The following is a 72,089-nucleotide window of genomic DNA, read 5'->3' as shown; positions in this document are numbered from 1 at the left end:
ATACTGGTAATCAGCATGCTCACAGAATTTGTTGAATATGGCCACAAATTAGAGGGAAAAATGAAGGCTATGAAAAGTGAAATAAAGGAAAATGTACAGGTAACCAACAGTATTGGGAAGGAAACCAGGACTCAAATCAATGGTCTGGAGCAGAAGGAAGAAAGACATTCGACCACAGCAGAATGAAGAAACAAGAATTCAGATAAATGAGGAGAGGCTTAGGAATCTCCAGGACATCTTTAAATGTTCCAACATCTAAATCATAGAGGTGCCAGAAGGAGAAGAGGAAGAGCAAGAAATTGAAAACTTTTTTGAAAACATAATGAAGGAGAACTTCCCCAATCTGGCAAAGGAAATAGACTTCCAGGAAGTCCAGGAAGGTCAGAGAGTCCCAAAGACGTTGGACCCAAGGAGGAACACACCAAGGCACACAATAATTTCATTAGCCAACATTGAAGATAAGGAAAGAATCTTAAAAGCAGCAAGAGAAAAGAAGACAGTTACCTACAAAGGAGTTCCTATAAAACTGTCAGCTGATTTGTCAAAAGAGATCTTGCAGGCAAGAAGGGGCTGGAAAGAAGTATTCAAAGTCATGAAAGGCAACAACTTACATCCAAGATTGCTCTATCCAGCAAAGCTATCACTTAGAATGAATAAAGTGCTTCTCAGATAAGGTCAAGTTAAAGAAGTTCATCATCATCAATCCCTTATTATATGAAATGTTAAAGGAACTTATCTAAGAAAAAGAAGATAAACATATGAACAGTACAATGACAACAAACTCACAGTATTTATAGGGAATTGATCTGCCTGGCAATGGCAAATGTAGCTCAACCCTATTAGCAAGCTCATAGGCATGTGTTGTTATGTAGTATGCCAAACCCAGGGATCAGCTTTCCTGTGGGAAACCCAGCCTGTATTATACATAGGCTGCTTTAAGGCTTGCTCTTGCTAAAACTCCCTCACCCTGAGTTGAAGCAGAAATGCTTACCTCATAGCTTTAAAGTATCTTCCTGAAGTCTGTGCTAATTCTCCCAAGGACTAAATAGTAACCGGACCAATTACTCTCATCATTCCCTTAAATTTGGAACATTTTTCCTTGTTAACTTGTAGGAAGTAATCAGTAACATCCTTTCCTTTTTTATCTGTAAGAGTAATCACCTAAAGCAAACCTGAGTATAATGAATGAGAACCTTCTTTGATGTGTACTGTTAGAAGGCCAATAGAATTCTATCAAGGCAAGGGTTGAGGCACTCTCCCTTTGAGAGGGTAGCCATGCCACCCCTTTTTCTCCACAGGACTTTGGTAGTTCATGTGAATTTGTTTGGTCTCATCCACAGCACCATGGACATTCCTGGCCACAGTCTGCATTAGTTGTTAATAACCAAACCTAAAACAGAAACAAAAACAAAAACAAACTAAGCAAACAATAGAACAGGAACAGAATCACAAAAATGGAGATCATATGGAGGGTTATCAGCAGATAGTGAGAGGGGGAGAGAGAGAGAAAAGATACAGAAAATAAGTAGCATAGATTGTAGATAGAAAATAGATGGGGGGTTTAAGAATAATATAGGATATGTAGAAGCCAAAAAACTTGTATGTATGACTCTTGGACGTGAACTAAAGGGGAGGGATGTGGGTGGGAGGAGGTGTGCAGGATAGAGGGGAATAAAGGGGGAAAAGTGGGACAACTGTAATAATATAATCAATAAAATACATATGATAGAAAATAAAGCAGAAAAATCGAGAAAAAGAACAAAATAAGTGCAAAGTGGACAGAAGGAAACAATAAAGATTATAGTACAGAGAAGTTATCTAGAAAGTATAAAAACAATAGAGAAGATCAAAGAAACCAAAAGTTGGTGTTTCAACAGATCAATAAAATTGTGAAAACTTTAGCAAGATTGTCTAAGCAAAAGGAGGCAAGACTTCCAATTACCAAATCAGAAATGAAGGTGGGCATTACTACCTATTCTACAAAAATAACGAGAATTTTAAGAGATTAGTATGAAAAACTGCACGACAGATTAGATAAACTACATAAAATGGAGTAATTGCTATAATCACAAATTCCATTCCTCAGAACTATAGAAATGATAACATAGTTCTAACATAAGGTGTAAATCAGTACAATCATTATATAAAATGTTATTATGTAATATAATATAACTATGCTATGATGAAACAATTCCAATTCTGGGTACTTATTTTTGAGACTCATTACTTATTTGGATTAATCATAGTCTCTATATGGTACTTTTCATCCTATTTTTATTTTGGTGAAAATGTAGTCTTTATTTCTCTCTTAAATTCCCAGTTAACCCTTATTCTTTGGGAGAAAGTGCTTCCTCATCTCAAAAGTATGGTGAGGAAAATTGGAAATGGTAAGAATGATGCAGAAAGGCCAAGCATAGAAGTGCTTTTTAATTCTAGTATGATATCATTAATAGCACTGGTCTTATATGATAACATGCTCTGTCAGCAGAAAACTGATTTCTTGTTAGGTCAGAAATACATGACTAAGTGAAATATTCTACAAAGATAGAACATTTTATTATGCAGGGGCCAGTGGAAGCCTCTGACAGCCAGAGTCACATTGTTCTCTAAGGCTCAATCAATGTAGACAGGTGGGAAAAAAAGAGGAAAAGCACCAGAGAGAATGATTTATGATAAAATATTTGAAAAAATGATACATGGATGCTTTGGTCAAATTCAAAGTAGTGTGGCAAGTGAGTAGAAATGGATTTTGTATTTTCTTCCACTGAGTGCCAGCTCAAATGTTCATCATAACATTGTTCAGGGAAGAAAAGATTATGGGCTCCAAGGCTGCAGTAGGGATGATCACAGTACTGCCGTATTTGAAAATTCGATTGACATTCTACCATTGATTTTAGGTGTACTTTTTCTCCTTTGCTAGGTTGTGAACTGTGAACTGTGAGCTGTTTTGTCTTACACAGACTTGTTTACAGGAGATGTACAACTTCCCTTGTCTTTGACATATTCCCTTTGTTAATCTATATTATTTATCATTACATTCTTGTATACCTTGTTTCACAAATATTAAAATTCTCATTTCAATTCCAGCTGTCATTCTAACCTTTTAGAGATCATTGTTGAAAGTTATTTTTCTAATTACCTAGTGTTCATTAGGATGAAAAACTAAAAAACAAAAGTGTGTAAAACAACATATTGAGAGTTTTCTTCTAAAGACTGTTTCATTTTATGTCCCCATTTAAACAAAATGGTAACACATTCTATGTTAATTTTTATAGCTGAGACTTCTTTTGGTTCACATGTTTTATAGATCAGATATGTTTTATGTTGGCCTGTACAGTTTGGCCAGATAAAAGGTTTGGCATAGTTTAGCATTTAAGAGATAAAACTCTATGGTAAGGATGCCTGGGTTTCAAATTCTAGCCACAACTTTGCCTAGCTCTGTGATTTGAGGCAAGTTAACCTCTCACAGCCTTTGTTTCTTCATATGTAATGTAGAGATAATTCTACCCACAAACTATTATGCACATATAAGAATATCTAGCATGTAGAAACAGTCAATAAAAGTTTAGCTATTATGAGTTTCTGAAAATCAAAGAAATTGAAATAATAATAGGTCCTCAATTTTCCAACTTTATCTTAAAAAGAAATAAGTCAATGGGAAATACTCAAGTCTAACAGAGACTGAAGGTAGGATTAACTAAAGAACATTTGTGTCTCATCCAAGGTTTGGAAATACTGCACTGTTTATTCTGTTGACACAAATGATAATTTGATCCCAAACTTAACATTACTAGCTTTCCTTCATGAGCACAAGCTAAACACTTGAATATCGTGTCATTACAGAAGCCAAGTTCTGGTCCAGGTATAATTATTTATATCATCTCTGTCATCAGTTACATTCACATGGAGGGAGAAAATCCAGTGAAAATATTCTACCTTAGGACCAGAAGTAGAGGACTAGGTACAGATGTCATTGACACCATTACTATTCTATGTTATTTTTATTATTATTGATCATGCAGTAAAATAAATATGTTATTTTTTTGTTTTTGATACTTTTAATTGAGTATCGCATATGCTTTTATTTTTTTGTATGAATGAGGTAGGTGAGATTGAAATAAACCTTCTAAATATTCCCCCAAGTCATCTATAAACCATTCTTGAACATACCTCATGCCTGGTTTGTTATAACATCATCATAATTGATATCCTGTACTTTCTAAATTTTCCCACAGGTCTCTTGCTTCGTCTCCATTAATCTCGAGGCCAGACATTACAAGCAAGTTATCAGCTTATCATCTTCACCTTTTCTTTGATGAATGTTCCCATATCTTTTTTCATCCTCACTATTGCAACAGACAGCTAACAATTTTCTTACTGGCAGTTTTGTATTCTTTCATTCTGTTCACTGAATTCTTGTCTTACTGTTTTTTTACATGCCTTCCTAGTAAGTTACTCTCACAGTTGAAATATTTAACATTTTTAAAAGTTATACAATAAGGCACAAACTTCTTAGTATAGCGTACTAAATGATAATTGATTAGTCTCTGTGTATTGCCTTATTCCCAAATGTGTTCTTCTGGAGTTACAGTTTACTCAGTAAGGGTCTGTGCATGTGTGTGTGTATTTGTTTGTGTGTGTGTGTAATAACTCTGGCTTTGGCCATTCTTCTCTCTGTGCTTGGAATGATGACAGGGATGAGTCTGGTGGGTCATTTGCCTTTCTGCCTTGAGGTTAATGAATTCCTGCAGGTTGAGGCACTATGGTACAGCGATGTCATTGAGACCAGTGTAGTGAACCAGGCATAAGTACGGTCCAGACTGGTTTGTAGGCTAATCCAAGGAACAAATAATTACTTTTGGAGGCTTCCTTACACCCATTCTTGGCATCTTTCATCTCTAACCTGCTGTTCCTAACCAAAGGCTTGATCACTACAGTCTTTGAGCCTCAGTCATACTTTGTACAGATGTCTCTCAAAGCACTTTTTGTGCTTTTTTTACTCTTTTGATTCCTGTAATGATTATTTTTTATGTAAACTTGACTAGAACACAGAACCCAACCCAGATATTTGTTCAGATGTTATTGTAGATATTTTTGTGAAAGTATTTTATTTTTCAGATAAGATAAAATCTTAAACTTGTTGGGTCTGAGTAAAGCAGATTACTCTTCATAATGTGGATTAGGCAGGTCTCACCCAATCAATTGTGGACCTGAATAGAAAAAGACTGATCTCCCTGGAAGAAGAAGAAATTTTTCTAGCAGACCACCTTGGAACTTACATTGCATTTCTTCCCTGGGTCTCCTGGGTCTCCAGCCTGGTAGTCTGTGCTGCAGATTTTGGACTTGTCAAGCCTCCACAATTATTTGAACTAATTTCTTAAATTCTGACTATCTCTCTCTCTCTCTCTCTATCTATCTATCTATCTATCTATCTATCTATCTGTCATCTATCATCATCTATCTGCCTATCCATCATCACATATATATTTGGTTCTGTTTTTTTCTAAATCTTGACTAATATATTACCTAAATGCATCTTAAGGTCAAGGCTATTTCCTTTCATTTTTTAACCACCTAACATTTTTCCCTAATATTCAGATTGATGAATAATGAATCTATTCAATGTATAAAGTATCATTCATATTAATGTCACATTAATATTACTGACCTTTTATTTCTATCAAATATATGTGATATTCATTTATCTGCTAAAATAACTGCCAACATATTTTCAATAGCATCTTAGTACCTCAGGATTAGATGACAAGTCCTCTGTCTTGTATTTTGTGCCTTAACACTAACATCTGAGCCACTGTATGGAGCACCTTTTACCCATATTGTAAACACTGAACTCCGAGGGGCTGTTTTTTTCCGGTACACTAGAACACTTTGTATATCCTCCTCTGCCTTTCCTGAGACTGTCCTCCCTGCAGGAATATCCTCCACAACATTCACCTGTAAAATCCTGCCTCCATCAATTCCCACCTTCTCTGAGATACCTTCTCTTTCAATTCAATTCTAAAGCTCTGTCTTCTCACTTTAATAGCCTTCTAAAGTCATAAATTTAACATATTGTGTAGTGCCTGGCATTTCTGATTCCTCTTTTTCTCTCTATTCCTTACGTTAGTGTCAATTTGTTAATTTAGGACAAGTGTTTAATGTTAATAATGTACAGATATGAAAAAGGTGAACAAAAGTATCTTTTCAAAGTATTTAGAAAGGTCAAAATTTTGGCTTTGTATTTTGACTTTATTGTCAGTATGCCTTTAGTTATTAATAGATGCCTATATGAGCTTAAATTATTATAATTTATTTTTGAAATCTTCCTTATTGAAATTGTATTTTCTTATAAAGTTCCTGCATTTTTAACTATTAACTTGAGGGAACCACATTATTTTTCTTTTGGAACTTAGTCAACAAAACAAACAGGCAAATAAAATATAACCAGAGACATTGAAGTAAGGGACAAACTGATAGTAACCAGAGGGGAGTGGGAAGGGAATAACGGAGGAGGGGAAGGAGAGTGTTATCAAAGACACGTAAAAGGCATGTAGACAAAGCCAAAGGGGGGTAAAATTGAAGGTGGGAGGAAGGGATGGGTGGTGTGCTGGGGAGTGGTAGTGGGGGGGGAATGGAGACAATTGTACTTGAAAAATGATAAAAATTAAATAAAAAATGGAAAGTAAAGATTGACAGAAATGAGAAATAGATAAAAATAGTCTTGATTTTAAAGAAACGACAAGCTGAAGAGAGAGAAAAGGAGGTCTATTTGTCTGTCTACTATCTCTACATCATCTATCTATCTGGACAGAGACGTGGAAAGAGGGAAACAGAGAGTTTTGGCTTTTCAGTATGTGTGCACATGTGTATGTGTGTGCATGACTTAAGAGTTTATTATTTTGCTGAAGATATTTCAAAAGTTATTTTTAAAAAGAGGAATAAATCTCAAACTCAAAGGCAGTATAACAAAAGAAATATCTAAACATACCCACAACATATTACATTGTAATGTCATTTTAAAAGTCGAATAAAATAAAGAAAAAGGGGACATTGATTATAAACCTTTCTATAACAGCAGATTTTGGTTCACAGCAAAATAGAGGGAGAGTACTAAGATTTTCCACAGAACCTTTATCTCCACATGTGTGTAACCTTCCCCATCCTCAACATCCCCCATCGGTGTGGTACAACTGTTACTCTGATGAACATTGACATATAATCATCAGCCAGAGTTCATGGTTTATGTTATGGTTCATTCTTGGTGGTATACATTCTATGAGTTTGGACAAACCTTTGTTAATAAGTATCCACTATTAGAGTATCATAAAAATAGTTTTACTGCATTATGAATTCTTTGTGTTCCTCCTACTCACCCCTCCCTCCAACAGACTAAATCCCTGGCCAATGCCAATATTTTTACTGTCTCTATAGTGTAGCCTTTTCTAGAAGCTTAATAGTAGATTCTTATACTATGTAGCCTTTTCAGATTGGCTTTTTTAACTTATTAATATGTGTTTAAGTTTCCTACATGTCTTTTCCTACCTGGATAACCCAAGGTGTTTTTTTTTTTTTATCACTCAATAATATTCTGTTGTCTTGATGTACCTACTGCCGTTTATTCATCCATTAACCTACTAAAGAACATCTCATAGTTGTTTTAATTTGCATTTCCCTGATGATAAATTATGTAAAGTATCTTTTCATCTGCTTACTTGTCATCTGTATATCTTCTTTAGTAAAATGACTGTTTTTTTAATATATTTTATTGATTATACCATTACAGTTGTTCTATTCCCTCCCTTCAATCCCTTCCACCCGCACCCTCCCTCCCCCACCATTCTCCTCCCCTTAGTTTATAACCACGTGTCTCAAGTTCTTGGGATTCTATATTTCCCCCACTATTCTCACCCTCCCCCCTATCTATTTTCTACCTACCATCTATGCTATTTTCTGTGCCTTCTCCCCCCTTCTCCCCCTCCCACCCCCCTGTTTCTAACCCTCCATGTGTTCTTCATTTCTATGGTTCCACTCCTGATCTAGCTGTCCTCTTGGCTTGCTTTTGTTTTAGGTGTGGTTGTTAATAACTGTGTGTTTGCTGTCCTTTCACTGTTCATATTTTTCATCTTCTTTTTCTTATATAAGTCCCTTTAGCATTTCATATAATAAGGGCTTGGTGATGATGAACTCCTTGAACTTGACCTTATCTGAGAAGCACTTTATCTGTCCTTCCATTCTAAATGAAAGTTTTGCTGGATAAAGCAATCTTGGCTGTAGGTCTTTGGATTTCATGACTTGGAATACTTCTTTCCAGCCCCTTCTTGCCTGTAAGGTCTCTTTTGAGAAATCCGCTGACAGTCTGATGGGTACTCCTTTGTAGGTGACTGTCCCCTTATCCCTTGATGCTTCTAGGATTCTCTCCTTCATTTTGGTCTTGGCTAATGTAATTATGATGTGCCTTGGTGTGTTCCTTCTTGGGTCCAACTTCTTTGGCACTCTCTGAGCTTCCTGGATTTCCTGGAAGTCTATTTCCTTTGCCAGACTGGGGAAGTTCTCCTTTATTATTTGTTCAAATATGTTTTCCACTCGTGGCTGTTTCTTTCCCCCTTCTGGTACCCCTATAATTCGGATGTTGGAACGTTTAAAGATGTCCTGGAGGTTCCTAAGCCTCTCCTCATTTTTTTGAATTCTCATTTCTTCATTCCTTTCTGGTGGGATGTTTTGTTCTTCCTTCTGGTCCATTCCATTGATTTGAGTCCCCGTTTCCTTTCCATCACTATTGGTTTCCTGTGCATCTCCCTTCTTTTCATTTAGTTTAGCCATATATTCCACTAATTTGTGACTTTGTTCCTCTAATTTGTGACTATAATCTACCAGTTCTGCGAGCATCCTGATAAATAGTGTCCTGAATTGTGCTTCTGAGAGGCTGGCAATTTCTTGGTTGCTGAGAGTTATTGGCTCTTGGACTTTGAGTTCTTCTTGTGCCATCTTTCGGGTTGTTCTTGCCTGTTCCATAGCAGGATCAGAGCCCTAAAATGTTCACTAGAACAGGGCAACTAAGTCGCTGGGTTGTGACGTTGTATGTGGGGGCGGAGTCAAAGAGCGACAATGGATCTCACCGGTATTGCAGGGCAACTAAGTCACTGGGTTGTGACGCTGTATGTGGGGGCGGGGCCAAAGAGGGACTCTGGAGTCCCGTCTGCCGCCTGCCGCCCCGGCCCTCACTGGTGCTGAAGGGCAACTAAGTTGCTGGGTTGTGTCGTTGTCTGTGGGGGAGGGGTCAAAGAGCGACAATGGCTCTCACCGGTATTGCAGGGCAACTTAGTCGCTGGGTTGTGACGCTGTATGTGGGGGCGGGGTCAAAGAGGGACTATGGCGTCCTGTCCGCCGCCTGCCACCAGGGCCCTCACTGGTGCTGCAGTTGCTGCCGTCACCTGGCCCACGCGTTTCGTCCCACTGCTCGCGAGTGTGCCACCGCCGTCAGCCCTCGCCCCCTGGGGCCTGCGTGGTCTGTCTCACTGTGCGCAAATATGCGCCCGCGGTCTGCCCCGCACCCCAGCTGGTTCTCGTATGCCTGCGCGCCTGGGTCGNTGCCGCCACGGCCCCCACCGGTGCTGCAGTTGCTGCCGTCACCTGGCCCACGCGTTTCGTCCCACTGCTCTCGAGTGTGCCACCGCCGTCAGCCCTCGCCCCCTGGGGCCTGCGTGGTTTGTCTCACTGTGCGCGAATATGCACCCGCGGGCTGTGCCGCACCCCAGCTGGTTCTCGTATGCCTGCGCGCCTGGGTCGGGGGCCCTGTCCTGCCCAACCCTGCTCGCTGCCGGCTCCGCCCCTCTTACCGTCCCGTTGAACGGTTAGATGTAGTCGGACTTCCGTATAATTCAATTTTCTGTCCTTTGGTTGTGTCTTTGTTTCTCCAAACCTTTGTTGTATTCAAACTTGGTTGTGGGAGAAGGCACAGTGTTTCCACCTATGCCTCCATCTTGGCGGAAGTCCAGTAAAATGACTGTTAAGGTCTTTGACCCACTTTTTAATTAGGTAGTTTGTTTTCTTGTTTTTGAGTTTTAAATGTTCTATTTGTACAACAGTCCCGTATGAGACGTGTCTTTTGCAAATATTCTCACCCATGATGTGGCTTGTCTTCTCACTCTCATGATACTGTCACAAAACAAAAGTTGACAGTTTTAGTTAAGTCCAGTTTATTAATTATTTTTTGTGATTTATGGTGTTGTATCTAAAACTTCATTGTCATAACCAAGATCATATAGATTTTTCCTTTTTTTCCTATTTATCTTCTAGTAGTTTTATAATTTTTCATTTTATATTTAGGTTTTTGATACATTTTGAGTTAATTTTTTGAGAAGAGTCTAAGGTTGATATCTAAAAATTTTATATGGATGTTCTCTTAATTCAGCCCCATTTATTTAAAAGACTATCTTTTCCCCATTAAATTGCCTTTAGTCCTTTGTCTAGGATCAGTTGCCTATATTTATGTGGGTGTATTTGACTTGTGGTCTATTTTTGTGTCAACACCACACTGTGTTGAATACCATAGTATTGTAGTAAGTCTTGAAATTGGGTAGTGTCAGCCTTCCAACTTTGATATTCTTCTAAATTATGTTGAATATTTTGGACATTTTCCCCTTTGTATAAACTTTTGAATTAGTTTGTCAGTATGCACAAATAACTTGCTGAGATTTTGAGTTAGATTTCATTGAAACTATTAGTGAAGTTGGGATAAATTGACATTTTGACAATATTGAGACTTTTACCCATGAACATTTATTTAGTTTATTTATTTATTAATTTATTTTGTTCATTCTAATTCCAAAATACAGATGGTACAATAAAGAAAACTATAGGCCAGTATGACTGATGAACGTAGATGCTAAAATCCTCAATAAAATATTAGCAAACCAAATACAACAATGCATGAAAATGATCATACACCATTATCAAGTGAGATTTATTCCAGTAACACAAGGATGGTGAAACATTTGCAAATCAATAGATGTGATTCACCACTCACAGAATAACTTACTGAAGTGACTGAAGTCACCACCTTGAATACCATCTTCAACTAAAGTTAAAAGATGTTTAGGCAGTGGGGGAGTCAGTTTTTGTTGGTGCTTCAAGAAAAGCACAGTGAAAACAGTGAGGTTGTTAGGCAGATTTAAATTGTTGTCTTCTGCATAAGATAAGCATTTCTATAGAGAAGGTCTCCCCTTTTCCCTGCTACAAAGAGGGGGACACCTGTGCAACTATAAATGTCATTTACAAAGGGTAACTTCTCAGTTTTCAGAGCATCCCTCATGTCTGCTGTTTTTAAAAATTATTTAGCCTAAAATAATCCTTATGCCAAATAGACATACTTTTGGGGTGATAAATTCTGTTCTTCTACTGCTTGTAGTCTACAAACCTGTACAGCTGGTTATGTACTGAATATTCCAGGCAATTGTAACACTATGGTAAGTACTTGTGTAATGTATTGCATTATGAGGTTAAGATGACTATGATGTCACCAGGTGATAGGAATTTTTCCCCATTAAAATCTTATGAGACCATAATTACGTATGCACTTGGTTATTGACCAAAATGCGGTTATGCAGTATATGAAAATATTTGCATATTATACAGTTTGTTCTGGCATTCTTAATTTTTGTTGGAGATGGGTATCATTACATCAGCTTTGCCATTTTGATTGAAATGAAACAATCCATTGATTTATTTATTCTTTTAGCAAGAATCTGACAAGATGATAGATTTGCTTATAATTGAACTGGAAATAGGTCTCTCCTCTCCCAAGGTTAAATGTAGAGCATATTATTACAACAAACCTGACATTTTATTTTATTTTTTTAAATCTGACATTTTAGAAGTTTTCTGATATCTAATATTTTATCTTGTGTTCTGTCTGAATGCCCAGATCCATATTTGCTTTAGGAGAAATGGTGATCTAACCTTATAGTAACTATTCAGAAAAATTTCACCTAAGGAACATTTGATTGCTTCACTCCTCATTTCTTACCACTGCTTTTAGAGCCTATAGTAACATTACTTATGTAAACAAACATTTATTGAAAAGTATTTTATCTTCAATGCTAGACTCTTCAGATGCAAAACAGAAAGGAATAGAGATTTTTTTATTCAAGGTAAATTAATATTTAGAGCAGTAGTTAGGGAATAAGACATAAGTATTTACAAAGTGCTGTGAAAACACAGAAGAGGAATTCCATAGCTGCCACTGCAGAGATGACAATATCCCCACAGAGATGTTTCAGCTGGGTCTTGAACAAGTCACCATGATACCTTCTTGATGTTGTAAGCAGTGAAAGGGGATGTGAGGTTATAAAAGGAGATGTTAGGTAAGGGAGAAATTTCAAAGGCACTGTGTTCAAGTCTAAGATGCTGAACTGTGTATTCCTCATAGGCAATTATGAGCAATTATTTTGACTCAAGCAGGATATTTACATTTCAAAAGTGTATAAAGATGGTTTGAACAATGATGAATTGGTGTCAAATACAACTTATAGTAATCCCTGTTATTTAAAGAGGTCTGAAATTATCAAAACTTTGAAAATATTTGTTTGGTGAAGTTCTTGAACCTAGGACAAGAGACACATAGAGATATTGTCCTACACTTTTAGTTTTCTAATTATTGTCATTATCTTTAGCATTTCTAAAAATACTAAATACAACCAATTTTTGGCAGGGCCATTTTTCCATAAAAGGAGGCCTTCACACTATAAGGAAAGTATTATCTCAATATTAGATAGTATATCTCTGATAAGTCTATGTAAATCTGTCAATATTTGGGGAACTTTACTTTTCTGTCTGATATTCTACAATGAACTCTCAAAATAGATATTTCTTCATTGAGTCAAGATATTGTATTCCTAAGGGTGCTTTCACTACAGCTCATTCTCCTTAAAAAGCTGCATTTATATTTGAAAAATTTCAAGCGTGGATCTAATATCATTTTTCATAAATTATTTACTTCTTTGTATATATCTAAAGGCAGGAATCAGTCGTGTCTATGAAAATAAAGACTGTTATAGTAAAGAAAAGCTTTGGGTAAAGTGTTAATGTTGCAGAGATGAGATCTATGTAAATACTGGCTGCTTAAAAGCCCTAAGTACAAGAAAATGAAAGTGGAGGGGGAAGTAGCATTATCAGATCCAGAAGAGAAATGCCCCTGCCCTAGGTACTTGCATTAAAGGGTCCTGTTTTGTGGTCACTATACCCATTCATTGTCACTTGGGCTAAGATGTCCACAAGCTAAGAGAACATTTTTACTGAGGGCTCATGTTTTCCTTGTAGGACATGTTTCAAGTCCCTGAGACTTTTAAATACCTGCTTCGTGTCACCAAGACTTCTCCCTAAGTCTGCGTAGTTTTCTTTTGTGTTTGTCCTCCTGAGAGGTGGCCCTTAGGCAAAGAATCTGTGGCCAAAGAGTTATTCTTTGAGGAAGATATGAATGGAACTTGGAAGGACATACAGAGATCTTCATATACATGATCTTTATGGTCCCTCATGGGATAGAATGGATCCAAAGTGAAAAGAGAATGGAAGTCTGTGCCTCTACCATCATGCATGGATTTGGCCCTTGAGGTAATTTTGAAGTTATTTTAACAAGATGGTACTAAGGAACATATTCTATTTAGTACTTTGAGAATTTCACTTATAACTTTGATATTTGTATATAATGTGTGAGCTTCTCTCTCACCCTGCATACCAAAATGTTTGGGGCAGACCAGCGGGAGATATGAAAGACACACTTTTCTCACCTCACAATTTGTTCCTGCCTACTTTCATCATAATCACCACTGAGCCTCTAAGTAAAATCACCTCTAAGTAAAATTAGGTTAAAGTAAAATTTGAATAACAAAGTTCTAGAATCAGAAAACTGGAACTGAAGGAGGCCTTTGTTTTGGATCTTAAGCACGACGTAACTGCAATGATGGATTTAGTCCTACATCACCCAAAAATGTGGTGGCAGAGCCAAGATGAAAAGCTGGGTGTGTAGATGGCTTGATATTTCTCCTTGCCTTTTATCTTTGAATAATGAATGTTTTTATGTCTCTTTTAGCAGACTTATTACTGTGAATTACTCCTTTGTAGGTCTTATCCAGCATTCATAAAAAATCAAAATTATGTTAACACATGTTATAAAACTAGGACTCAAAGGTATTTTTGAAGTTGCATTTTTAATTTTTTAAACAATGTTATTTCTACTAAATCAGTGACAAACATTTTTTATCCTTACCGGAAGACATGCTTCTTGATTTTAGAGGGGGGAAGAGAGGGAGAGAAACATCGATGTGAGAGAAAAATATGAATTGACTGTCTCTTGTATGCATTCCCTGCTCCCCCTACCTGACCTTAACTACCATGAATCCACAATCCAGGTATGTGCTCTAACCAGAATCAACCCACCACTTTTTAGTTTATAGGGCAATGCTCCAAGAAGTTGAGCCACACTGGCCAGGGGAGAGACTGACATTTTTAAGGACTGTTAAGTGGTATTAGTCAGATATTGCATTAAAATTCATAGTAACACGTTTTACACTTGGAATTATGATTTCTATATTGATATATTTAAATAAATATTGGAAATTCCAAGAGTATGTAAAAAATGTAAAAAAAACTAACACTTTATATTTGATAGACCACATAATAGGACACAAAACAAGCCACAGCAAATTCAAGAAACTAAAATTATATCAAGCATTTTCATGGACCACAAAGGCTTGAAACTAGAAACCAACCTCAAGGAAAAAATTAAAAAATATTCAAACTCATGGAGACTGAATAGCATGCTATTAAACAATGAATGGGTTAATAATGAGATCAAGGAAGAAAATAAAAAGTTTCTAGAAACAAATAAAAATAAAGACACAACAGGTCAAAGTCTACAAGACACAGTGAAGGCAGTCTAGAGAGGAGAGTTTGTAGCAAAACAGGCCTACCTAAAAAAGATAGAAACATTTCAAATAAACAACCTAAACCTACATCTACAAGTACTGGAGAAACAACAACAAATACAGCTCAAAGTGAGTAGAAGGAAGGAAATAATCAAGATCAGAGCAGAATTAAATGACGTAAAGTCTAAAAGAACAATTCTAAGGATGAATAAATCCAAGAGCTAGGTCTTGGAAAAGATAAAGAAAATCAACAAGCAGTTAACCAGATTCATTAAAAAAAAGACAGAGGATTCAAATAAATAACATCAGAAGTGAACGAAGAGAAATTACAATTGACACCACAGAAATACAAAGGATTGTAAGAGATTACTATGAATAACTATGATAAGAAATTTGCAAATCTGGGTGAGATGGATAAATTTCTAGAAAAATACAGTCTTCCAAAACTGACTCAAGAAGATGCAAAAAGCCTAAATGGACTGATAGCAGCTAGTGAAATAGAAGCAGAAATCAAAAGCTTTCTGTCACAAAACTTACTAAAAGGACTGCTTTAAGGAAAGGAAGGAAAAGAGAGAGATGGAGAGGAACACAGGTACATAATGGCAATGAATAAGTACCTTTCAATAATGACCTGAAACATAAATGGATTCAATGCACCAATTAAAAGACACAGAATAGCTGAATGGATAAGAAAGCATGACCCACACATATGCTGCCTATGAGAGACCCACCTCAGGTCAAAAGACCAACACAGACTAAAAGTGAAAGGAGTCCTGGATTGGACAGTTTTGCAGGAGAATATATTTCTCAGATTACTCCAGAAAATCCAAGAAAAAGGAAGACTACCAAACTCTTTTTATGAGGCCAGAATCATCCTAATCACTAATTTGAAGAAACACACAACAAAGAAAGAAATCTATAGGCTAATATTGCTTATGAGCATAGACGCTAAAATGTGCAACAAAATATTGGCAAACAACATTCAGCAATACCTTAAAAAGATCACGCACCATGACCAAGTGGGATTCATCACAGGAATGCAAGGATGGTTCAATATTCATGAGTCAGTAAATGTAATACATCACATAAACAAAAGCAAAGACAAAAATCACATGATCATATCAATAGATTAGAAAAAAAACATTCGGTAAGGTACAGCACCCATTTATGATAAAAACAATCAGCAAAGTGGGAGTAGAGGGAGCATTCCTCAACATAATAAGGGCCATATACGAGAAACCTACAGCCAACATCATGCTGAATAGGCAAAAACTAAAAACTTTCCCACTAAGATGAGTAATAAGACAAGGATGCCCACTTTCACCACTTCTATTCAATATAGTGTTGGAATTCCTAACCACAATGATTAGGCAAGAAAGAGAAATGAAGACATCCAAATAGGAAAAGAGAAACTAAAACTGTCACTGTTTCCAGATGGCATGACAGTTTATATAGTAAACCCTATAGACTCAACCAAAAACTACTTGACTTAATAAATGAATATGGCAACACAGCGAGATATGAAGTCAACATCCAGATATCAAAGGAATTTTTTAAACCAGCAATGAAATAACAGAAAGAGAAATCAGGAAAATATTACATTTGCTACAGCAACGAGAAAAATGAAGTACATAGGAATAAACGTAACCAACCAGGTAAAAGACTTATACTCAGAAAATTACACAACACTGAATAAAGAAATTAAGGAAGACTCAAATAATGGAAGCATATACCACATTCATGGATTGGGAGAATGAACATCACCAAAATATCCATACTACCCAAAGCAATTTATAGATTCAACAAAATCATTATTAAAATACCAATGACATAATCGACGGATATAGAATAAACATTTTAAAATATATGGAATCATAAATGACTGAAATAGCCACAATAAATTTGAAAAAGAACAAAATATAAGGGACAAACATACCTTACATCAAATTATATTAAAAGGCCACAGTAATCAAAATAGTCTGGTATTTGAAAAGAAGTCTAGAAGAATATGCCTCCACCAAACCAGCTCTACAAGAATTACTAAAAGGACTGCTTTAAGGAAAGGAAGGAAAAGAGAGAGATGGAGAGGAACACAGGTACATAATGGCAATGAATAAGTACCTTTCAATAATGACCTGAAACATAAATGGATTCAATGCACCAATTAAAAGACATAGAATAGCTGAATGGATAAGAAAGCATGACCCACACATATGCTGCCTATGAGAGACCCACCTCAGGTCAAAAGACCAACACAGACTAAAAGTGAAAGGATGGAAACAAATTTTTCAAGCAAATGGACAAGAAAAAAAAAAAGCCAGGATAGCAATTCTCATATCAGACAAAATAGACTTCAAAAAAAGGGCCATAAGGAGAGATCCAGAAGGTCACTTCATAATACTCAAGGGAAGAATCCACCAAGAACATATTAACATGGTAAATATATATGCACCCAACATAGGAGCACCCAAATATATAAAGCAAATCCTAGAGGACCTCAAAAAAGTTATTGAGAGCAACACAATTATAGTAGGGGATTTTAACAGCCACTGTCTAAAATGGACAGATCTTCCAAACAAAATATCAACAAGGATATTGCAGCATTACATGAGACCCTAGATGAAATGGACCTAACTGATATATAGAGAGCCCTCCTTCCCAAAGAAGATAAATACACATTCTTTTCAAATGCACATGGAACATTTTCAAAGATAGACCATATGACAGAACACAAAATGAGTCTCAAAAAATTCAGGAAAAAAGAAATCACACCAAAATTTTCTCTGATCACAAGGGACTGAAATTGGAAACCAACCCCACAGGAAAAAAAACCAAAACACCCCAAATCATGGAGACTGAATGGTATGCTATTAAACAACGAATGGGTCAAGATTGAAATTAGGGAAGAAATAAAACCCTTGAAATAAAAGCTTGAAATAAAAAATGAAAATTAACTCACAACAACCCCAAACTTATGGGACACAGTGAAAGCAGTCCTGAGAGGGGAGATCATAGCAATACAGGCTTACCTAAAGAAGATAGAAATGTTTCAAAGAAACAACCTAATCCAATGCCTGCAAGAACTTGAAGAACAATAACAAAGACAGCCCAGAGCAAGTAGAAGGAAGGAAATAACCAAGATCAGAGCAGAATTAGATGACATCGAGACTAAAAGCACAATTCTAAGAATCAATGAATACAGGACTTGTTTTTTTGAAAAGATAAACAAAACAGACAAACCTTTAAGTAGGCTTATCAAGACAAGAGAGAACCCAAGTAAACACAATCAGAAAGGAATAAAGAGAGATTACAATTTATACCACAGAAATAGAAGGGATTGTAAGAAATTACTATGAAGAACTGTATGCCAAGAATTTTGAAAACGTAGGTGAAATGGAAAAATTTCTAGAAAAACATAATCTTCCAAAACTCAATGAAAAAGAAGCAGAAAACCTGAACAGGCCAATAACAGCAAATGAAATTGAAGCAGTAATCAAAACACTCCCATCACACAAAAGCCCTGGGCCAGATGGTTTCACAGGAGAATTCTACAAAGCTTTTAAGGAAGAGCTAACCCCTATTCTTCACAGACTATTCCAAAAAAATTGAAAAGGAGGGAAAACTTCCCAACTCTTTTTGTGAAGCCAGCATCATCCTAATTCCAAAGCCAGATAGAGACACGTCAAAGAAAGAAAACTTCAGGTCAATATCGCTGATGAACATAGAGGCTAAAATCCTCAATAAATATTGGCAAATTGCATCCAACAATACATCAAAAAGATCATACACCATGACCAAGTGGGAATAATCCCAGAGATGCAAGGATGGTTCATATTCATAAATCAGTAAATGTAATACATCACATAAAAAAAGCAAAGACAAAAACACATGATCATATCAATAGGCACAGAAAAAGCTTTTGATAAGGTACAACACCCATTTATGATAAAGGCACTCAGAAAAATGGGACTAGAGGGAGCATTCCTCAATATAATAAATGCCATATATGAAAGACTTACAGCCAACATCATACTCAATGGGCAAAAGCTAAAATATTTTCCACTAAGATCAGGAACAAGGCAAGATTGCCCACTTTCACCACTTCTATTTAATATAGTATTGGAAGTTCTAGCCACACCTATCAGACAAGAAAAGGAAATAAAAGGCATCCAAATCGGAAAGGAGGAAACAAAACTGTCCTTGTTTGCAGATAACATGATAGATAGTGTACATGGAAAATCCTATAGTTTTTACTAAAAAACTGCTCGAACTAATAAATGTATTTGGCAAAACATTATGTTAGAAAGTCAATATCCAGAAATCAAAGGCATTTTTATATACCAACAATGAAACAGCAGAAGCAAAAATCAAGACAAAAATCCCATTCGATATAGCAAAAACAAAAATAAAATATCTGAAATAAACTTAACCAAGGAGGTAAAAGACCTATATGCAGAAAACTACACAACACTGAAGAAAGAAATCAAGGAAGACACAAACAAATGGAAACATTTGTTTCCACAAACAAATGGAAACATATATCATGTTCATGGATTGGAAGAATTAACATCATCAAAGTCTCCATACTACCCAAAGCAATTTACAGATTCAATGCAATACTTATTAAAGTACCAATGGCATATTTCACAGACATAGAACAAACACTTCAAAAATTTATATGGAACCATAAAAGATCCCAAATAGCAGCCACAATTTTGAGATAGAAGAACAAAGTAGGAGGGATCACAATACCTGATATCAAACTGTATTACAAGGCCACTGTAATCAAAACAGCCTGGTACTGGCATAAAAACAGGCACATAGACCAATGGAATAGAACAGAGAGCCCGGAAATAAACCCAACTGTCTACAGTCAATTAATATTCAACAAAGGGGGCAATAGCATAAAATGGAGTAAGATAGCCTCTTCAACAAATGGTGTTGGGAGGAGAACTAGACAGCTACGTGCAAAAAAAATGAAACCCGAGCACCAACTTACACCATACACCAAAATAAAGTCAAGGTGGATAAAAGACTTAAATATAAGCCATGAAACCATTAAAGCCCTAGAGGAGAACATTGGCAGGAAAATCTTAGATATTCCATGCAGCAATATTTTTACTGATATGTCCCCTAGAGCAAGGGACATAAAGGAAAAAATAAACTAATGGGATCTCATCCAAATTAAAAGCCTCTGCATGGCTAAGGAAAACAGTATCAAGGTAAAAAGAAAAGCAACAGTTTGGGAAAACATATTTGCCAATGATATCTCAGGCAAAGGTTTAATCTCCAAAATATACCAAGAACTGACATGACTCCACTCAAAGAAGATGATCAACACAATTAAAAAATGGGTAAAGGACTTGAACAGACACTTCTCCAAGGAGGACATACAGAGGATCCAGAGACACATGAAAAGATGCTCAATATCGCTAGCTATCAGAGAGATGCAAATTAAAACCACAATGAGATACCACTTTACACCGGTGAGAATGGCTATCATAAACAAAGCAACAAACAACAAGTGCTGGAGAGGCTGTGGGGAAAAGGGGACCCTAGTTCACTGTTGGTGGGATTGCAGACTGGTACTAACACTGTGGAAAACAGTACAGAATTTTCTAAGAAAACTATAAATGAACGTGCCTTTTGGCCCAGTAATTCCACTGTTAAGGAATATATCCTAAGAACCGTGAAGCACCAATCCAAAAGAACCTATGCACCTCGATGCTCATAGCAGCACAGTTTACAATAGCCAAGAGTTCGAAGCAACCTAGAAACCTAGATGCCTATTGGTAAATGACTGGATCAAAAAGCTATGGTACATTTACACAACGGAATTCTATGCAGCAGAAAGGAAGAAGGAGCTCCTACCCTTTGCATCATCATGGATGGAACTGGAAAGCATTATGCTGAGTGAAATAAGCCAGGCAGTGAAAGACAAATACCATATAATCTCACCTTTAACAGGAAGCTAAACAACAAAGCAAACAAGCAAGCAAAATATGACAAAAGACACTGAAATACAGAACAGGCTGACAGTGACCAGAGGGGAGAGGGGAGAGAATCACAGGGGAAAAGGGGAAGGACTCACATGAACAAGTATAAAGGACACATGGACAATAACTAAGGTGGGGGTTGGAAATGGGAGGGAGGTGGGGAGCACTGGGGGGGGGGGCTGGGCTGGGAATATAAGACAGAAAACTGTACTTGAACAAGAATTAAATAAAATTTTAGCCCTGGCTGGCATAGCTCAGTGGATTGAGCACGAGCCTGCGAACCAGAGGATTGCGGTTTGATTCCCAGTCAGGGCATATGCCTGGGTTGCAGGCTGGTTCCCTGCAGGCCAACTCCCAGCAGAGGATGCACAAAAGGCAACCATACATTGATGTTTCTCTCCGTCTCTACTTCCCCTCTAAAGATAGATAAATAAATAATCTAAAAATTTTTTAAAAAGAATTAAGTAAAATTTTAAGTAATGAAAAAAAGTCTGGTATTTACAGAAGAACTGAGAGATCAATACAGAGCACAAAAATAATCACTTGTCTCGGTGGTCAATTAATATTCAAAAAAGGCGGCAGAAGCATAAACTAGAGTTAAAATTGCCTCTTCCACAAATGATGTTGGCAGATCTGGACAGGTACATGAAGAAGAATGAAACTTGATCACCAACTTGTACCATACAAAAAATAAACTCCAAATGGATAAAAGACTTAAATATAAGTCATGATACAGTAAAAGTCTGAGAGGAGAACATAGGCAGGAAAATCTCAGATATTACACACAGTGATGTTTTCACATATATTTTCCCTAGAGCAAAGAACATGAAAGAATAAACTTTCATCAAAATAAAAACCTTCTGCACGGCTAAGGAAAATGCCAGCAAAAGTAAAAAGGGAACCAGACATATGGGGAAATATGTTTGCCAATGATATCTTGGACAAGGGTTTGATCTCCAAAATATATCAAGAACTCACAGGACTGCACTCTTGGAAGACAAACAATTCAATTTAAAAATGGCAAAAGACTTGAACAGACAGTTCTCCAAGGATGACATACCAAAGACCCAGAGACATATGAAAGGATGCTCAACATCACTAGCCAATCAGAGAGATACAAATTAAAACCATAGTGAGATACCACTTCACACTGGTCAGAATGGCTATTATAAACAAATCAATAAACAATAAGTGCTAGCGAGGTTGTAGAAAAAATGTAACTCTAGCACATTGTTGGTGGGAATGCAGACTGGTGCAGCCAGTGTTGAAAACAGAATGGAATTTCCTAAGAAAACTAAAAATGGAACTGCCTTTTGACAGCAATTCCACTGCTGGGATTACACACTAAGAATCCTGAAACACCAATTCAAAAAAATCTTTCACTTCAATATTCATAGCAGCACAATTTACAATAGTCAAGTGTTCTAAGCAACCTAACTGCCCATCCATAAATCAATGGATCAAAAAAATGTTGTACATTTTCACAATGGAATAGAACGTAGCACAAAGAAAGAAGTGGCTCCCAACCTTTGTGACAGCAGGGATGAAACTATAGAGCATTATGCTAGACGACGTAAGCCAGATGGTAAAAGACAAATACCATATGATCTCACCTATTAGTAGAACCTAATCAGTGAAACAAACAAACAAACAAGTGAAATATAAGCAGAGACACTGAAATAAAGAAAAATCTCACAATAACCAGAAGGGAGGGTGGAAGGAGATAGCATGGTAAAGAAGGGATAGAGTCATCAAGGAAGTTGTATAATGACCCATGGACAAAGCCAAAGGGGGTAGCGTTGAGGGTTGGTTGTGGGGTGAGTGGGGCAGGGGAAAGTGGTGGTAGGAACATGGACACAACTGTATTCATACAATAGTAAAAAATGGTTTTAAAAAGATACTGCTAGTTAAGTCACAGAGCAGGAACGTGAATTCAGGCAGTCTTCTTGAAAATAACCATGACTTATGATTTGAATGTGCCAAGTAGTACCAGGTCCGGTAGAAGTAGGGCCTGCTTACGTGTGGTTGGTAGCATAATCATATGGGTGTATAATTTATAGTTTTAATTTGAACATTTCTCCCAAAAAGTCAAATGGCTTGAGTGTGATATTGTTATGTTACAGAATTACATGCTTATTATTTTGTAATAAAAAATTTATAATTTAAAAGGAAAATTTAGAAAGTGAGTCAAATCTGTGCTAATGTACTTGTTTAAAATTTATTAAATAATGATAGCACTCCAAAATGAAAAGTTTTCAGAAAACATTACTTGTAGTTTTGATGTGTCATGAGCATTACTGTGTCTGCCTTAAATCGTGCAATTCTACTTTGCATATCATATTAATATTAGAAATAAAGGACTAAGATTTACTGCCTAGGAACTTATTGCTTATTTTCTATGCATGCAAATGTCATACAACTATATAGCCTTATCTTATTATCCTATTCAATTAATTAAAACTTAATGTTCACCCACATTCATTATTTATCAGCATTCATTTCAATTACAAGGAATAAGAGAACACTGGCAATCATTCTAGAAAACACATCTGCTCAATGAAGGGCAAGAGGTCATGGCTATAGAAAAGGTTTTTAAAATGCATCACAGTAAAAATCAAGAAAAATCTATTTTCAGAACTTATTATCCATAGTCAGGCATAAATATGAAAGTTTACTATATGCATGATTCTGCCTATATCTCTCAGCACATATCATCCAAATTTTACAAGAGTGATCAACTTTTAACCTTGACATGTTTTTATATGTGGCCTTTTATAATTCTTTGGGGAAGGCAAATAAGCACACAAAAATGAAAGAAAAAATGTTAAAGCAAGTGTTCTCAGATTCTAGGAGTTACATATACTATTAACAGAATGAGAATCACCTCTATACATTTAATCTTCTATTGAATTCATTCATTTCCCATTACTTGCCACAGATAATTAACATAACTAAAAAGTTATTTTAAAATTGATTTTAATCAATAAAGGCTAAGATTTTTCCAATGATATTGGTGCTTTTTAATTAAATACCCCACACTTGTTTTTGTTGAAGGGGTGAGGAAGGAGTTTGGAAAAATCTTTGAAAATAATTTTGTTACCATGCATTGGACAAAAGACTCATGGTTATATTAATATAAATACAAAAGATAAATGCCAATCACTACTCACTCCAATGATCAGTTTGATACAAGTTTGGTTCTAGTTTGATACAAGACTATAGATGAAATTAATCTTTAAACTATTGGTTTGTCAGCAAAGTGGAGCTTGCAAGGAGTCAAGTAAGAGATAGAGTAGCACTGGGACTAGGGCCTCTATGACTATTTTGGGAGACTGACTGAGCCCACAGACCAGGCAGTGATAGGGTCATCCTTTTCCTTGATGTCTGCAAAGCCAGGAGAATAAAGATAGAGAGCCAACCTGCCACTAAGGCCCTGGCAACAATGGCCCTCAGGCATCATAGTGCAGAGACATAGTATTCTGAATTTACTTCTAGTTAAAGAATTTTCTAGAGATTAATGTAAACATTTTTCAGATTATGTATCCTGAAAAGTGACTTGGCAGCTATGGACTCCATCAGGAGCCATTCCTGTGACTCAAATATGTTTAGATGCACAGCCTACAAGAAATGAAAGCTTTAAAGAAAGTATCACTGCACAGTGTGCAATGTGCAGATGTCACCAGAACATTGAAATATTATGTCAGATTAAAGATGGCATTTCTTCTATTAAGAGATGGATTCTGATTTTCATCTCCTTAAGTGTGGGCTTCCATGTGATGTTTTGACCAATGTGGTATGATGGAAGTGGAGTTATGCCAGGTCCAGTCCAGGTTATCAAGGAGACTGGAATCATTTGGATCCTGGGCTACCATATAAGAAATTAGAGAATAAATGAAGAAGCCTTGAAACTTGATGGGGAAGAAGAGAGCTCCATGTCTATGTTTCCAGCCACCCCTGCCAAGGCACCAGGGACATGAAGGAAACTCTCTTGGACAGTCCAGACCAGTGGAAGTTACATTTAAATACCACTGAATGACCAGAATCAATACCACATGGAAAAGAAGAACCACTCACAAACCTTACCTGCTTAAATATCTGGCCTAAAACATTGTGAAATATGAAAATTGCTGTTTTCATCACTAAAATTTGGAGCAGTTTGTTATATAGCAATAGGGAGTCATAAGAAATGCTAATCTTGAATTTGCTTTGATTCCTTTAGTGCAATGTATTACCTTTATTGGAAAAAATATTTGTGCAAATTCTAAAACTAAGAATATTTGTTCTGGAACAGACAAGAATTACCAGGAAGACTAAGGGTAGAAACCAACAGAAGAAACATTGAAAAGCAAAATTAGAAAAAAGTCTTTAGCATTAAAAACAATAACAAAAATCTCATTGCTATGTGTGCTATTTATATTGATTGGAACTGACTGTCTAAAGAACACTGTCTCTATGTCATAACATTTTGTTTCTTCCAAATGGCATACTAACTTTATGGGGTAATTATAACTCATGGTAGAATTTGTTCTGTCCAACTGCTTACCTTTAAGTATAGACCACATTAAGACTTTCTAAAGGTCTCTTATAGTTTGACTACTTTATGGAAATAAAGCATAAGACATAAAGAACTCCTGTTACATTTTAATCTAATACCAATTAATGAAATTCATAACATCATCAGGAACCCATAGTAGAAGACAGTAAAATTTTGGCAATGGGTTAAAATTATCAAAATAGTGTTCATTTTTCATTAAAAAATACCAATCCACAGCCAATAAAATTCTTACAACTAAGTGTTGCATATAATTTTTAAAGTTTAGAGGTAAAAACAATTTAGATAGCTTCTTCAGAAAGTACAAAGGTATTAAAGGTCCATTCAGAAATTGATAAAGGTCAAAATGCTGATTAGGCAGCAAAGTTTTCATGTACCATCAAGGATTTTAATTGACTGAGTGTTCATATAAGATATTCATTAGGTGACTATTTTTATTACTTCAAGGGAACATAGTTAAGATTAAACTGAGGTAATCTTTTAGTTTCAGGATGGCTTGTTCAGATTATTTGCAATTATGACCAAAACGTTCATCTTTATTCATTCACTAAATGAACGATGCTCATATTTTGTCCCTGCCACTTTTTCATGGCCTTAACTTGGAAATTTATCATTTCTAATTGACTCCCAAAGGCATGCATCAATTGCAGAAAGAAAGTTTAATATCTTGTCATCTCGATGTAGGTAGGAGAAAACAGAGACATGAATCATACTTGATGGATTCTTATGGTAAATTCGTTTAGAAACTTTACTCATCAAAGCTCCATAGTTTTGGCTAGGAGGTGAGCCATCAGGGGAGGGGGTAGAAGTATGCTCTAGCAGACAAGGGTATCTGAAGCTGAGGGAGTGCTGGCTAAGTGGAATGGCCAGTTTGGGCATAGTCCATAGGCATGCAAGCTGTGCCTCATACATGACTGGAGGGGTTGATGGTGGGGTGAAAACCCATCTATGCTCTGCTTATCAGTCTGCACACAGAGACATGGGTCCCTTCAGCAAAAAAAATATGCCTTTTTCGTATAGGTATACTACAAGAGTTGTCTTTATCAGATCCTCTCAATGACAATCTTTTTAGGAGCAGTGGCCCCAGGTGTAGCTTTCAATAATTTTCCATCTCCATTTTTAGTTTCATCCAGACAGAAACAGGAATAGGGCAATTTGTAAGGCAAAAATACTTAGAGTCAGATGGATTTCAAATTGATTCTTGAAGCTTTGCATAGGTTGAAAAAAGTTGTTTTAGTTAGCAGGTGGATATTCCTGGATACAGTTAAGATCAATTGTTAGTAAAAAGTGATGAGTAGGAGCTACATTGAGGCTTAGAAACCAAAATTGCTGAGGTTTAGGGTAAGATATAGGACCAAGGTCAGCAAGAATGGTGGCAGAGCATTGTCCAGTATACTTGAACTAGTATATTGTGGCTCAATTCTCAGTTACGTAGACTGGATAAGGTTGAGTTGGCAATTTACTTTTATTAAATAAAACTAAAGAGAGAATAAATATTGATGCTAAAACCAGAATTTCTGGGCTGTTTTATTTAACTCATGCTCCAGCGTGCCTTAAGGATATGAGTTTACTGTCAATATAGTACTAGGAATAATTATTAAAATTAGCCAATATTGACTTATAATACTTTTTAAAGTACAGTTGATTCATATTTTTAACTATTAGTGAAATTTATACTTCTGTAAGCTGTATAAAATATAACCATTTTATAATATTTTCATAAGCATAAGAATTACTATTTTATTTTAAATTATATTTTATTGATTATGCTATCACAGTTGGCCTGTTTTTTCCCTTTTTGCCCCCCTCCATTCAGCACTCCACACTCTCTCAGGCAATCCTCTCATCATTGTCCACATCCATGGGTCATGCACAGAAGTTCTTTGGATATTCCATTTCTGATACTGTACTTTATAACCCCATGGCCATTCTGCAAGTGCCAATTTGTCCTTTTTAATCGCTTCATCTCTTCACCCATTTCCCTACACCCCTTCCCATCTGGTAACCATCAAAATGCTCTCTGTGTCCAGGATTCTCTATCTGTTCTTGTTTGTTCAGTTTGTTTTTTTAGATTCAGTTGTTGATAGATATGTATTGCCATTTTATTGTTCATAGTTTTGATCTTTTTATTAAATACGTATCTTTCACATTTCATATGATAATGATTTGGTGATAATGAACTTCTTCAGTTTTTTTCTTATCTGAGAAACTCCTTATCTGCCTTTTGATTCTAAATGCTATCTTTGCTGGGTAGAGCATTCTGGGCTGTCAGTCTCTGCTTTTCATTACTTTGAATATGTCTTTCCAAATCCTTTTGGCCTTCAAAGTTTCTTTTGAGAAATCAGCTGACAGTCTTATGGGAATTCCCCTGTAGGTAACTAAGTTTTTTTCTCTTACTGCTTTTAAGATTCTCTCTTTATCTTTAAACTTTGGCATTTTAATTATGATGTGTCTTGGAGTGGGCTTCTTTGCATCCATCCTTTTTGGGACTCTCTGTGCTTTCAGGACTTGCCTGTCTATTTCCTTAACCAAATTAGAAAAATATTCTTTCATTGTTTTTTCAAATAGATTTCCAATTTATTGCTCTTACTCTTACCCTTGTGTCCCTATGATGCAAATGTAGGACCTCTGAAAATTGCCCCAGAGACTGCTTACACTATGCTCATTTTTTTTTGGATTTTTTTTATTGCTATTCTGATTTTTTTGCTTCATTGTATTCCAAATCATTGATTTGATTCTTGGTTTCATCCACTCTACTGTTGTTTCCCTATAAATTGTTCTTTATTTCAATTAGTGTATCCTTTGTTTCTGACTAGATCTTTTTTCATGATGCTGAGGTCCTCACTAAATTCCTTGAGCATTCTTATAACCAGTGTTTTGAACTCTTCATGTGACAGATTGCTTATCTCCTTTTCATTTAGCTCTCTTTTGAGAGTTTTTATCTATTCTTTCACTTGGGCCATGTTTCTTTGTATCCTCATTTTGGCAGCCTCCCTGTGTTTATTTCTACGTATTACATAGAGCTGTTTTAATTCAGTGTCTTTGTAGTGTGTGTGTGTGTGTTTTACTTTTTTATTGTTTAAGTGCAGTCATCTCCATTTTTCCCCTACCACTTCCCCGAACCCCAGCCATCCCCACCCTACCCTTGACCCTACCCTCCTTTGGTTTTGTCCATGGGTTCTTTATAGATGTTCCTGAAAACCCTCCCCCCTTTCCTATTATTCCCTCCCACCTCCCTTCTGGGTATTGTTGGTTTGTTTTTAATTTCACTGTTTCTGGTTATATTTTGCTTGCTTGTTTGTTTTGTTGATTAGGTTCCACTTACAGTGTGTTCTTTAGGATCCAGTGGCACAGCCTCCATATCCAAGTTGGGTTCTTGACGTGTGCCCTTCATATAAGCTGAGTACACCCTCCCCTCCTTTTGTAGTTGAGCCTTGATTGCTGTTGAAAAGTCAATGGGAAGGATTTACCTAGGCCAGTCAGCTTCAAGGGTTGGCTTTGGCCACTTACCACCAACCCCTACACTCTGTGCATGATCAGCTGTGCAGAGGGAGGGTGGTGGTGCTCCATTGTGTTTTGTAGCTGTCTACTGGGTGTGCTGGCCCTGGGTTTTCCTGTTTTTTTTCAGGTCAAGGTTAGCCCCCACCTATATTTGCCTTGAGCTGTCGTCCTACATGAGCTACACAACAATCTGAGATGGCTGCTAATTGTGCTGGGCTTGGGGGTTTCCAGGCAAAGCCAATCTATGCATTTAGGCTGGCTGCTGCTAGTGCTGGGCCTATGGCTCAGTGAGACCAGCTGTTGGTTGTTTGAGAGGATTTAGGAAGTTGTACAGCTGAGCCAAGACCAGCCATTCATACAGAAAAGCAACTTAGGTAGGCCTGTATATGAGGTAGGACAGAGTCTCTGGGGGATCTCCAAGGCAGGTGAAATAGTATTAGCCAGGTTGATGGAGTCTCAGATATGGCACCAGCTTATTGGCTCTGTGTCTCAGTCTGAATGGATATGGTTTCTTTAGTTGTAGTTGTCCAACTACAACTAAATCTGTAGTTGTCCAACTTCCATTTGACTCGATTTCTGATGGTTCTGAGTTATGGTTGTTCTATATTTTTTTTTGTAATTTTGATGTGGTTGTGTTAAGAGGTAAGCCATTTCTGCCTATGTTGCCATTTTGATTGAAAGTAAAATTGTCATTTTTAAAAACAATCTCTGTAAATCTAGAATTTAAGAATTACATCTAATTTGTTTTTATTCAATATGAATTTTTTATTTGTGATGAATTGAACTTTTTGTTTTCCTTTCAATGTTTCTACTTTGTGACATGCATGTACATGTTATCGTAGGTATTTATTTTTTAAATTACATGAAATGTAGATCACTCCCCCCCCGAAATATCATGGAAGTGGTAGGCTCCAAACCTGAGGTTCTCCCTCTCTCTAGAATTCCTTTTTTACAAATATATTTTATTGATTATACCATTACAGTTGTCCCATTCTAAAGCAAATTAACTATTTTCTAGTTTCTTGTTTATCAGCTCCAGTAATCATATTATGAATGTAATGGAACAATATTTTCAGAATGTTAAGGTGAGGAAGATCTTTGTGAATGAGATTGTGGTAGAATCTAGGAGAATTTATGTGACTTTGAGCCTATATCATGAAGGTGTTTTATTGGACCTACTGAGTAAAAGCCATATGACTCTGGAGGTTCTTGTAGATTACTATAGTGAAAATATATTAGATGATCACTAGCTGCATAGCATCTGCCTGTGTCTATGCTGATTTGCTCCCATGTGGATACTGAATTTGGAATAGTGGCTTCAACTGGAGTCATCCCTAATTAATTTTACGATACTCCATAGACTTTCTCCATGATGCCATCTTTCTTCTCAGAAATGAAACAGTTAGTTAGAGGAGAATGTGATTTGGCCTGCACCATAGCCTGAAGACCTCTGCTTCATTAGGCTAATGATCATCTCTTCTGTTCTGATGATTGGTGTATCACTGCTGCCCTTAATAGATCATGTGCCCACCTTTTTATTTTGAAGGTTACATGTTGCTACTTGGCCTGTGCTGTCCAGAACCCATAATACCCATTGAAATCAGAGGAGTTACCTCAGTGATGGTATTCTGTCAGGAGGCTCCACCTGCAGGACCCCCCTCCCCGCCCCCAGCTGACACAGATGAGAATAAGTCTACCAAAATATGATCTGCTTGGGAAGGAAAAGTGGCCAATCTCTCAAAGGAGAAGGGCCCAGAGCCTGTTCCTCAATGGGCTTTTATTAGGTTCAATTTTCATAGGAATACAGGTAAAGCTCATCAATCATTGTCAGGCAGTAATGATCAAACAATAGATAACATTCAAAGAACTATGAAGACTTATTCTGAGTCAGGGCCAGATAGCTAAAAGGCCATAAAACTTTGGGAAAACATACTCATTCTATAATTGGGCCCTTATCATTTAAATTTAGGGTGTTAGCAAAGCAGGTTTTGCAAGATTTTATGTATTTGTTATTAAATATGATCATCTTGGGGAACCAGCTCTTTTCAGCACAGGACTGCACCCATCTCTGTCATTGTTTCAGGCTTAAGTTGGGCAGGGGAAGTAAGGAAGTCAAGAGATTAGGGGGCTTCTTGAAGACAGAATGAGGACTCAAGCTATATCAAAGCTGAGGAGTGAGGGTCCATTACTCTCTTTTTATATAGGCCCCCAAGTTCTTTCCTTAGGTCCCCTTTGTGACCATGCCTGTCTTAGGTTGTTCCTCCTTTGAGGAATCTTACCTATCCATGGCTAACCAGTCATAGACCCAGGGACAAGCAGGGTGAAATAAAAGGGGGAAGAGGCCTCTGCCAGGGTGATAAGCTTTGTCTCCTTAGCGGTTTATGGTCCCAAGGTCTCTATACTCAGCCTTAGCCATGGGGGGTTACAAATTCTGAAAGCAGGTAGGGCGATTCCCAACAGTATTCCAATAACCATCTCTGGTTTATAAAAGAAATTAGTGATCAACAATAGAAATGGTCAACTCACTAATGTATTTCTTTATGTCTTAGTAAAATTAGTATGTCCTGTGTTCTCTGGAAGATGTATTCAGGGTGAGTGTGCAAATCACATATGATAAATTCGTGCCAACATTCCTCTATCCTTAAAACTTTTATTGTTTTTCTTTACCTTCTTAATGATTTTCTGTGTTTAAATAATTTCAATTGTGGTAAAATAAATACAAAATTTACCATCTTAATCACTTTAATTTTATTTTTCAATCACAATTTACATTCAACACTATTTTATATTAGTTTCAGATGTATAGCATAGTGACTGATCATATACTTTACACAGTGATTCTCTCTGATATTTCAAGCACCACCTGGTACCATACATAATTATTACAATATTATTGACCATACTCCCCATTCCTGTGACTATTTTGTGACTACCGATTAGTACTCTTCCTTCCTTCCTTCCTACCTTCCTTCCTCCCTCCCTCCTTCTTCCTTCCTTCCTTCCTTTCTTCCTTCCTTTCTTATCCTCACCTGAGGTTTTAATTGCGTTTGAGAGAGAGAGAGAGAGAGAGAGAGAAACATCAACTGGCTGCCGTCTCATATGTACTCTGACAGGAATCAAACCCACAATGTGGGCACATGTGCTGTGATCAGGAATCAAATTGGGAACCTTTTGCTCTATGGGACAATGATGCTCCAATCAAATGAGCCACACTGGCCAGGGCCCAAGTAGTACTTTTTAATCCCTTCGCTTTTTTACCAGGCTCCCCAACCATCATCAGTCTGTTCTCTGTTTCCATGAGTCTCTCTTTGTTTTGTTTGTTTGTTTGTTTTGCTCTTTAGATCCACATATAAGTTAAGTTATATGGTATTTGTCTTTTTCTGTCTGACTTATTTCACTTAGCGCAATACTCTCTAGGCCTAGCCATACTGTCACAATGGTAGGATAACATTCTTTTTTGTAGGCAAGTAATATTGCCTTGTATATATTCATATATGTACCACCACATTTTTATAGACCACTGTATTGATAGGCATTTGGGTTGCTTCCATATTTTGGCTGTTGTAAAAAATGCTACAATGAACATAGGGATACATATGTCTTTTCTTATTAGTGTTTAGGTTTCTTTAGATATGTACCTAGAGTGGAATTACTGAGTCATAAGGTTGTTCCATTATTAATTTTTTGGGGTAGTTCCCTACTGATTTCCACATGGTTGCACCAAAAGAGCATGAGGGTTCCCTTGCCTCCACAGCCTCTCCAATATTTGTTGTTTGTTGATTTATTAATAACAGCCTTTCTGACAGGTAGTATCTCATGGTGGTTTTAATTTGCATTATTTGCATTTCTCTGATGATTAGCTGTGTTGAGCATCTTTAATTTTTATTTCTATTGGCCATGTGTATGTCTTGTTTAGAGAATCAGACTTTAATTTTTACAAAATTTATATTTTGTTCTTAAGATTTTTTAATTTTATCATGTTATTCCTGAGAGTTTGGTAATAGTAATCTCACTTAGTGTTTACCATAAGTAAATTCAAATTCCAGTCAAAGTAAGCTGGTAGTGCCACCTTCAACTGCACAACCCAATATCTTTAATCTAGAATGTCTAGTAAGTACATCAGTATCAATAAGATATTGATAATGATATCTATCTGAGAAATATATGAGATATCAAAGAGATACCTGAGAAGCTCTCCAGTTCCCAGACAAGGACTTTAGATGGATGTGATAGGATGTGATCTTGGTGTTTTCTTCCTGTCAGTATTTTATTGAAGTTACTGGAGTATTTGTCATCACTACCATGGTCAGAAGAGTCAATTGGAGCAGCCACCTGCATCTCAAGTAACTTGCTTCTGTTTGAACTTAATCATGACCACTGAGAGTAGGCAGAGTCATTAATTAGGATCCCACTGCATGCCATAAATGTTGGGGATCCCATTTTCCATTGGAAAGAATCGGGGTCACTTGAGCTCAAAGACAATACTACCACCAAACTAAGACTAAAATTTCATTTTTTGAGAGTATCTCCTGGAACCACTCCCAACACAAATTCCGTTCAGTCAGATGACAAAAATAGCATTATTTGGAATAGAAACAATTTAATATAAAGAATATAAAAACAGTTTACTATAAATAATATAAAAACAATTTAATGTAAAGACTTATTAACTTCGAAAGGGGAATTACAGTTTAGCATTACAGAAAACTATCAGTTTTCTATGGTTGCTCTAACAAATCACCACAAACTCAAAGACTTAAAACAAAAATTTACTGTTACAGTTCTGTTTGTCAGAAGTTTAACATATGTTCCATTGAGCTAAAATAAAGATATTGTGAGGGCTCTTTTCCCTAGATGAGAATTTATTCCCTCTGATCCTCCAGCTTCTAGAGACACATACTCTGCTTCATTGACTCCCTTCCTTACCTGCAAAAGCCAGTCATGGTTTAATTCTTCTCACCTTGCATTTTTTCTGGACCTTTTCTCATCATCATATCTTTCTCTGACTACAGTTGGGAAACTTTCTCTGATTTGAAGGACTCCTGTAATTAGATCAGACACACCCAGATAATCCAGATAATCTCCCCATCTCAAAGGTGACAACCCCAGTCACATCTGTCAGTTTCCTTTTCCCATGAAATGTGGAAAATTTGCTAGTTGCAAGGTCTAAGGATCGCCATCTTTGAGGGGATATTTTTCTCCTGCCACAAAAACTCTAAAGAATCCAAAAATAGCATAATTTGGGAGCAGCTATTACTTCTCTAACTAAGGCAGAGTACTCAAGAAAGGAGCATACTTTGAGAAGGCCTTTTTTTCAAGGTTCATATTTAGACCTCATGGGTGAAGGTCCAACTGTGTAGATATTAAATAATTTTAAAATTTCATGTTTTCTTTGTATAGTGGGTAAGATGAAAAATAAACACATAAATAAAAAATGCTGAATAGTATTTATGTGCTGAAGAAAATGCAAAACTATGAAGGGATAAAATGTTATTGGGAGAGGTAACTAATGTAAATTTATTGGTAAAGAAATCCCTTTTAAAACTCATATGAGCATATTTCACAGACATAGAACAAACACTTCAAAATTTTATATGAAACCATACACAACCCCGAAGAGCTACCACAATTTTGAGAAAGAACAAAGTAGGAGGGATCACAATACCTGATATCAAACTGTATTACAAGACCACTGTAATCAAAACAGCCTGGTACTGGCATAAAAACAGGCACATGGACCAGTGGAATAGAACAGAGAGCCCAGAAATAAACCCAACTCTCTACAGTCAATTAATATTTGACAAAGGGGGCAGTAATATAAAGTGGGTTGAAGATAGCCTCTTCAACAAACGGTGTTGGGAGAACTGGACAGCTATATGCAAAAAAATGAAACTCGAGCACCAACTTACACCAAAATAATTCAAGGTAGATGAAAGATTTAAATATAATCCGTGACACCATTAAAATCCTAGAGGAGAACATTGGCAGGAAAATCTCAGATATTTCACGCAGGAACATTTTTACTGATATGTCCCCTAGAGCAAGGAATGTAAAGGAAAGAATAAACAAATGGGATCTCGTCAAAATTAAAAGCTTCTGCATTGCTAAAGAAAACAGACAACCAACGGTATGGGAAAACATATTTACCAATGATACCTCAGACAAGGGTATAATCTCTAAAATACACAAAGAACTCACACAACTTCACTTTAAGAAGACAACTAACCCAATTAAAAATGGGAAAAGGACTTGAACAGACACTTCTCCAAGGAGGACATACAGAGGATCCAGAGACACATGAAAGGATGCTCAATATCGCTAGCTATCAGAGAGATGCAAATTAAAACCACAATGAGATACCACTTTACACCAGTCAGAATGGCTATCATAAACAGAACAACAAATAACAAATGTTGGAGAGGTTGTGGGGAAAAGGAGACCCTAGCTCACTGTTGGTGGGATTGCAGACTGGTACAACCATTGTGGAAAACAGCATGGAATTTTCTCAGAAAACTAAAAATGGACCTGCCTTTTGACCCAGCAATTCCTCTGCTGGGATTATATCCTAAGAACCCTAAAACACCAATCCCAAAGAACCTATGCACCCCAATGTTCATAGCAGCACAATTTCCAATAGTTAAGAGTTGGAAGCAACCTAGGTGCCCATTAGTAAATGAATGGATCAAAAAACTATGGTACATTAACACAATGGCATTCCATGCAGCAGAAAGAAAGAAGGAGCTCCTACCTTTTGCAACATCATGGATGGAACTGGAAAGCATTATGCTGAGTGAAATAAGCCAGGTGTTGAAAGACAAATACCATATGATCTCACCTTTAACAGGAAGCTAAACAACAAAACAAACAAGCAAGCAAAATAAAAACAAAGGCACTGAAATAGAGAACAGGGGGACAGCGACCAGAGGGGAGAAGGGAGGGGATTTCAGGGGAAAAATGGGAGGGATTTACAGGAACTAGTATAAAGGACACATGGACAACAACTAAGGGGAGTGGAAATGGGAGGGAGGTGGGGAGCACGGAGGAGTGGGCTGGGATTGGAGTAATAGACAGGAAACTGTACTTGAAAAATAATTAAATAAAAAAGAAACAAAACAAAAAAAGTCATATTAGTACATACCACATTTGTTATTTAGAACCCAACCTTGCAAAAATGTGTAGGCAGAGAAATGCAAAGCTTCCATCTCCTTGGTAGGACAAATAAAGGGTGGGGCATTACGGGGGCTATAGGTTTGGATCTTGGTTAGTGGGAAGGAAGAGTGATGGACATAATGTTGAAGAAGTAGCAGGCATCAGCAACTGTAGGGCTCTGTAACCCAGGAGACAATGATTGAAATTTTGATTTTTTATATCAAAGTAAGATGAAAAGCAATCATAACAAGTTTCAGCAAGTTAGTAATATGACCTGATTTACATGAAATTAAAATTACTCTTGTTACTGTATAGAAAATGGATCATTTCATTGACTCATCTCTCTGCCCTTGAAAGTTGGTAGGTGTGTTATAAAGAAAGTCCTTTGAATAAATGAAAGAAAGAGTGAATAAATAAAATATATAAATGGAATAAAGCTGTTTCCTTAGAGGGAATTGTAGAAGGTAAAATTAAAGGGCCAACTGGCAGCACAAATGTGTAAAGTATCCTTCTGGGCAAGACAAATCTTCCATGGTAATGACAGGGACAGGGAAACTAATCCAATTTTGGAAACTGGCTTTACTCTGAATGTCTAAGTGGAGTGCAAAAGAGTGAGCACCTATGTGCCTTTTCCAAAAGAACTTGTAACAGGACATGCGTTAACACCAGCATGCTCATGATCACTGTGCACTTTTCTGAACCTCTCTAATCCTCAAGAGGGCATTAGAAGTACTGAGAGGGTAGATAGAAATGTTGGCAGTGCTAATAAGGAGCTTTTGTGTACTCAGGGTTTGCAACAGGCAATTGTTAACATTCAAGGTCTTGGAACTCAAATATTTGGTATAATAATTACAATTATTAAAATAAAATTCAGTCATGGCTGGTGTGGCTCAGTGGATTGAGTGTCAGTCTGCAAAGCAAGGGTTGCTGGTTCAATTCCCAGTAAAGGCTCATGCCAGGGTCATGGTCCTAGTGCAGGGCACAGGAGAGGCAACCACACATTGATGCTTCTCTCCATCTCATTCTCCCTCCCTTCCCTTATAAAAATAAATGACTACAATTACAAAAATGAAGTTCATAGTAAAAGATTAATGAATAAAAAGAAATAATGCTTAAGAAAAACATACTTTAAACTCAGGATACATGATGAATCTCTAACCAGTTGAATAGAGTATATAACCTGTGTGTTAAGATAAATACTGTAGATATGGAGTGGTTAACAGATTTCAACAGGAAAAATGTTATATGCAGGTGAAAATACAGACCAATTTATGGCATAAATACTTTTTTTCCAACATTAATTTTATAAAAATACACTTGTATTCCCTGGCAGTGTTTTCCTTTAGCTTTAAGAATATGCCTAGTCTTTGTCATTGTCTTTATCCAAAGTTTAATATTTTGAAAAACTCAACTGTATACCTACCTATCACAGAATCATGTATCCTACAGAAAGAACCTAAACACATACTCCTTAATCTGAATGGGACTGCACTTAATAAGTACATTTGCAAGAATGTTTTTCCTACAGTGACAATAAAGAAAAGAAAAATGCAGGCGCTAAAATAATCTTCCCCTGGATTCAAGTGTGAATTTCAGTGTGAATCATTGGTCACTGTTCATATACAAATGTGAAGTTAGCTGGCTCTTTTTTTTGAGATTTTTTTTATTTCTTCATCAGAGTTAGAGTTTGAGATGTTCTGAAACTCCTTTCACCCTCCTGAAGGGTTGTGTTTTATTCTTCACTTGGGAAATAACATTTAGTTTTTCCAGTCAAATTCTAGTAAAATAATTATGTTCAGCATCTTAAAAAGGTTTTTTTTCCATGAAAGAGTATTCTGCCATACATTATACTAATTATAAGTTAATTATGCAACACGAAATCTCCTACCAGGTAGAAATTCAGGTGTGGCCTATTTCAGAGTTGAGTCCTCCTTTAGGGCTGCTTAGATTGATGTCCAAACAACCTGCTTCGGTTGGTGACTACTTGAAGAACTTGCTAATTGGCATGTATCACCCTAGTCTAGTCTTCCTTTCTAGCTTGCTGTTCAATAGCCCATTAGCAACTATTGTATTCCATTAATGTCTATTTTTGTGAAGAACTAGGAAATGCTGTCCTGTGGATAGCCTATACTTCTTGAGAGCATTATTATACCTGCTCTGGAAAATTTGTGGCTGGCAGTATTTTTGAGTAGTAAATATATAGTTATTTGAATCCAGGGGAAGATTATTTTAGCGCCTGCATTTTTCTTTTCTTTATTGTCACTGTAGGAAAAACATTCTTGCAAATGTACTTATTAAGTGCAGTCCCNATTAGCAACTATTGTATTCCATTAATGTCTATTTTTGTGAAGAACTAGGAAATGCTGTCCTGTGGATAGCCTATACTTCCTGAGAGCATTATTATACCTGCTCTGGAAAATTTGTGGCTGGCAGTATTTTTGAGTAGTAAATATATAGTTATTTGAATCCAGGGGAAGATTATTTTAGCGCCTGCATTTTTCTTTTCTTTATTGTCACTGTAGGAAAAACATTCTTGCAAATGTACTTATTAAGTGCAGTCCCATTCAGATTAAGGAGTATGTGTTTAGGTTCTTTCTGTAGGATACATGATTCTGTGATAGGTAGGTATACAGTTGAGTTTTTCAAAATATTAAACTTTGGATAAAGACAATGACAAAGACTAGGCATATTCTTAAAGCTAAAGGAAAACACTGCCAGGGAATACAAGTGTATTTTTATAAAATTAATGTTGGAAAAAAAGTATTTATGCCATAAATTGGTCTGTATTTTCACCTGCATATAACATTTTTCCTGTTGAAATCTGTTAACCACTCCATATCTACAGTATTTATCTTAACACACAGGTTATATACTCTATTCAACTGGTTAGAGATTCATCATGTATCCTGAGTTTAAAGTATGTTTTTCTTAAGCATTATTTCTTTTTATTCATTAATCTTTTACTATGAACTTCATTTTTGTAATTGAAAACAATACGAAGGTGAACTTACAGTTGAGCTCGGGGTCTGAATGGCATGGTGTAAATGAATCAAACAATACACAGTGAATTTCATGGACAGTTAAGTTTTAGTTCTAGTGGTGTAAATCCCAGGTGGGCTCTCATTACCGAGAGATATATTGTTGGGATGATAAAAACAGTGAAGTAAAAAAAAATCTTATTCTGCCTTAGGTATCTGAGCTCCAGAAGAAAGGGAAACTCAGTAGGGGAGATAATAGGTAGAGATAGGAACAGAAAAGAACTCATCTCAGTGTCAAAAATAAAAGGAAGAATCAAAGCTAAACCACCCGTGTGACCTTTCTGAATGATCTTCGGATAAAATAAATCAATTCAAACTCCAATCTGTGGGCCAGCTGTAGAAATGGGTCTAGAAAAATCAAAAAGGATTGGTCAGGGAAGGCAGTGGGAGAGCCTGCTGGGTAGCTGTTTGATTGAACTCAATTGAATTCCATCAGAGAGAAAAATAAAAGTTTTACTGTGTTTTGGTAGGACATGTAGGGATTTTAATTCTGCCAGAATGCACATGGTCATTGTAGCAAGTAGCAGAGTCAAAAAGACCGTGTTACTTAACACATTTAATCTGCATTTATCAAACATTCAACTTGATTTCTTTCATTGATCTAAAGAGCCAGACATTCAGAATTCATAAAGTTGAGCAAGTAAGATCAAATAATTAGAATTATAGATATACTTGGTATTTTGAAGACTCAGATGAATTTTCAAGGACTAAATAAGCCTATATGAAACCATTTAATGGAAAAACATTATATGACTAATTAATATAAGGTTTTATTGTCATTTAAAATCCACAATTTCTCTACTTCCTCAGGAAAAAATATTTCAGTAAAAATTTGTGGATCTATAATGTTATGAATCTAGTTAAAAATTACCTTTTATTAAATCTGGAAGTAAACAATAAAATGTGTTTCTTAAGCCAGTAAGAGATAAATAGCCCAAGACAATCCATGTATTAGTCTTTCTGTTATGAAAAATTACATTGAGGTATTGTTAAAAAAATTTTTGTCCTTCTTTTTAGTAAGGTTTTTTATACAAAGATGCACCTTCATTAAAAAAAAGAAAAAACTTCTCTTTCAGACTTTCTTCAATGCCTATGAGTTACTAAAAATATAGAGGGCACATAAATTGAATAGCTAAAAAACAGTTTATATCAAATTGTATGTTCATTTAAAATGGAAAGGTAAAAGTAAAAAAAGTAATAGAAGTTATTTTTGATAAAAATAACATGATAAAAAATACATGATTAAAATATTCATTTTGATGAATAGAGATTGAGAATTTGGGCTCTGCAGAACAACTTCATAGCTTTATCAGTGATGTCTGCATATGTGCTTAATGTGGAAATAGTTTACATTTCTTAAGTTACACATAACCATTCAAGAGGTGGTCATGATCAGGAAAAATGTCAAGACAACAAAAATTTTATACATGTGTATATTATAGTATTTGACTTTAAAAATAATTTTATTTATTTATTTTTATAGACAGGGGAGAGGAGAGAGGAATATCGATGTGTGAGAAATACCACTTGAATGCCCTGATACTTGGCTTTTAATATTTAGTTAATTTGGTGGAAAAAATAATATTAATGGTGATGGTATTCCCACTAGGTGGCATATTCTTTCATAGACAAACGTTAGTTTCCAGCTCTGCTCCCGTCTAGTTACATAAGCTTGATGAAGTTACCACATAGGTAAGCTTCAGTTGCCTTACCTACAAAATGAAGATGTAAATGTAAATGTGGAACAAAACATAAAGTATTAGGTATTTGAAAAGGCACTTGTATTTATTCTTATTAATAACATTATTTTATTTGATTTCAATAATTGATTAATAGCAGTTTATAATACTTGATGTATAATGTGTGTTATTAGATATCACAGAGAAGGCATACCTGTTCTTATCAACTATTTGACACAGATAGTTAAAACTAATATCAGAGAAAAGAAAAAAAATTATGTCATTTGGATGGAATTGTATGTACAGATTTTTGTGCCTGGTTGAAGTGGTCAGCATGCATGTCAACCTATGGAAAATGGTAGAGCTTCATCTAATTGGTGAATGCCTTACTAATTTAAAATGCTTCATTAGGCCTTGGCTGGTGTAGCTCAGTGGATTTAGCGTGGGCCTGTGAACCACGTGATCGCGGTTCAATTCCCAGTCAGGGCACATGCCTGGGTTGCAGGCCAGTTTTTGGTTCCCGGTTCCTGGCAGCAGATGCATGAGAGGCAACCATACATTAATATTTCTCTCCCTCTCTCCTTCCCTTCCCCTCTAAAGATAAATAAATAAAATCTTTTAAAAAATAAAATAAAATAAAATAAAATGCTTCATTAGAAGAACTCTTGTAAATTACTTGCAAGAATAACAGGATTGCTAAGGCATAAACTTAATAAACTAACAAAAACAATTAGATAAGATTATTAATGAGATGCCCAATCAAGAATTCTCTAGTGACTTGTCTATGGGAGTTTTAGAAGACTTAAGTGAGTTTCCTCACATTGTTGTTTTGTCTTTACCTGTCAGGAGGCACATGCAGGATATAAAGAAAACATGCTAGCATGAGTAATTTTTATTTTAGTTCACATTGAAATTAAATTAATCAAAAAGCATGATAAAAACCGGTACCAGTTAGGAAGACCATTTCTGTACTCAGACTAGAATTTTGTCAACCATGTTTGACTTGGCTTGGCTGATGTGATTTTTGAACATTAGCATATGATTTCAAAACACTTGTAAACCTGGCAATGAATTTGCCAAAGTGAATGCCATTGCATTAAAATTATTATATTATTAAAATTATATATATATATATATATATATATATATATATACACATATACACATATATATAACCTGTACTCTCTATCTGGAACTTTGCTAAACCCTCCAATGCATCAATGAATTGGATGCATTATCTTCTTCCCTATCAAGTAGAGAAGACAAATGAAGAATCAAAAATTATAATATGAATACTTCAACATCCTAGGAGACAGTGTGTGCATTGTCTAACAATTTGTTCATTAAAAGCAATTTCTCTGTAAGAACTTTAGGAAAAAGAACTGGTTAAAACCTGAGATGTTATTCACCATGAGCACATTGAACCTTAAACCTGCTTTGCTGCTGCAAAACACTAAGTCATCTGGACACTCTTCTTAAGTCTAAATTTCACCCTTATAACTTTTGGGAATGTAACAGTACAGATGTCATAACCAATTCACTGGAATATACATGGCATGTGAAATGGTTCTGCTGTTATGGGCTGAGTTTCTGTTAACAGGATAAACTAAGATGGTGCAGTTCATTAGTGTCCAGATTTTAAACAATAAACTTAATTTGAAATACAGTCTACTTACAGAAGAGTGCATGAATAATATATAGAGCTAGGTGTATCATTATAAAGCAGACTCCAATTCAACCATCTCCCTGGCCAAGGCAGACTATCATCATGTCAGAAACCACTACCATGATCTTTGGTGGTCATTACTTTCACTTATCTTCTTAGGGGTGACAATATTCTTCTAAAACTACCTGCTTTTGTTCGATATCAGGTTTGTGAGATTTATTATTATTGTTGTGTGTAGCAGTAAAGGATACATACCTGCATTTTTTCTTGGATATATGTTCAAACATGGAATTTCCCATTGTAGGATTTATTCATGACACATGTAGGAATAACATTATTTTTGGCTTGTGTTCCACAGTTTACGTGTTGCTTTTTGATAAACACAAGGTCATCTCTTTAAATTAAATATTTTGTTAAATTAATAGACAATTTTTTCAATATTTTATTTATTTATTTTTAGAGAGGGGGAAGGGAGGGAGAAAGACAGGGATAAAAATATCAATGTGTAGTTGCCTCTGGAGCACCCCCCACTGGGGATCTGGCCTGCAACCCAGGCACATTATTGGACTGTGAGTCGAGCCAGTGACCCTTTGGTTCACAGGCCAGCACTCAGTCCACTGAGCCACACCAGCCAGGGCAAGTCTTTTATTATTTATCTTATTCTGGAAATGGAATCTAAATATTTGTCAAAATATTTTCCAAATTTTATATATGTAGCATATATCTAAATTAATGTGCTTACTTGATTTTACCCTTTGAAGCATAGTAGGCTTCATGGTACAGAGAGAGGAAAATAATCTAAGAAATAGTTAAAATGGTCAATTTTGCTATATTTTACCACAATAAAAAAAAACCCTGAAGTAACAGAAAAAAATCTTTGTAAACCTGAATTGGATTCTTCCTTAGTACTTGTTACAGCTACATATTTGTAGTTCAGGCTGAGTTAGAATAACATACATGCCATTTTAGAAATAAAAGAATTGTTCCTTCATAGGTTTAAGAATATATAAGGAAATGTGGTGGTGGCATTTCATAAAGGGTAACCACACTGGACATCTTTATATAGTGTGACATTCTAAAGTTCAATGTCAATGCATCTTCTTTTCTGGAACATTTCCATATCATGGGTCTTTTGTTTTCATTTGAAAAAGAAATTCCTCTTACTAGTTAGAGGAATGCTGAAAGAAATTTAAAATTTGTTTGCATTTGTTGTATTCCATTCTTGTTCTTTTAGGGGTCTTTTGCACATAGATACTTTTTCCATTTTTTCTCTTACTTCTTGGAAATCCAAGGGTTCTTTGTGTGTAGTGTAGCTTGCTCCAGAAACACCAGTACCCACTTCCTGGTTTTCTGGCTGCGGACCTGCACAATGCTTCAACCCCCCAGTAACACATTTCTCCACTGTACATCATAGCCAGCAAAGGGATGTCACTGAATATTCCTTCACTCAGTAACTGAACTTTGTCTAGGTCTTAGAAAGAAATGCCTTCATTTAATTGGGTAGGACACCAATAATTTAGCATCTGTAGCAAGTAACTGATTGCATTAACAAGGTACTCTTTAAGCAAACTAGATTTTCTCATGTGAGCCACTCTCTCCTTTTGGTCAGAGAATGACAAAACATATAAAACAGAGCTCTTCCTCACCAAGAGAGATATTCCAGGAACTCGTCCATCCCCAAGCAAATTGCAGTGTTTGGGGTTCATATTATTTTCTCTAACTGGCTCTGAAAGAAAAGTGATCAGCTCTTTTACTTTCTGCAAAGAGTCTTCAGTGACATCTTCATCTACCAGGTTGTTCCCCTCAAAGTATGTCATGTCCAAAGTAGCCTGTGTGTGAAGTTTGAGAAAGTTTGATGGATTTGGGCAATGTTTGTCTTCTCCACACAAGAGTTTCAATTTTTCTAGAGCTGCAGAGGCCCGAATTAAAAAGTAATCATAAACCAAAAAAGAGGTCAGCTTCCAGGTATTCTGTGGGTCTTGAAGAACATGCTCCACTTTGCCGGCTGCCTCGCTGAGCTGCTGTATGCAGGCCTGGGCCAGGTCTCTGAGTTGCTCCACTCATCTCGCCACACTGGAGCCTACAGCTTCATGGCCACACGGGAGGGCATGCCCCTAATAGACAATTTTTTTAAGAGCATGTTCAGCTTTATAGAAAATTTCAGTGGAAAGTGCACAGAGTTCCTATTCATGATCTAATTTAACATTATTCACTTTAGCANAAGAACATGCTCCATCTTTGCCGGCTGCCTCGCTGAGCTGCTGTATGCAGGCCTGGGCCAGGTCTCTGAGTTGCTCCACTCATCTCACCACACTGGAGCCTACAGCTTCATGGCCACACGGGAGGGCATGCCCCTAATAGACAATTTTTTTAAGAGCATGTTCAGCTTTATAGAAAATTTCAGTGGAAAGTGCACAGAGTTCCTATTCATGATCTAATTTAACATTATTCACTTTAGCAACTTTCTTTCATATTTAATATTTTAATACAATGTACAGTGATGCATTATAGAATTATATACCTGAGAGCTATATAATTTTAATAACCAATGCCATCCCCCAATTTTTTAAATGATATTATTGTTATTCAATTATAGTTGTCTGTATTTGCTCCCCCGCCCAAACCCACCTCCCTCCCTTGCTTTCACCCTCCCCCTTGGTTTTGTCCATGTGTACTTTATAGTAGTTCCCCAAAACACTTCTTCCTACTGTCCCCTTGCCCCTCCCCTCTGGCTATTGTTAGATTGTTCTTAATTTCAATGACTTTGGTTATATTTCATTCACTTTTTTCTTTTGTTGATTATGTTCCAGTCAAAAGTGAGGTTATATGGTACTTGTCCCTCACCGCCTGGCTTATTTCACTTAGCAAGTGCTCTCTAGTAAATTTTTAAAAATTGTGCTTACGTCCAAATGAAGAAATATTTGTCTCTAATTTAAATATGTTCAGATATTTTAATTGGAGCACTTTTGTTTTAACTTTAAATCTAGATAAAAAATCCACATATAATATTTAGCACTATATATTTCACATTCATCTGTAAGGTGACTATTACCATCAGCCAAGTATCCATATAAGAATGAATATATATATATATGTGTATGTCGGCATATATATACATACATATATATATATATATATATATATATATATATATAACATACCCAATACATATCATATGTATGTAATTATTGAAAGTAAAATATTTTGAGTGATAATATATCAAAGTACTTTAGAAATTATTCAAAAACAGGGAGATGAACTAGATTGTAACACATTTCAACTCTATTTATAATGTTTTATATGTTAAGCTTGATGGTACCTACACCAGTGATTGTTTATTTGTCTTTACATTTTTTAAGATCCTAAGCATTTACTAATAATTCAAGCACATCAGGATAAATGTGTCATAAAAGCACATTAAATTTCAAATTGATTTGGTCCATTTTCTAGAGTAATATATTACATTCTGTCTGAGACACAGAGCACATCTGGTCAATCAATCTTTTCAGTAGCTAAGCAAATTTTATTATGCCCCAGTACTTGGAGGGTGAAGGGTTCTATATCACTAATTTGGGGCTACTTATGCTATCCATTTTGTTTAATTTATGTTACGTCTTTCATTATGACATAAATAAATTACCTACCAACAATTCTGATCATTTAAGTTCAAGACAGAAGGCTTTAAGGTCAGTAAATTTAACAGAAATAGTCTATGTAACACTTTTGCTACGTAATCTCAGACACGCTATATAACAAACAATGGGTGAGAGTCTCTGGCTGTCCTATGTGGATAAAGGCTAATACGTGTGCTACCCAAGAATACAAGAGTATGTTACCTAGAATGGTTGTTTATAAAGATCAGTGTCCCCATTAATTTCACATTGTATTGATTGAAACAGTTAAGAAAGTAAACATGTTATTCAGCAAAATGTATAACATTTTATTTTATTATTATAAAGATATGTATTTTAGGAGGAAACCAGAATAAGCACTTTTATAGGTTAGCTTAGATCATCTTTTCATCACTACTATGATATAGATGTTTTTATTTACTTTTTATAGAAGAGGAAACTGATTTGCAAAGAATACTTTAATAAATTGAGTTTGCATAGGCTGTAAATGCATAGGTATTAATAGAACTGTTTATTTTTTCCTTATAAAATTACAACATACAGAACACAGTACACAAACCCCAAAACCATGAGTGTGGATATCAATAAGCTTCACAAATTTAACTTAAAGTTTACTTTAATAAAAATAAAATTTTATTTTTTTCACATTTTTTATTGTTCAAGTACAGTTGTCTCCATTTCCACCGCCCGCCCCCCCCTACGACGTCCCACCATTCCAGCATCCCCACTTCCCACCCTGATCCTACCCCTTTTGGTTTTGTCCATGTGTCCTTCATACATGTTCCTGAAAACCCTTCCCCTTTCCCCCGTTATCCCCTCCAACCTCCTCTATGTCAGTTTGTTCTTAATTTCAATGTCTCTGGTTATACGTCACTTTCTTGTTTGATTTGTTGATTAAGTTCCACTTATATGTGAGATCATATGCCAAAAAAGAGAGAAAGAAAGTAGATTTTGCTAAAAATGCATAAATCTTTTAAAATATATTTTATTGATTATGCTATTACAGTTGTCCCATTTCCCCCTCTTCATTCCCCTCCACCCTGCACAATCTCTCCCATCCACATTCCCTCCCTTTAGTTCATGTCCATGTGTCATAAGTTCTTTAGCTTTTACAGTTCCCATGTTATTCTTGCCTTCCTCCTGTCTATTTTCTACCTAACATCTATGCTACTTATTCTCTGTACCTTTCCCCCTCTTTCCTCCTCTGACTCCCCTGTTGCTAACCCTCCATGTGATCTCTATTTCTGTGGTTCTATTCCTGTTCTAGCTGTTTGCTTAGTTTGTTTTTGCTTTTGTTTTAGGTATGGCTGTTAATAATTGTGAGTTTGCTGTCATTTTACTATACATGTTTTTTTCTTATTTTTCATAGATAAGTTCCTTTAACATTTCATGTAATAAGGGCTTGGTGATGATGAACTCCTTTAACTTGTCCTTATCTGAGAAGCACTTCATCTGCCCTTCCATTCTAAATGAGAGCTTTGCTGGATAGAGTCATCTTGGATGTAGGTCCTTGCCTTTCATGATTTGGAATACTTCTTTCCATCCCCTTCTTGCCTGTAAGGTCTCTTTTGAGAAATCAGGTGACAGTCTGATGGGAACTCCTTTGTTGGTGACTGTCTCTTTATCTCTTGCTGCTTCTAAGATTCTCTCCTTCATTTTAATCTTGGCTAATGTGATTATGATGTGCCTTGGCGTGTTCCTCCTTGGATCCAACTTCTTTGGGACCCTCTGAGCTTCTTGGACTTCCTGGAAGTCTATTGCCTTTGCCAGATTGGGAAAGTTCTCTTATTACTTGTTCAAATAACTTTCCCACTTGTTGTTCTTCCTCTTTTTCTTTTTGTACCCCTATAATTTGGATGTTGGGACATTGAAAAATGTCCTGGTGGTTCCTAAGCCTCTCCTCATTTTCTCGAATTCTTGTTTCTTCGTTCTTTTCTGTTTGGTTGTTTTCTTCTTCCTTCTAGTCCACTCCGTTGATTTGAGTCCCAGTTTTTTCCCCATCCCTATTTGGTTCCCTGTACATTTTCCTTTATTTCACTAAACATAACCTTCATATTTTCATCTAATCTGTGACTAAATGCAACCAATTCTGTGAGCATCCTGATTACCAGTGCTTTGAACTGTTCATCTGAATGGTTGGCTATCTCTTCATCGCTTAGTTGTATTTTTTCTGTAGCTTTGATCTGTTCTCCTGTTTGGGCCATTTGTTTTGGTCTTCTCCCACCTGCTATGTATGAGGAGTGGAGCCTTACATGTTCACCAGTGCAGGGCAACCCAGTTTCTGGGTGGTGATGCTGTGTGTAGGGGAGAGGTCCAAGAGGGAACAGTGATGTTTGCTCTGCTCCTCTGTCAGATTTCAGCCCCTTCTGCCACTTTCCCCAAGCAAAGTGGGCCTTTCTGGGCTGATTCCTGGGTGGGTGGGCTTGTGTACATTCTAAGACCCTGTGGGTCTCTCCTACAAACTCTCCTTTGAGGCTGAAAGTCTCTCCCAGCACCTCAACCCCCACAGGTGTTTTCAGTTGGTGTTTTCAGGCTTTATTTTCCCACGCAGGGTTCTTGGGTTGCACAGTCTGTCTTGCTCCCTAGCTTTGCCTGGTTTATATGTGGACAAATGTAGGCCTGCCCAGTCAGCCAGCCACCTTGCGAGTCATGCCCTGCTTCACAATTGCTACCTCACTGGGTTTGTCAATTGCCACCCTGTGCCTGGGGTCTGCCAGCTTCGGCCTGTGCACCCAGGGATGGCCCGCTGTGATCTTGTGTGCCTGGGGCTTTACAGCTGCTGCCTTGCACACCCAGTGCCACTGCTTTTTTTTTTGCCACAACCCCTCTCACTTGGCCACCCAACTCCACTCCTCCTACCAGTCTGAATGAATGTGTCTATTTTAACTCCTTGGTTGTTGAACTCCATACAGTTCAATATTCTGTCAGTTCTGGTTGTTATTTAGTTTATAAATTGTTGTTGTCTTTTTTTTTTGGTTGTGTGAGGAGGCACAGTGTGTCTACCCATGCCTCCATCTTGGCTGGAAGTCCTCTAGGATCTAAATCTTTTTTGTGAACTGTCAAAGCTTTTACTTCATCCACTGCTAAGGGTATACTCTAGTGATTTCTATTATTTTGGGACTAATGACGTTTGTATTATTGATAGTTATATAAATGGAACCATGCAATCCACATTATTTAGTGCCTTTTTGTTCAGAAAAATGTCTACGGTATTCATTCATGTGGTATGTATCAGCAGCCTAATAATTTTTGTTTCTCTATTTAGTTTTATGGATAAGATGAAACTTCTATTTGTTATTGATAAACATTTCTATTGAGTACATTTTAGTTTCATGAATAATGCTATAATAAGCATTTGTAAACGTTTCCAGTATGTATAAGTATGAACATCTTGGGGACATTCAATGAGGAGGGGAAATTTTTGTGTCATGGGATATACTATGATCAGTTTATGTAAATAATAAAAGTAAGTTCCAAAATGATTGTTTTTATTTATTATTCCTCCAGCCATTATAAAATTTACTTCACAACCTTGTTTAGTTCACAAAATTGTTTAGTTAAAACAATCTTGTGAACTTTGACATTCTTTTTTGTTTTAGTCTCTTTGGTGATATTTCTTTATATTTTCATTTTGAATTTTATTAATAACTAAAGAAATTGAGAACATTTTTGAATGTTTTATTGTGAAATGACAGTTCAAATTTTGCTTTTGTTTCCATTTTTATTAGTGTTTCAGACTTTCTGTTTAATTTGTAGTCCTTTATATCTTGGATATTAGGGCTTAAATAAGTGCAGTAGGAATTAGATATATATATATATGATTTATATGTTATATAATATGTATTGTAAATATATTATGCATATATAATACATAAAACCACATATTATAAAACATGTTATTAAATTATAATAAATGTTGTAGAATTATATACATAATTTTATATATATTATATGTCCCCTTCTCCCAAGCTATGGCTTACTTTATTACTGTCTTAATATTGTCCTCTGATGAAAAAAGTTTTCAATTCTAAAAATGTCCAATTTATTGGTCATTTTTTATGATTAGTCCAAGTTATAATCTGTTTAAGAATTCTTTGCTTATGCTAAGATCACAAAAGTATTTTTCTGAATTTATTGTAAACATTATTTTTTTATGTTTTGAATTGCATCATTTAGGATTTGCCAGTAGAGTTTAGGACCAGATTACTAGTGTACTCTCAGATAGGACAGCTTGACTTTACTTAGCAAAGTCCATTTCTTACAGTTGGTTGCCTGACTACATAGTCACGACAATGTAGAAAGCAAAGCAAAAGAGGTTGGGAAAGACTACAAAATGAGCACAAAGAACAAGGATATGAGGAGACAATACCTGGGGCTAGTAATATACATAATTCACCATAATTTACTCATTGACCCTAACTATTTCCTTTTCTCCCAAATATGATATGAAAGAAATTTAAAAATTTGTTATCTTCTAAGGTATTCAAAAGAACCATCCAATCACAGTATCAGTCTCAAAGATCTGACTCCTATATCATGGGTCCCCTTGAAAGTTACTTTTCGTAATCTTGATACCTATAAAGTTAAAGGAAAAATTATCTGTTTTCCACACAACTAATGTGCAGTGGTTTTATGATTCAACTCCTCAAGACACTACCATTCACAAAGGTCAAGGATTGCAAGTGTATAGCATTAATCCACAGCAGTTCTGAAAGTCAGCTGTCTTAAATTTTCCAGGTTCCACTACTGTGGGATTGGGGTATTTCTTGATTTAAGCTTCATTTCTGCCTTTGAGAGTGCCACCTAGTCCATTGTTCTCCATGGCCTTTGAGTGGGCTCTCTGAGAATCATTCCTATTCTATCACAGTGAACTGACTGTTTCAAGGGTGTATCCATAGTTAAAACTTATCAAATTATGTATTAAAATATGTCCAGTACATTGTATATCCATTATATGTCAATAAAGGTAATCACTAAGTGGTTGGTAAAAAATAAGTGAACTATCACAATACATAATTGATGTGGACACCGGCCCGCAGTGTCCAAGTCATTATGGATGAAATGAGACATTCACAAGGACTACTGAGTCCGGTGGAGGAAAAGGGCAGGCATGGCTTTTCTTTCAAGGGGAGCAAAAGCCAAGGCCCCTGCCCTGACCAGCCTTTGTTGGTTTTCTTGGCACATCACATGATGGTCCTCATTTACTATGCACAGATTCCCGTTAGGTGGTTACCTTTAACAGAAAACAAAGAAGCCAATGCCGTTAATCATATCACAGAAAATGGATATTTCCAAATGAAAAGGAAAGAAGTGATTGGAGAAGTTACACTGGTCCTAGGAAGGTTTAGCATGGATTTTAGAAAGTTACTTCGCAGTAAATGTTTTCCACTGGGGGCTGGGCCCACGCTATGCAGAATAGTCTCCTACGCATAATAACATGTATGAATCATGGAAACACAATGAAGTCTGTAAAGATGAAAGTCCATATGTCTCTGGGCCCTTTGTATATCCTCCTTGGAGAAGTGTCTGTTCAAGTCATTTGCCGATTTTTCAATCGGCATCTACTGATTGGGTTGTTCATCTACCTGGAGTGGAGTCATGTGAGGTCTTTATATATTTTGGAGATCAAACCCTTGTCTGAGGTATCATTGGCAAATATGTTTTCCCATATGGTTGGTTCTCTTTTTATTTTAATCCTGTTTTCTTTAGCAATGGAGAAGTTTTTCATTTTAATGTAGTCATATTTGTTTATACTTTCCTTTATGTCCCTTGCTCTAGGGGACATTTGAGTGAAAATATTGCTGCATGGAATATGTGAGATTTTCCTGCCTATCTTCTCCTCTAGGACTTTTATGGTGTCGCAACTTACAATTAAAACTTTCGTCCATCTTGAATTTATTTATGTGCATGGTATAAGTTAGTGATTGAGTTTCATTTTTTTTTTTGCATGTAGCTGTCCAGATCTCCCAACACTATTTGTTGAAGAGGCTATTTTTCCTCCGTTTTATGCTTCTGACCCTTTTTCCACTCCTGGTATTATACCCTAAGAATCCTGAAATACCAATTCAAAAGAACCTATGCACCCCAATGTTCATAGCAGCACCATTTACAATAGCCAAATGCTGGAGGCAACCTAAGTGCCCATCAGTAAATGAATGAATCAACAGACTATGGTTCATTTATATGATGGAATACTATGTAGCAGAAAAAAAGAGGGGCCCCTACCTTTTGCAAAAACATGGAGGGATCTGGATAGCATTACGCTAAGTGAAATAATACAGGCAGTGAAAAACAAATACCATTTGATCTTACTTATAAATGGAACCTAATTAAGAAAACAAATAAGCAAGCAAAATATAACCAGGGATAGTGAAATTAAGAACAAACTGAAAGTAACCAGAGGGGATGTGGAAGGGCATAATGGGGGGAGAAGGAGGAAGGATTTTTAAGGACATCTATAAAGGACATATGGACAAAACCAAAGTGGGTAGGATTAAGGGTGGGAAGTGGGGCTGGCTGGGGTGGTTGGAATTCTGGGGGGAAATGGATTCAACTGTACTTGAAAAACAGCAAAAAAAATAAAAAGATGGAAGTCCCCAAACTTTACCTATAGCATACACAATTATAGTAAAGTTCAAAAGCAAGCAAAACTAAGTGTATTCAAATATCATTCAAAAGATAATACAGGAAAATAAAATGTACATGTAAATTAGTGATATAGAACAAATTGTAATAATTACCATTCAGCAACAGGTTGTTCTTAGACTTTAAGAAGGTAAGAGACGTGCCTCAAATCACTAATAGTGATGGTGATAGTGATATACCATGACAGACAAACCAAAGTCCTGAGAGGTGGAATATTATTGAAAGTTGTATTTCAACATATCTTACCAAATGCCATTTTATTGGTTTGTCCATATTGAGAATATATAGATCTTAAACATATCACCTTGTAAACTCTAAAAGTTCTTTTTGATTTGAAGTTATTAAATTTGCTTTCAGACAAATATCTATAATCTACATATTTTTTATTGTTCGTGTTCCTTGTGCTATCTCACTAAAACACCTTGGAATAAGGTATATTAAAGATATCATAAGAATATATCAAGTAAGTCATTTTCATGACTTAGTTGTGAAAAACAGTGAATTAATCTGTTCAGATTAATATAAAAATGCTACCATTATGGCAGGGTTTTCTTTATTTTTAACATGAAGATAGAATCACTCTGCTAAATTCTTTAACTTCAATTTTAGGTATTTGAATAAGAAACATTTTTATATGGTATACACCAGGATAGAAACATCTGGTGTTTATGTGTTTTCTGCTAAATCACAGATGACTACTTACTTTCCATGCATCAGGGAAAAATTTGATTAACCACCCATTTTTGTTAGCCTAATATTCAGCTAAGAGATGTTCTTTTGAGTTTTTGACTCAGTCTTTTTGTATATTTTATGGTCTTTGTAGTCTTAACTGAAAGGATATTTATTTCCACTTTTAAAAACAACTTCTTCAGATATTCTTACTTTTAGGTGCTTCTAGAATTTTAGCTTCAAGACAAATTTAAAAATATCACAGGATAGGCCCATAAATTTTTTCTAGTGATTTTGATGGTTTAGATACAGATGAATTTGGAGAGATATACCTCTATTGCCCCATATTCTAAAAATATCTTTAACATGCTTATAGGCTGTAGTTTGGGTGAATGATATAGGTATTTGACCAGTTCAACTAAAATTTTCTGTCATTTTAGTAAAAGAAAATAATTCAGAGCAATAGGTTAATTAAATGAACAATTACCACCAGCTGAGAGAATTAAGTCTGAACTTTTGATATTTAAATGACTTTCAGGCTCTTTCAATTGTTTGCTTTTTGAGTATAATATTTTTAAAAATTGAAGATGCCTTTATAATAATGACTTCCTAATATCCCAGAGGAATTAATATACTTCAATGATGATATGTATTACCTGTGAAGAAAGGGAATCCATACCTATTTTATACATCTGTGTTTTTACAGAATACAGAATAGTGATTAAACAATATTTCATGATCTGGTAATTTTCATCCATATTTATAAGTAAACTTATGGCACTGTAAATTATCTATGACTATGTTCAACACATGAGAATAAAACATCTCACCAGTTCTCTAAAGACATTGTATATTATAGTTATATATCTATTGAATCATTCTGTGAATGCAGAATAATGGTCTGTTATGTTTAATACTTTTGGTTAAAATTATTTTTTCATAGTTCAAGAAATGTATTTTGACCCATGCATTCTATGTACTTATTTATCCACTCCATATCTAATGAATCTGAGATGGTTTTAAGTGGGTTCTGATGATGCAAGTGGACATGTGAAAGTATCTTGTGATACCTACATTAAAAAAAATCCCCAGTACAGAAGAGTTTAAATTGTCCAACCCATAAAGGCATTATTTTTCTAACAAGTGAACTTATGTTCTGTTTCTTGTTTCCTCCAGTATTTTATAGATTCTTTGGAGTAATTACATCAATTCTGCCTGATCCCAGGCAATTAACTCTTCAGCTCCAGTTCACCTGGCTATCTTGATATCCCATCTTCTTTTTAGATGCTTGAATTTGTTTTTTTTAATATATTTTATTGATTATACCATTACCGTTGTTCTATTCCCCCGTTTATTCCCCTCCACCCGCACCCTCCCTCCCCCACCATTCTCTCCCCCTTAGTTTATAACCACATGTCTCAAGTTCTTTGGATTCTATATTTCCCCCACTATTCTCGCCCTCCCCCCTATCCATTTTCTACCTACCATCTATGCTATTTTCTGTGCCTTCTCCCCCCTTCTCCTCCTCCCACTCCCCTGTTGCTAACCCTCCATGTGACCTTCATTTCTATGGTTCCACTCCTGATCTAGCTGTCCTCCTGGTTTGCTTTTGTTTTAGGTGTGGTTGTTAATAGCTGTGTGTTTGCTGTCCTTTCACTGTTAATATTTTTCATCTTCTTTTTCTTATATAAGTCCCTTTAGCATTTCATATAATAAGGGCTTGGTGGTGATGAACTCCTTGAACTTGACCTTATCTGAGAAGCACTTTATCTGTCCTTCCATTCTAAATGAAATTTTTGCTGGATAAAGCAATCTTGGCTGTAGGTCTTTGGATTTCATGACTTGGAATACTTCTTTCCAGCCCCTTCTTGCCTGTAAGGTCTCTTTTGAGAAATCCGCTGACAGTCTGATGGGTACTCCTTTGTAGGTGACTGTCCCCTTATCCCTTGATGCTTCTAGGATTCTCTCCTTCATTTTGGTCTTGGCTAATGTAATTATGATGTGCCTTGGTGTGTTCCTTCTTGGGTCCAACTTCTTTGGCACTCTCTGAGCTTCCTGGATTTCCTGGAAGTCTATTTCCTTTGCCAGACTGGGGAAGTTCTCCTTTATTATTTGTTCAAATACGTTTTCCACTCGTGGCTGTTTCTTTCCCCCTTCTGGTACCCCTATAATTCGGATGTTGGAACGTTTAAAGATGTCCTGGAGGTTCCTAAGCCTCTCCTCATTTTTTTGAATTCTCATTTCTTCATTCCTTTCTGGTGGGATGTTTTGTTCTTCCTTCTGGTCCATTCCATTGATTTGAGTCCCCGTTTCCTTTCCATCACTATTGGTTTCCTGTGCATCTCCCTTCATTTCAATTAGTTTAGCCTTCATATGTTCCTCTAATTTGTGACTTTGTTCCTCTAATTTGTGACTATAATCTACCAGTTCTGTGAGCATCCTGATAAATAGTGTCTTGAATTGTGCTTCTGAGAGGCTGGCAATTTCTCGGTCGCTTAGAGTTATTGGCTCTGGGACTTTGAGTTCTTCTTGCGCCATCTTTCGGGTTGTTCGTGCCTGTTCCATAGCAGGATCAGAGCCCTAAAGTGTTCACTAGAACAGGGCAACTAAGTCGCTGGGTTGTGACGCTGTATGTGGGGGCGGGGTCAAAGAGGGACTATGACGTCCTGTCCACCGCCTGCCGCCACGGCCCTCACCGCAGTTGCTGCCATCACCGGGCCCAAGCGTTTCATCCCACTGCACGCGAGTGTGCCACCGCCGTCAGCCCTCGCCCCCTGGGCCCTGCGTGGTCTGTCTCACTGTGCGCAAATATGCGCCTGCGGTCTGCCCTGCACCTCAACTGGTTCCCGTCTGCCTGCGCGCCTGGGTCGGGGCCCTGTCCTGCCCAACCCTGCTCGCTGCTAGCTCCGCCCCTCTTACCGTACCCATTGAAGGGTTAGATGTAGTCGGACTTCTGTATAATTCAATTTTCTGTCCTTTGGTTGTGTCTTTGTTTCTCCAAACGTTTGTTGTATTCAAACTTGGTTGTGGGAGAAGGCACAGTGTTTCCACCTGTGCCTCCATCTTGGTGGAAGTCTAGATGCTTGAATTTGAATTTCACCCAGCCTAGGTGGGTCTTTGAACTCAGTGTGGTATTGTTATGTGAACTGGGTTTTTATCTCATTTAAAATTGCTCACTGACACAAACAATGGAGCAAGGCAAAGCGTTCCTCAGCAAGAAGTCCAGTATTTACTGTAGAGTAAATGATCACTTTTTAAAGTCATTCTTTGTTTTCCAAGAAAATAATTTGTATTGTTTAATCCAAGGACTTTTTAAAAAAATATGCTATCTTTCTTACTAAAATATTTCAAAGAACTGAAATGTTTGTGTTCTTCAAAATAAAGAAATTAAATCTTAACTCTCAATATGATGGTATTTGAAGGTGGAACCTATAGGGGGTTATTAGGTCATGGGGGTGGAGCTTTCATGAACGAGTTTAGTGACCTCATAAAGGGACTTCTGAGAGCTCCATAGCCCCTTTCATCATGTGAGGGGCTTCCATAACCCCTCACAGTGAATAAATGGTCCTTAATGAAACTGGGGGATTTTACCAGACACCAAGTCTCCAGTGCCTTGCTTTAGAACTTTGCAGCTTCTAGAACTGTGAGAAATAATTTTCTTCTGTTTATAAAGCCAACTGATCTATAGTATTTTGATATAGCAGCCAAAGTAATCTAAGACAAAAATACATTATTGACAGGTTTAGGAAATTAAATCTAGTATTCCTCAAGAATATTGTGTAATTGCTTTATGGCCCTTGCACAAATTTTGATGCCTCTCGTTTTATAATATGATGCAGAGAAGTAGGAAGAGGGTAAAATCAGTTCTCATGATCTGTTTCTCTGCATGCAGATTAAAACTGCTCCCCAAAGTCATTCTGTTATCATTTTTCTCAGAGACAATAAGCAACTCAGTGAGGGGGTTGCGTGGAGGCTATTCCAAGAGAAAACCTATTGTCTAGTGATAAGGACATTGAGAGCTCCAGCTGTTGATATTTTATTATAAACTCATCAATACTTATTATTCTAATCTTTGCTTAAAGGCAAACACTAAGAGAAGGCTATACAGTAGATAATCTATAGATTGTGTAATGACTGCTTGTGTTAATCTGGGATATTAGTAAGTAGTAATATTAAAAGGGACATTTGAAGTAATGGTGAATAAAATTAAACTAGATTTAAATACACGGTGTTTTAGGTTTGTAAAAATTCATGGTTTCTAATTTGCACATTAAAAATAATCTTCATAAAATTTTCAAAACCAGCTTCTTAGTGCTTTTAGTATGCTTAAATTCTCTAGGTAAGGGCACTAACATTGTCAATAGGAATCAATATTGGAAGTGCTTCTAGATCATCTATTAAAAAAGAGCTAAAAAGTTAGTCATATAAATTTTTCAAAAATTCTGATGTATATACACAGCATTTAAATACACATACTCCCTGCATACAATTTAATCAGATTCATGTATTTATAATTTTGTTCATCAAGATTTCAGCGTAGCAACAAGCCAACATTATAATTTAATATATGCTAAACATGCAATATATAGTCCATAAAATACTACAAATCTATAAAATATGATCTCAGAATGCATATATTTGAATTACTATGTTATAAGTTATTTTGAATTTATTAAAATAGAAAATCCTATTAGACAGCATTTTATGAATATTTAATCCTATTCTAATTTCGGACTCCTGAATTTTATAAGAATCTTTATCTCAGGAAATCAAATGCAATTATCTACATTGTCAGAAGTATACACTGGTTGAGTCAGTGTTACCATTAGAGTCATCTTACTTCAAACTCGTTATTTTTTCTCATGTACCAGTAGGTCAGTTTTATTTCTGGAAAGTGATAGAAAATATTAATTGAATGGGAAAATTACCTAAAAGTAATATATCTTTATTGCATAATGGTTTTTGTTCTTTATCAATACAATTTTTCTTTTAACAATATGTTTAGTGCCTTTCCTGTGCAAAGCACGTGTTCAGTAGTGAGCCAAGCAAAGATAATTAATTGAGTGAGGTGCTTCCCACAAGGGATTTTCAGTCTCAAGAGCGACCTATGCTATTGAGCAGCTGCCATTACTGGTGTCCCATAGCCACTGTGAAAGGGAAGTAGGAATCCATTGTGAGTGATGCCAGAGGAAAATCTGACTGATGATAAGTCAGGATGTGAACTGAAAGTGTAATTAATATCCTGGTAATTTTCAATCAATGCCTATTTTTATCAGTAAAATTTAAGCATGCATTACCCAGTCCAGACACCTGTAATCTGTGTAATAAAATATAAGCAGCACCCAGGAAATTTTCACCATACCAAGTGGTGATCAGTTTTTCTGACCTCTACTGAATGTATATATTCTCAAGTTTTATAGTAGCTGCTTCTTTAATATAATAATAAGATCAGTGATCATTACGGTGCTTATGATTTATTTTCAGACATAATTTAACCCCACATTATCTTATTTTTCTCATGCCTGTTACTTTTTCATTAGAATTAGTGAATTTGTCATCAGTTATTTTAAAATAAAACAGCATTACTTTTACAATTGTCCATAACTCTCAGATCTTCTTTTATACAATTTTAAGATGATTATCTCAAGAAATCTCTCAAATATTCATTTTACCATTGCTTTGATTATGATTTTAAATCTATCCAATATACTCTGAAATTAGATCTCAAATTTTAATTAAACTGAGATTAAACTCTTATGAACTTAAACACCCCTATGATGGAGGAAGTTGTTTTTTCTTTCTTTTTATTTTAATTTAGAAGCAATAATCAGCATATACAAATTATCATTTGTTTAATAGAGTTCAATTATTGCTCAAAGTATAACACCACTTGTAGAACATATATTCCACAGGTATTTCTACATGCTTTTCAAGGAGAAAATGCATTTATTTTATAAACAATACTGTTTATAAATATTCTGGCAGGGTATAGTGTACTTTATTAAATCACTAAATATTAGTTATGGATGATATAATTACATTGAAGCTATAAGCACAAATTTTAATTAGATATCTTTTCATTTAGAGAGAGAATATATAGTCATGATGAGGTACAGAATGTGTTTTAATATTTTGTTGCTAAACAAATTAATGAGGCTTTTCTGAAAGTAAGGCTAGGTGTTTACCTTTTTGATGTCTTTATTTCTGCAGCTATCTTTATAGATAATTAAAATATATTAAGTTTCAAAGACTTATAATTAGTATGTTTATTGGTCAGGGTAACAGGTGAAAATAGACAACAAGTTAAAATTAGGATAATTGAAGGAGGATTTAAAGAAAGAACTAAATATAAAACAGGCAAGATGTAAGGAACCTGCATGAGACAGCCAGGACCATCAAGCTAGTAGGAGTGATTATCAGCCCTAGCCCTCTTTGATGAATTGGAGCGGAAGCACTTCTGAGACCACCAAAGGAAATTTCCTGAAGTCTGTCTTGCACAGAGAAGACCCATCCTTGTGCACTGTTCGTGGGATTGTGGACTAATATAGCCTCTAGGGAAAAATAATATGAAGTTTCCTAAAAAAATTAAAAATAGTACTGCCTTATAAACCAGCAAGTCCATTTATGGATAATTTTCTGAGGAAAACAAAAACACTAATTCAAAAAGATATATGCACCCCTATGTTCATGGCAGCATTATTTATTAGTTGAAATATGGAAGTAACCTAGATGTTTATCAACACATGAATGGATAAAGAAGATGTGGTACAGCTATACAGTGGGATAGTACTCAGCCATAAAGAAAAGAATGAAATCTTGCCATTTGCAAGATTAGATAGACCTAGAGTGGGATGTCAAACTCATTTTCACCGGGGGCCACATTAGCCTCGTGGTTGCCTTCAAAGAGATGAATATAATTTTAGTCCTGTATAAATGTAAGTACTCCTTAACTGTTAAATAGGAGCTTGGAGCTGCCCCCAGGTAGAAACAAGGTGCTGGGCTGGATAAAACAAGGAAGAGGGCTGGATTCAGCCCACAAGCCTTGTGTTTGCCACCTGTGACCTAGAGGGTATTACGTTCAGTGAAATAAATCAGACAGAGAAAGACAAATGTCATATGATGGCACTTATAAATGGATTCTAAAATACAAAATAAATGAAAAGACAAAATTAAACAGATCAAACTCATATTTACAGAGAACAAACTGATGGTTGTCAGAAGGGAGGTGGTTGAAGGGCTGAGTGAAAAGGGGGGAGAGGATTAAGAAGTAAAACTCCCAGCTATAAAATAAGTCATGACAGAGGAGATAGTGGTGAAATAGGTGGGAGCTGAGCCCATTTGCTCACACACCAACTGGGACACTTAGCTGATCTTCTGAAAAATACAGTGAAGAGTCAACAGAATCTTAGCCAATATGAAGTTTGCAAGTCATTGTGCAGAGAACACTTTAAAATGGGTAGTAAGGAGGTTTTATGGGTGGACAGGGAAAAGCCCTGGGTATGGCACCAGAAACTGTGGCTGTTGCAGGAACATTAGAGGAGAGGCCAGGTTAGGGATAGTAGCCCAGTGGCTTCCTCCCCTACTAGGGTGGGGAATCCACAGACCTGTGCCAGGAGAAATGGGATTTAAAGATGCACAGAGCTGGTGGCACACCCTAGCTGGGGCAGTGTGATCTGTGGCTGAGACAGCGCTGGAAAGGAAAATAAGATTCTGGCTGCACATAGAGCTGGGGAAAGAAGAGGGCCAGGTTGGTTGGAACTGACTTGGACTCTTGACTTGCTAGAGAGTTGGAGTGTGTGGAAAGCCAGGCAGTGGCTCGGGGCTGCAGCACTAGCACACAGGGACACTTTTTTCAAAAGGGCAGAACCCTGTGCATACCTAACTGCCTGGCCAACAAGGAGGGAGGTTAGTGGGCATGATCAGCACCCAAGAGGTACACCAGGGCAATTTGATCAAAGGGGTGCAGAGTGATTGGTTTCTTGGCACCAGCCCTACCCAGCGTTACAGAGTGGAGAATTCAGGCAACAGTGTGCTGAGAGCACAGTGGGCAGGGAACTGTGGACCTGAGATTAAGTGAGGCCAGACTGTGCCCCCTATATTGGCAGAACCTCTAGGAAAGGAAGATTGAACCCAGCCACCCAACTCAGGCAGGGGCAGGGGAGATATGAAAAACTGTCTGGGCAGGCTTAACAACCTGCAGAGGGCTGTTTTGCAATAGTAAGACTAACACCTAAAAGGGCCCATTTTGAACTCCCCACAAAGTACACTGAGTCCTAGGGCCCTGTTTCACTGAGACCATCAAAACAGGAAGTTAAGAAAGGGTACGAAAAGGGGGGATTCAGGGTGCTGCCCAGACTAGGTTCACACACAAAGATGCCGATGATAACTAGCAGGAGAGAACTGACCCTCTTACACAGATTGCTCCCGACCCCCATGAAACAGACAGACATTTAAGCAGAAGCTATACATTATTGGAAATAAAATGGGACAGAATAAGACAAGAGGTGCAGGGGTGGGAGAACACACCCAAAATTTTCCCCAAAGACTGAACAGTATGTCCCAAGGGAGACACAGAGACCCTCCCCCCCTAAATCATGACAGAATCTCCCTTTAGAGGCAGGGGAATGAGATACAGGAGGTTTGGCTAGAAGTTGGATGACCCGCCTGGAGACCTTGAGATGATAAAAAGCCAGAAAAGGATCAGGAAGAAGTCAGAAGGTGAACACAAAGAGCTGAGATGAATTTCACCTTGCTCATCATCAGAAACTTGCATATTTTTCTCTTTCTTTTATTTTGTGCTTCCTTTCATACAGCATTTTAATATTTCTTCTTTTATTTCAGTTGTATTCCAACTAACTCACAATGCTTAATCTTTAATTTTTTTCAGATTATATATTATTATCATATTATTGTTATACCATATCTCACATAGCATCCTTCCCTAGTCTTACTCCATTTTGCCATCTTCCTGACTTTTCTGTTGTTGTAAACTTTATTTTCTCTCAGACCACACCATGTTCCTATTCCTTACTATTACCATTTCTCCTCCATCTAACCTCACATAAGTGTTCTTCTTTCTTAAGTCACCTCATATCTTTCCCCCTTGTAATAGTCCTATTTCCATTCCACCTTTATAAATTGTAGCAATTTGCATGAAATATAACAATTATTGCTGTACTTCTCCAACAGAACTCCAATTTCTTCACTATTTGTACTTTAAATCCCACAGGATACTCTCTCCCTGTCTTACTCCATTTTACTCTCTCCTGGCCCCTGATCAGTTGAGTGAGGAATTTTATTTTATTTTTATTTTTATTGTTGTTCAAGTATAGTTGTCTCCATTTTTCCCCATCACTCTCCTCCACTCCACCCATCCCCACCTTCCACCCTCAATCCTACCTATCTTTGGCTTTGTCCATGGGTCCTTTATACATGTTCATTGATGACCCATTCCCTTCTTCCCCCCTTTGTCCTCTTCCCTGTTCCCCTCTGGTTACTGTCAGTTTGTCCTTTATTTTCATGTCCCTGGTTCTAGTTTGCTCACTTGTTAGTTTTGTTGATTAGGTTCCTATTAAGGGTGAGATCATATGGTATTTGTCTTTTACTGCCTGGCTTATTTCATTCAGCATAATGCTCTTTAGTACCATCCACACTGTCATGAAGAGTAGGAGCTCCTTCTTTGTTTCTGCTGCATAAAATTCTATCATGTAGGTGTACCACAATGTTTTTATTCACTCATCTACTAATGGGCATTAGGCTGTCTCCAAATATTTGCTATTGTAAATGACACTTCTGTGAACTTAGCGGTGCATAAATTATTTGAATTTGTGTTTTGGAATTCTTTGAGTATATTATCAGCAGTGGAATCACTGGGCCAAAAGGCAGTTTTACTTTTATTTTTTTCAGGATTTTCATATTGTCTTCCACAGTGGTTGGTTGCACCAGCCTGCCTTCCTACTAACAGGACACTAGGGTTCCCTTTTCTCCACATTCTTACCAGCACTTGTTTGTTGATTTATCAATGACAGCCATTCTGACAGGTGTAAGGTAATACCTCCTTGTGGTTTTAATTTGTGCCTCTGTGATGACTAGTGGTGTTGAACACCTTTCCATACATATATATAGGCAATCTGAATGTCCTCCTTGAAGATATGTCTATTCAGGTCCTTTGCCTGCTTTTAGTAGTAGTATTTTTCTTCATGGTTGAGTTGTTTAAGTTCTTTATATATTTTGGAGATTAAACTCTTGTCCAATGTACCATTGGCAAATATGTTCTGCCATACAGTCAGCTCCTTTTATATTCTGATGATGGTTTCTTTAGCTGTGCAGAAACTTTTTAGTGGAAGCATATACTGTGTTCATGGATTGGAAGAATTAACACCACTAAAATGTAAATACTACCTAAAGGAATCTATAGATTTAACACAATTGCTATTAAGATATCGGTGGCATATTTCATAGATCTAGAGAAAAATTCTAATAACTTATATGGACCCTGATTACCTTCAGCAATCTTGAGAAAGAAGAACAAATTTGGAGGGATCACAATACCTGATATTAAACTATGCTACAAGGTCACTGTATCAAAACAGTCTGATACTTGCATAAGAACAAACATATAGATCAATGGAAAAAATAGAGCAGAAATAAACCCATATCTTTATGGTCAATTAATATTTGAAAAAGGAGACAAGAGCATATAATAGAGTACAGACAGTCTCTTCAATAAATGGTTCTAGGAGAACTGGGCTGGTACATGCAAAAAAAAATGAAACTAGAACACCAATTTACATCATACACCAGAATAATCTCAAAACAGAATACTTAAATTATGAGTCATGATACCATAAAATTCCTAGAGAACATAAACATATTTTGCATAGCAATATTTTTGCTGATTTATCTTCTAGGGTAAGGGAATAAAGGAAAAAATAAACAAATGAGACTACACATTAAACTACACACTACTTTTTGGACCAATGCTATGGATTTCTCTTTTTTCCCCCAATTTTTTAATTTAATTATTTTTCAAGTACAGTTTTCTGTCTATTACTCCCATCCCATCCCACCCCCCCATCCTCCCCCCTCCCTCCCATTTCCACCCTTCTCAGTTGTCCATGTATCCTTTATATAGGTTCCTCTAAATCCCTCCCTTATTTTCCCTGAAATTCAATTATTACTTCATAGTGATATTAAAATTGTAACTTGGATATGCTTTTTGAGATAAAATTAAACTTAAATCAAGTATGATCAATGTTTCCTGATGGATATAATCTATCCTTTAAACCTATATTCACAAACAGTAAAAATTTTGTCAATGTTACAAGCAAATGAAGCTTTTAAAATTAATTTAATTTGAAACACAATTTAAATAATCTTAATAATTAATAATTAATTATGTTATTTGGGAAAATTAAAATTACTAAAAATAATTGCACCAGATATTATGAGTCAATGATCAGAATTGGATATTGGCAGAAAAGTGTCAAGAGGAACTAGACTTAAAAAAATCCCTGGAAGTCAGTGAGATTTATCTTAATTCTGATTTTGATTTGTGGTCTGGAGAAGAACACACATCCTGTATAAACACCTTGACAAAAAATTTTCAATGTCATCATTATATTAATACAGCATCTTCCACACGAGGTAAAACAGTAAATGAGAGCACTCCTAAAGTATTTTGAATGCTTAGAGGGAAGGTATTTTATTGAGAGCTTTCCTTCAAGATTGCACATGAAACTCATAATGTGAAAATAGTTTATTTTCATATTTATTACATCTATTTAAAAATGTTAATTCTTAAAATAAAACATAAGAAAAAATGTCTTCTTAAAAAAAGTATAACTACCAACATGTATAATCTAATAGCAGGACAGAAATTCTTCCAGCATAACATTTATGACTGATAATAATACCAAGCATTTCCAAGGGAAAACAAAGAAAACAGTATTACAATAAATGTAGCAACATGTAAATTATTTGTTAACATAATAATTCATATTCATATTATGTATAAGTGACTTTCTTCAATTTCAGTAAGCTCATTGAATATTAAATTTCTTTTAGGTTTGAAGATACTGAGTTCTTCAGTTCAGAAATTGTATTCTTCATTTCCTATCGGCCTTTGTTGACAGTTTTTATTTCCTTTTTATATTGATATAGTTTTCAGTGAGTTCACTGTAGTTTCCCTGTAGTTTCTGGTAATTTTCTGTGGGATCATTGAGCTTTCTGATAGCCATTTCTTTGAACTCAATATCTAATAGTTGACTTCCCTCTATTTTATTTAGTATTCTTTCTGCACTTCCTTCTTTTCTTTCATTTGGGGATTGTTTCTTCCCATTGTTTGTTAGAATCTTCTTGCTAGCCTCTGCTTCTTAAATGTGTTTGTTCTGAGTCCCTGGGTTTACGGTGTGATCTTCAATGGTAGAAGACCTGTGAGATTCAGTGGTGTAGTCTTAATCTCCTGAGCTTGCTGTTTTTAGGCTTTTGTTATGTTGGCTCTCTGTATGTCTTTGGGTTTTGATTGTTGTTGGGTCTTTCTTTGGTGGGTGCTTCCCTCCAGCTGGATACCTGACAATCACTCCATCCACAATGTCTTGTGTTCTGTTGTGCAGGTGTGGACAAAGTTGTTTTGAAGCTGGTTCTTCTGTGTATACAGGTTTTGAGGCTTCTCTCTCACTCTTATTCAGTTTTTTATTCTGGGTAGTTTCTACCCTATTTAGTTGTATTTCCAAATCAGTCCTGGATTGAGGTTAGTGTTGCTTCCACTCCCTCCTTCACCTTCTTCTGTTGTCATCTGGTTCCTTTTCTGGTGGGTTTTCTCTTCCAGCAGGTATATTTGTGCTCAACACTCCCAGCTTGCAAGTTCTCTGGAGTAGAACTTGATAATTTTAATTTGTGTTACTGTCTCTGTTGTTGGGATGAGCCCTGTTTGAGCCTAACTCTGTTTTTTTTCTCCGCTCCAGGTATTATTGTCTCACTTTATCTCCAGGATTGCTGAAGAATGTAGAGAACTAAAGCCAATGCCTCCAAGTCATAAAAGCAGAATAGCAATAACTGCTTCCAGTTGCACCTGTGGCTGGCTGAGCCTCCACATGGACCACAGCCAACCCAGCGCCCATCTACTCCCTTCTCAATGGCAAGTATGTTTGAAGCAAAGTTCTTTTCTCTCTCTCTCTCACACACACACACCAACACACACAAAGGCACAAAGAGAGAACTAGGAAAATTGTAACACTTAAAACTTTGTGTAAGTAATAAGCAAGTTGTTCAAATTTAGTGAAGTAAATATTTTATACATTTACTGGCACTATATATTTCTTCATATATATATTTGTTCACATATAAACATCGCTAATTTTGGTTACATGTGTTTAAAAAAATTTGAAACCTATGTAAATCTAGAATAACTGGTAGTCTTATAATATCTTTGTGATAAATTATATTTTATAATGCTCTGTTTTGTTAATATTACAACTCCTTAATTCCTCTAATAATCTTCACATTTTGTTTACTTTAGTATATTTTTTTACTCCCAATCCATAATGCACTGTAAAACTAAAAAAGGGGGCTATTTCCTAAAAATGTGATTTGACAGTATTTCTATTTTTATTAAATATTATGCAGATACCAGCAAGGTGAAGTATTTAATTAAGGTCTTTTTTAGGATAACTTCATTAAATCCTTAAAAAACAACTTCATGAATTTAAATTTACATGCCTCAATCCAGCATTCTATACGGTTTTATTTTGTTATGTGCACAATAAAAATAGGTTTTCACTAACATATCAGAAAAGTTTGTGACTTATTACCAACTTTTATGACAGTAATTTCTACTATGCAGTTATTGTTTTAAAAGTTGACACCTCTATATAGAAATGATAATAATTTATCCATAGTTTTTATTGGAGACACAACAATTCTACATAGTCATATGCTGCTTAACAACAGGAATACATTCTGAGAAATGGGTCATTGTGTGATTTTCAGTCATGCGAGCATCAGAGAGTGTAGTTATATACAAACCTAGACACTATAGCCTACTACTCACCTAGGCTGTGGTGTATACCACTGCTGGATAGATAGTCCATTGTTGACTGAAACATCATTATGAGTCATTCCTGTAATTGTCAAGACTATTGTCTTTCTTTGTATAATATGAATATATATAACATAAATAATATAATGTAAAGGTATTATGCAAGTAATTGGGCCTTAAAAGTAAAACATCACAAAGGCAGTGAGCATTTTGCTGGTTTATTCTGTTTTATTCTTATCAATCAGTTGCCTTTATTGCTGTGATATAATAAGAAGGAAATTCCAGATAGAAAATTGACTGTAAAAATTCCATTTTACATTTCATGGTTAGTATTTTTCATTTGGTAATTTTTTTATAATTTATGGTAGATATGTGAAAGAGGTATAACTATTATGTATTGTAACCTTTCTCTAAGTACTGTTTTACTTTATTAAGTTTAGGTAAAATGTTCTAATTTTGAAATCTTTTTAAAAGTGTGTTACTCTATGGGAAAATACCATTAAAATATCAAATAAAATCTATACAGGTCATTACCTGAGAAGAGGAAAGTCTACATTTGTGAAGGATTTAAAAAAAGTAATTGTAGAACTCATGTATTAGTTCTAATTTTGGGGGGATTGAGCTCTGAAGCCTTGACCCCAAACAGACAGATCATTAATGGCAAGGAGGTTTTTTTCTGAGGAGGGTCACCTTGATACCCTGACTCAATGATCTTAGAAGATGAGAGAATGGCAAAACCAGGAAGGGAGATAGATAAGTGAGGCAAGACTGAAAGTCATTTAAAGATCAAACAAAGAAGATGAATTTAGTTACATTATCTTTTGAAAAGTGTCTTCTGCTCATGCATAAATGCCAACACTTGAAAGTCATTACCAGAAACAATGGACGGGAAAGACTTTTTCTGGCCCTCTCTGAGTGAGAAGTTTCTGTGGTATAGAGTGAATTGAAACGCTAAAACTAGAGAGCATGCAAGTGGGAAATTATTTGTTTCAATGTTGTTCCTAAGTAATGCTCGATAAATTATCATATTTGAGAAATATGTATTTTTGGTAGCTATAGGTACATTTGGGTAGGAAATAATATCTTAGCCATTTTTAGCTTCTATGAGCCTTATATTCACACATGAGAAAAGCAGTAGCTATTAGGTGCTGCCTCTTACTTCTCTAAGAGTCTTTTAGATAAGAGGTGGGACTGTGGTTGGAAAAGGAGGTGAAAGAGTCTCTTTCTTTATGGAGTCTCTTTCTCTATAGCAGTGGCTATAGTTTCAGAGTAGGCAGCAATAATCCAGAGACCTTATCCCAGCCCTCAGCCAACATGAGTGAGAATCATCCAAAGTTAAGCAGGGTATCAGCACAATTCTCATGTCCTGATCTTGTGATCTGGGTGAATTAATGAAGGGAATAGTGGCAGCCATTTGCTGTGGTGGTAGTATGTGTGTGGCAGGGGCAGGGTGTAGTGCAGGGTTAGAGAACACATTGATGAGGAGAAATAAGGACTAGCTCCATACATATTTGAAGTGTCCTGTATAGATGCCACAGCTAGCTCTGGTTTTTGAAAGGTAACTAATAAAAATGGATTTCTCTGTGGTTAATTTAAATGGGATATTAGATTTTTTAAAACCTTAAATTCAGAAGCCTCATAAATCAATAGCTTCTTGATGGTCTAATTAGCAAATTGTTTTGTCAACTCTTAGGTTAAAATTAAGAATGAAATACATTTATTGACTTTCTCTCTTTTATATAGAAATAACACCTTATTCAGACCACTCATTTTCTCTTCACCCTTAAAGAGATTTTTACCTAACTTGTGTTAATTTTTTCAATGACTTAGTTTTCATTTAAAATGTGTAATAATTTTAGACTTACAAAAATGTGCCCACTCCCAAAATTTATCTGAATTAGAAAATTGTCATTGATTTAATACTATTAACTAAACTACAGACTTACTCAAACTGCATCAATATTTCCACTTGTTCATTTTCTCTTCCAGGATTCTATCAATGATCCTATATTGCATTATGTCATTTAGTCTCCTTAGTCTCCTTGAACATGAACCAGCTGTTCAGTCTTTCCCTGCTTCTTATGACTCTGGTACATTAAACATGCATTGATTGAAGAGTCTGATCAGATGGTTGACTGATTCAGAGCAGCCTTGGGCATGAGTGTAAAGATCAATTCATCCCGCTGTTGGTTCAAAGGAAACTTTTCTAATACATGTTAAAGCAGTCCTAAGCAAGAGTTCTGCTTTTCAGAGCTTTATGGACAACCAGGATTATAATAATATGGTAAGCAATTATCCATCAATAATATAATGAAATAGCATCAGAAAATTGGCTGATCAGATTTGCCTTGTTTATTTCTGTGGTGAATAGTTTTAGAATCTATCTTCTAATAGAGGTGGGTAAATTGAGCTCTAAGACGAGGTTACATTACTATTCATAATGGAAATATTCTGTACTGAGCATGTATTGCCAGATGCCTTTCTATTCCCTTGAGATAGTATTAAATCATATTTTGTGGCCTAAACAGGGATTTCACATTTGCTCTGGAAATTTTTCCTGTATTTGTATGTTTGAGAGCATTCTCCCACAAAAAATATCCCATATTAATTGTTACAATGTGGGTGATTTTCTCCAAAACAGTACATAGACCTGTATGTGCAGGTACATTTAAATACTGCTAAACTCTACTGTAGAGTTTTCAGAAACCATAATAAGGAAACAAATAAACTTTGTCTTTCAATTATTACACAACTACCTAGATAATTGTGCTGTCTATTAGTCTGATGCTATCTTGCATGGCTGTGTATCTTTAAATAATGAGATAAAAGTGGTGTTTATATTAGTTAATGCAATAGAAGTATATATTTACATTTAATAAATATAAGTAGGAACTCCAAGTGCAAATAACCTGACAGGAGTCAAAAAGTTGCAAAAATAGTTCTCCTAGCACTCAGAATATGTTAGGATATCATTCTGGGAAATGCCCAACCCCAGTGACTAAATTTCTTCTCTTTCTCACTAAGCAAATGTCTGGGTGAAAACCTTAACTGCTTCTAGTTGATTTCATTTTATTTCATACTCACAGGTTGAATAAAAGATTGAAATCAAACTATACTACAAGGCCATAGTAATCAAGATATCATGGTACTAGCATTAAAATAGACATAGAGACCAATGGAACAAAATAGCGCAGATATAAACACACGCAATTATGGTAGTTGATATTTGGCAAAGGAGGCAAGATATACAATGGGCTTAAGATAGTCTATTCAATAAGTGGTGTTTGGAAAATTGAACAGACATTCCAAAAAATGAAACTTGACCTCCTTCTTATGCACACACAACAATAAACTCAAAATGAATTAAAGACTTAAGTGTTAGACTCAAAACCATAAAAATTCTAGAGAAAAACATAAGCAGAAAAATCTCAGGTAGCAATATTTTTTCTGATATATCTCCTTGGGCAAGGAAACAAAAGTGAAATTAAATAAATAGAACTAAATCAAATTAAAATATTTTGCACTCAAAGACACTATGAACAAAATGAAAAGATAAGCCACTGAATGGGAGAACATATTCATCAATGATACATCTGATAAGAGGTTATTATCCAAAATTTATAGAGAACTTATAAAACTCAAAACCAAAAAACAAAACAAAACAAAACCCAAAGAATCCAATTAAAAATGGTCAAAGAACCTGAACAGAAACATCTCTAAAGAAGACATACAGATGGTCAATAGGCATATGAAAAAATGCTCAAAGTCACTACTTATGGGAGAAATACAAATTTAAACCACAATAAGATATCATCTGACACCTGTCAGAATGGCTATCATCATTGGCAAGAATGTGGAGAAAGGAGAACCATTGTGTACTGTTGGTAGAAATGTAGGCTGGTACAGCCACTGTGGAAAGCAGTATGGAGTTACTTAAAAAAAATTAAAATTAAAACTGACTTCAACCCAATGATTTCACTTCTGGGAATATATCCAAAGAAACTCCGAAAACTAATTCTAAAGAATACATGCACCTTATTATCATTGTAGCATTATTTACAAAAGCCTAGATCTGGAAACAGCCCAAGTGTTCACTAGTAGATGAGAGGATAAAAAGGCTGTGGAATATTTACACAATAGCATACTGCTCAGCTGTTAAAAAAGGAAGGAAATCTATACTTTATTGACAGCATAGATGAACCTGGAAAGTATGCTAAGTTAAAATAAGACAGAGAAAGACAAATACAATATGATTTCACTTTTGTGTGGCATATAATGAACAAAATAAACTAAAAAAATGAAAACACACTCATAGATACAAAGAACAGAGTGAAATCTAATTGAAAACTGAATCCCAACATTCCAAATTTGTCTCAGCTGTGCCCCTAAAAATAATGGGAACTTGAACCCTAGAGACTCTTCTGATACAAAAATTTGCATTCTTTTCCAAATCAGAAATAACACTTATGCCAAGAGGTTATTAATGTTTTCCTTTATTGAATATACAAATGAAGTCTCATAACAAATATGAAACCAATAAAAGACTATTACTGTAAAACAGAGTGCTTCAATGAACAAATGTGAAACATTAAAACCACAGAAT

General features: G+C 36.0%; 1 pseudogene; it reads right to left on the bottom strand.

Moving 5' to 3' along the window:
• Nucleotides 1-43,665: 43,665 nt before the first annotated feature.
• On the bottom strand, nt 43,666-53,052 carry LOC118989896 (UPF0600 protein C5orf51-like; annotated as a pseudogene).
• Between the last annotated feature and the right edge of the window lie 19,037 nt (nt 53,053-72,089).

This window comes from Sturnira hondurensis, unplaced genomic scaffold (assembly GCF_014824575.4).
Source record: "Sturnira hondurensis isolate 20B ecotype Veracruz unplaced genomic scaffold, ASM1482457v3 Scaffold0006571, whole genome shotgun sequence".
NCBI lineage: Eukaryota > Metazoa > Chordata > Mammalia > Chiroptera > Phyllostomidae > Sturnira > Sturnira hondurensis.
Note: the sequence above shows the minus strand (reverse complement) of the source record. Positions and strands in the feature narration are given on the sequence as shown.